Raw genomic sequence first — 66,490 nt, forward strand, 5'->3', positions numbered from 1 at the left:
CAAAAATAATTTTACTTCCATTATCAAACTTTCTTTAATCAAATTTCGGGACGAAATTTCTTTAACGGGCAGGTACTGTGACGACCCGGAAATTTCTGACTAAATTTAAACTTAATCTTTATATGATCTCGACATGATAAGCAAAGTCTGTTAAGTTAAAATTCAAAAATTTGAAACTGTGTTCATGTAACCTTTGACTTTTTCGGACGATTCACGAACCACTATTTGTAAATAAGATATGTATATAAATATATGTATATATTTGAGATTGATATTTACATATATATATAAATGTTTCCAACATGTTTAAAAAATCAAACTTGTTAAGACTTGATTAATTGTAACGGATTTTATGTAAACGTTTGACCACTCAATTTGTCCGACGATTCACGAACGTTAAAACTTGTAAAAACGACATGATGATATATATATATGGACATATATATATATATATATATATATATATATATATATATATATATATATATATATATATATATATATATATATATATATATTAACATGGTATTATGATAAGTAAGTATCTCATTAAGTATTTTAACAATGGGTTATATACATAAAATGAGACTACTAAATTAAGGAAGTTGAAACAAGATATATATGTAACGGTTATCGACGTAATAACGTCTTAATTAAAATAAATACATATGTATTGTATTAAGATATATTAATACATTATGTTTAACATGATATAATGATAATTAAGTATATCATTAAGTGTATTAACAATGAACTATATACATAAAACGAGACTACTAACTTAAGGGTTTCGAAACAATATATTCAAGTAACGATTAACGATGAAATAACGACTTAATTAAAATGTATATATATGTATTGTATTAATATGTATTAATACACTTTTGAAAGCCTTAAGAACATATATCAAAATACTTATACTTAATAAAAATTCTTACAATTACATTCTCGTTCATTTTCATCAACAATTTTACTCGTATGCACCCGTATTCGTACTCGTACAATACACAGCTTCTAGATGTATATACTATTGGTATATACACTCAATCATCAGCTCCTTAGCAGCCCATGTGAGTCATTAAACATGTGGGAACCATCATTTGGCAACTAGCATGAATGATTACACAAAATTACAAAAATAGTATAAATCATTCATGAATTATTCACATAAAAATAAAATTACACATCCTTTATATCTAATCCATATACCAACGACTAAAAACTCCTACAAACACTTTCATTCTTCAATTTTCTTCATCTAATTGATCTCTCTCAAGTTCCATCTTCAAGTTCTAAGTGTTCTTCATAAATTCTACAAGTTCTAGTTTCATAAAATCAAGAATACTTCCAAGTTTACTAGCTCACTTCCAATCTTGTAAAGTGATCATCCAACCTCAAGAAATCCTTGTTGTTTACAGTAAGATATCATTCTAAATCAAGGTAATACTCATATACAAACTTTGATTCAATTTCTATAACTATAACTATATTAATTCGAGTGATAATCTTACTTGAACTTGTTTTCGTGTCATGATTCTACTTCAAGAACTTTCAAGCCATCCAAGATCCTTTGAAGCTAGATCATTTCTTGTCACTTCCAGTAGATTTACCTACTAAACTTGAGGTAGTAATGATGTTCATAACATCGTTCGATTCATACTTATATAATCATCTTATTTGAAGAAAATAACTTGTAATCACTAGAACATAGTTTAGTTAATTCTAAACTTGTTCGCAAACAAAGTTAATCCTTCTAACTATACTTTTAAAAATAACTAAACACATATTTTATATCTATATGACATGCTAACTCAATAATTTAAAACTTGGAAACACGAAGAACACCGTAAAACCGGACATACGCCGTCGTAGTAAAACCGGGGCTGTTTCGGGTTGGATAATAAAAAAAAAAACTATCTTAGACTTTGATTTAAAAATTTGTATTTTGGGAAAATAATATTTCATATAAACATGATAACAAATCCAAAAATTATGGTTAAACTCAAAGTAGAAGTATCTTTTTTTTCAAAATGGTCATCAAGATGTCGTTCTTTCGATGGAAATGACTACCTCTTTCAAATATGGACTTGTAACCTGTAACTTCGACTATAAACCACTAATTTTTTAGTTTAGTTCTAAATACTAAAGTTCGTTACGAAACCATAGCAATTTGAATCACTCAAAACCGATTTATAACGAAGAAGATATGGGCAAAACAAGATTGGTTAGAAATCACCAAAATAGCTACGGGATTATTTTGCAAAAATCTATACTAACCATGTCCTAGCTAACTTTTCTTGTATTATACCTGTATTTATACATATTTCCTTGTACTATACTAGTCTTGGTTAATCGTAAGACACATGTACACAATACGTCGAGATAACTTCAAAGACAACAGTTTGTACAGTGGGTCGTGATTAAACCTTAGACAAAATATATACAATACGTCAGATAAATCGTAAGACACATGTACACAACACGTTGAGATAACTTCAAAGACAATAGTTGTATAATGGGTTGTGATTGAGCCTTAGACAATATAGTTACAATATGTCAGATAAATCGTAAGACACATGTACACAATACGTCGAGATAACTTCAAAGACAATAGTTGTACCATGTGTTGTGATTGAGTCTTAGACATTATATTTACAATATGTCTTGATTATTCCAGGGTGATGTATTGAACTATATATATGGACTACTAACGTTGGACTGCTAACATTGGACTACTAACGTTGGACTGCTAACTTGACAACTTAAATCATCAACACGTTAATAAAAATATGATTTGAATATATTTATCATACTTTGATATATATATGTATATATTTGTTATAGGTTCGTGAATCGATCCGTGGTTAAGTCTGATTTTCGACGAATTGAAAATTTGTGAAAGTGAGTTTCATTATTCCCTTTTTATATATTTTTGGGCTGAGAATACATGCGCTGTTTTATAAACTATTTTACGAAATGGACACAAGTACTTAAACTATATTCTATGGTTGGATTACGAATACTGAATATCGCCCCTTGTTAGCTTGGTAGCCTAAGAATTAGGGAAATGGCCCCTAATTGACGCGAATCCTAAAGATAGATCTATGGACCCTGACAAGTCCCATTCGGGGTACGAATGCTTTAGTACTTCGATTGATATATACTGATTGCGACGGCCGGTATATAGCATGCAGATTGCGAAATGCCTGTATGCGGGGGATATTCTATATGCATCCTGTTAGTTCGGTTACCAAGTGTTCACCATATGAATTATTTTATCTTTATGCAGATTGCGAAATGCCTGTATAATGATTATGGAAATGAAAATGAAAACGAAAATCTTGTGGTCTATTAAATTGTTAGAAATGAATATTTATGATAAACTAATGAACTCACCAACCTTTTGGTTGACACTTTTAAGCATGTTTATTCTCAGGTATGAAAGAAATCTTCCGCTGTGCATTTGCCCAATTTAAAGATATTACTTGGAGTCATTCATGACATATTTCAAAAGACGTTGCATTTGAGTCGTTGAGTTCAACAAGATTATATTAAAGTAAATGACAGATTAAGTCATTTATAGTCTGATTATATTGTGAAATGGTAAGCATATTTGTCAACTATCGTTGTAATGAAAGTTGTCTTTTAAAAACGAATGCAATGTTTGTAAAACGTATCATATAGAGGTCAAAACCTCGCAATGGGACCAAATGTTATTGTATTCGTCCATATGGATTTGGACGGGCCGTTACACTAAGAGCTGATCATTAGAGTGTATATACCAATAGTACATACATCTAAAAGCTGTGTATTGTACGAGTACGAATACGGGTGCATACGAGTAGAATTATTGATGAAACTGAACGAGGATGTAATATGTAGCGACCCCGACAAATCGTCAAGTGACGGCGTCGTCTACGTGGGTCCCATTACCTAGTCATAAGTCTTTATGACAACGTTTGACCAAAATATGTTGCCTTCATTTCAAAATAAAGATTGTTTCCAAAGTTTACAAGAATAGTTCAACCAAAAGTTAAGTTACAAGGTTATAAGTACAAATGAAATCTAGGCGACACGGTTTGAAGTAAAGTCAAAAGACGCTCCATGAAATGCATGTATACTCGACATCCAATGCAAGTATCAAATAATGAGCGGAAGCATGTTTCACATATCGTGCAAGACCTGAGAAAAACATAGAAATCTGTCAACGAAAATGTTGGTGAAATCATAGGTTTAAGTAAGTATGTGAGTAAAAGTAAAGTAAGCCGAACCACAAGGTTTGCAAAGTTGAAATACTAGTAATACATTCTAAAAGTTAATATTCACGAGCACTCAATTATCAAGGCTTAACATTCCGTCCGTTGAACCCCGTCATAATAGTGTTAGAACATACACTGATTCCCGAAAATATATTTCACCCGTAGACGGTAGCGAACCGTCCGAAGTGAGGGTTTGTCAAACCCATATGGCCATATAACATAAGTTCCCGCTTACACCATCTGATGTAACTAATGATAATCGAATTGAGGATTTGTGTTCAAACTCGTATGTAGAATGTTTGTTTTCCCGTTCTTGTGTTCGCTTAGTTCCAAAGAATCGTTTATGTTTTCTCATCCCAATATAAGTTCAAAAAGAGTAAAAGTGGGACTATGATCTCACCTTGAGTGCAAGAGTTAATAAAGTACTTCAACAAGTAAACGCGTGCAAAGACAAGCTAGTCTTGACCTAAACATATAGGTTGTATCAATAACGGTAACACAAACGGTCAAAGATGTTCAATTAGTCCTATGGCTCGTTACGACTCGATTATATTAGCATGTGAATCAACTAGTCAAGTTTCATGCAAGATACAAGTAAATAATCATGTTAGAAAGGTTGTATAAGTATTTGGTTAAGTTTGACAAAAAGTCAAACTTGGTCGGGTCAAAGTCAACGGAAAAGTCAACATGGTCGGGTCGGGTCTCGGACAAATTTTCTATGCTAGTTATTCATATATAAGCATGTTAAAACAAGTTGCACGTGAATTTGAGGTCTAGAACATGCCAAACATTTTTCGTCAAAAGACTAAGCGAACAGCCAGTTTTAGGCCATTAGGACGGCGTCCCAGGTGACTGGACGGCGTCCTATATTGAAGAGTGGGACGGCGTCCTGAGTACCTAGACGGCGTCCAGGTATTAGAAGTGGGACGGCGTCCTGAGTTTCTGGACGGCGTCCTGGTTGGTTTCCAGGCCCTGTTTGCTGCAACTCTAAGTGCACGAACCAACAATCAAACCAACCCAAATTACAAACCGCAAACAATTAGAACATGTATTTTATATCACCGGAAAGGTAATTTGACGAGGAAAACACCTAGACACATTTCATCAAGCAATTCAACACTTACACACCCTAAAACCGCATTTAAACGTCCATAATCAAAGTTCAAGTTCCAAATATGCATTTCATGATTCGGGCAACCGTTTTACATGTATTATATGCCGTTTCGAAGGTGATCAAACACACATTGCAACAAAACACTTAACAACAATATCTCATAGCATTTGACGCATCAAAAGTTCATGTAAAGCTTATCAAACCCTAATCCAAGTTCACAAAATCACTAATCATGTTCTTGGAGTTTCCTTAATCAACCTATACATCAAAACGAAGCTAATGATACTAGTAACACTTTTAAAACATGCACTTTAACAATCTAACAACATTTGATCATCCAAAATCAAGGATTTAGCAAGTAATTTTCATATTGAACTAGTTACACCAAAAACAACGAATCGAGCATACAAATTACATACACGACATCACAATGAGCCATAGACGCTAATTAACAACTTTATAAGTCAAGAACACGAATTTAAAGAAATCTAGTGTTTTAGAAATGTTACCCAAATGAGATGAAGTTGGTACCAAAACGAAGAGGAAGTTGTAAGGAGCTCAAATATGTAATTTGTTTTGCAAAATACCCGCTAGATCATAAATGGATGATGAATCTTTGTGTTTGGAGTTAGAGAGAAAATGGAGGAAGTAATAAAATGGAGGAGGTGATAATGAAAGGGTGGAAAGGGTTTGACCCTTTGACCTAGTCAAAGGTTTGAACCCTTGGCAAATTTGGTCCCTCAACTATGAATCGGGTGCGGGAATTAACCGAACGAATTATTTTAAATTTCACGGGAGTACGGGAGATATTAAAATCCGATAACGAGAATATTTAAAATGTTACTTAACAAAGGATACGAATCTAGATACGAAGGGTATTATTTAAAAAGAAAAAGACGGGCGTTAAAATAATTTAACGGAAAAATGCGGCATGTTACATAATATAAGCATTTTTGTTAAGTAGAAGTACTTTGATACGTGTCTTGAAGTCTTTCAAAAGTGTAATAATTCATATCAAAACACAACATGTATATACATTCTAATGGAGTCGTTAAGTCTTCGTTAGTCGTTACATGTAAGTGTTGTTTTGAAATCTTTAAGTTAACGATCTCAATTAATGTTGTTAACCCAATGTTTATTATATCAAATGAGATGTTAAATTATTATATTATCATGATATTATGATGTATGAATATCTCTTAATATGATATATACATTAAAATATCGTTACAACGATAATCGTTACATATAAGTCTCGTTTCGTAATTCTTGAGTTAGTAGTCTTGTTTTTACATATGTAGTTCATTGTTAACACACTTAATGATATATTTAAATATCATTTTATCATGTTAAATATAGTGTATCAATATCTTAATATGATACATATGTATTTAGTAGACGTTATCATAACGATAATCGTTATATATATCATTTCGAGTTTCTTAACTTAGTAAACTCATTTCTTATGTATATCACACATTGTTAATATCTTTAGTGAGATACTTACTCATCATAATCTCATGTCAACCATATATATATGTCTATATATACCACAACATGTAGTTTTTACAATTTTGTAACGTTCGTGAATCGCCGGTCAACTTGGGTGATCAATTGTCTATATGAAACTTATTTCATTTAATCAAGTCTTAACAAGTTTGATTGCTTAACACGTTGGAAACATTTAGTCATGTAAATATCAATCTCAATTAATATATATAAACATGGAAAAGTTCGGGTCACTACAAACTATACGCAAAACGGACGCTTTTTAAAAGTCGATAATTACATAGCTAAACGCGGAGATGGACATATATTGTTAATCTAAAACAACATTTAAATCTTTTACGGGTTATACCTTTTAGTTCGACTCGAGTTGCGCTTCAACGACATTATTCTTTAGGCACAAAATAATTTTACAAACTAAACGCAATAAAATACATTGAAAACCGAACCCCCGGCGCGAAGCGAGGGTTCAACAACTAGTTTAAATTAATCATCTACTTCTATAAATGGAAAGAAATAATATGATAAAGTTCTTTATGCCTCTGTATTATATATGTATGACAAAAAGAAAGAGAAAAAGTAAGGAGTAAAGCATAAAGTAACAAATAAAATTACATGCGTTATTCACTTTTTCTTAAACTGTGTGTATTTTTTGTCCGGACATCATAGATAAAAAAAAGGAGTAAATATTAATATTAAATTAACCTAATTATTTTTTCTCTGCATGTTCCATCCTTATGTATGACCTCCAATCACATAAACAAACCTCACAGACTCACACCTACCATTGTATCACCACTCTCCCTAAAATCCCTCAGAGTTGACTTTCTAAACTGCCAATTTCGAAACAAAATTTCGTCCCACTTTTTCTCTTCAAAGTTCATCAATCAATTCACCTTTTCAAATTCACTTAATCTTTTACGCCTTTTTCAAATTACATAAAAATGTATAATAACTATAACTATATACTCGTACTATATTACAGATGAAACTTGTTACTTCAATTCAAGAAGAAATTACACTTGACATCATTTATTCACTGTATTTATAACTATATACGAGTATATTACACTCTTTTGTTCTTTTAGGTAAACAATTTTGATGAATTACCAACAATAGTGTTTTCCAAATCGATTTGATTTTTTTATTTTTTTTTGGACTAATGAAATTTTCTTCGTTGAAGATGATTTACTTAATCTTGTTAGTTGATACAATTTTGATTTAATCTAAGTAGATAGATAAAAAACCTCTGTTAAAATAATCGATTGATTATTAGAAGACTTTTGAGTATTGAACATATAGTTGACTTTTGTGTTCTTAATATATATTCCATCTTGACAGATCATTGCATCTAATTTCAACTGGCTTCATCTAGTAACATGGCTCTTCCTAGGGCCAATGGTAACAGTTACGATGTCTTTTTGAGCTTTAGAGGCGAAGATACTCGTCAAACTTTTACTGATCATCTCTATGAGGCGTTGGAGCAGGCAGGAATTCACACTTTTAGAGACAGTGACGATGCCGAAAGAGGCGAAGACCTGAAGCTAGAAATTGAGAGTGCAATTAAAGCATCTGATGCTTCAATAATTGTTTTGTCTGAAAACTATGCAACTTCAACGTGGTGCCTTGATGAGATCTCGTTGATCCTTGATCAAAGGAGGGATGGCAATCATTTCGTTTTGCCCCTTTTTTATCTTGTGGATCCTTCAGATGTTGGTAAACACAAAAAAAGATTCGATATTGCAGCCAATTCCTCCAGACGACGATGGACAGTTGAGAACGTCAATAGGTGGAAGGCAGCACTTATGGAGGTTGTTGGTGTAATCGGCATGTGTCTTGTTGGGTATACATCCATTTTCTTTCTTCTAGAATAAACTTTTCAATAAATCAAGTGAGTCAAAAACATGTTCAAGGCACATAAGCTTGTGAGTCTAGTTCGTATTAGAGAATTTCATGTTAATGATAAGGTCACTTGTGTCTTTTACCAAATTTGAAACAAGGTGTTGGCTGGATTTCACATAAATAAAATCGGATATAAACTTGGATGGGCAGTAAAACACAATGCAATAATACGTCGTTGACCGTAATATATGTACGATTGGGTGACTTCAATATGTCAAGAATACCAAATTTCATGTATGTATGTATATACATACACATACACACACACACATTAGTAGTTTATTACTTCTTACTAAATTTTATCATTCAAACTCTTCACCTACTGAATTAATTAGTTTCGTCTGTATGTTACAGGCCTGAAAGTCAATTTATAAAGGAGGTTGTCGGCACCATTTACAAAAGACTTGATCGCAAAAAAATCTATATTCCACCATATGTAACAGGGATGGATACTCGATATAAAGAGGTGTTCAGTTCTTGGTTAGAACAATCTGAAGATCAATTTTTAGTAATTAATGGAATGCCAGGAAGTGGCAAGTCAACGTTGGCGCAATATATAGTCTATTCATATGGTCAACATTATGAAAGTAATAGTATTGTTGAAAAAATTGGTTCTAGATGTAAAAAAATGGCTATACTACAACAACAACTATACAATGATATTTCAAAGGGAAGTGACAGAAGAATACACAACGTTTGTCAGGGAACAGCTCATATTGAAGTGCTCTTGGAGAAGACAAAAGCACTTATTGTTCTTGATGACGTTGTTAAAGTGCGTCAATTGGAAGATTTACTTGGATCCGGGAATTTGAACAAAGAAAGCAAGATTATAATAACAACAGATAATGATTTAAGTAATTGGTTTAGATCCAAATCCAAGAGGTATCACAAGCACAAAATGTCGTTACTTGATAATAACGAAGCATTAGAGCTTTTAAGTCTTCATGCTTTCCAATCAAAAAATCCTAAAGATGGTTATGAAGAGCTTGCACAACAAGTAGTAGAGTATTGTGAAGGAAATCCACTGGCTCTTGAAGTGTTGGGTTCCTCTTTGTCACAAAAAAGAAGTATGGCAGCTTGGGAAAGTGAGCTGAGATCATTTGGAAAAGATTTTAATGGGGATATTGATGTTGTACTCAAAAGTAGCTACGATTCGTTAACTGACTCTGAGAAAGAATTGTTTTTGCATATTGCATGTTTCTTTGTTGGCCAAGATATGGATTACGTTGTTAATGTATTGGAGCCTGATTATTACGCCGAATCAAAGATCAAAACCCTGAAAAAGAGATGCTTTCTGTATGTGACTCCAGGAAAAAAACTGATGATGCATAGATTGCTTCAAGAAATGGGAAGAAGCTTAGTGTATCGAGAATCACCACGTATACTTTCCAAACGCAGCAGAGTTTGGCGTAATAAGGACTCGTACGAGATACTAAGAAAAAAAAAGGTAAGATGCTTTGTACGTGTATGTTTAAGCTTACTTTCCATTTCAGCCGCTCCATCTTGATCTAATAGTTGGTTTTTTTTCCATTGTTATTCTGTGTAGGGTTCGGAGACAATAGAAGGTCTAGCTCTCGACATTAAAATGCTCATGATCGAGGAGGGACTTGAACGTAGAAATTTGCGCGAGGTACATTGTACTTTAGATTATAACCTTGATTTCTAAACATGAAATATGTCATATAATTGTATTTTCAGTTTTTCATTTTGTTTAAACAAAAATAAATACATCTTTCAAGACAGTGTCTGTCTATCCTTTTCGTGGATTGTTACTTCTTTTCAGGTCCTAATTCATTTATTCTTTTCTCATACTGAACAGCTTTTCAGCGACTCACTTCAGCAGATGGATAAACTGAAATTGCTCAAGCTCAATTATGTGGAACTCACAGGATCTTACGGGGATGTATCTGAACATTTAAGATGGCTCTGTTGGGTTGGATTCAATAAAAGCACCATACATACTGACTTACTCATGGGTAAATTGGTTGCTTTAGATATGAGTTATAGCTGCTTGAAAGTATTTGAACCACCCATGGTAGGGATCTCACTGTTTCCTTTTTTTTTTTTTTTTTTATATATATATGGTGTACATAGTCTTTAATGTTCTAAATATATGGTGTACATAATCTAAATATAACTTGTTGCTTTTAAAAACAGGTTTTAGGATCACTGAAGATTTTAAATCTTAAGGATTCGCACTATCTTTTAGAAATCCGCAGCATTGACCAGATACCTAATCTCGAGACTTTGATTCTCTGGAACTGTCAAAGTCTGTTTCATGTGGATAGTTACATTGAAAACCTTGAAAGACTTTCTGTATTAAACATGACAGGGTGTAAAAACCTTTGTAAGAAGGAACCCGTACATACATCTGTACAGTTCAATGCTTCAACATCGGGTGCAGGCAGTACTCAAAGGCCATCCTTTCCCTTACCACATTTTCTACATCGATTATTCCTCGACGAGTGCAATCTTGAATGCACTGACCGTTTTCCTCTGAGTTTCAATGATCAAGAATCTCTGCAGTATATAAATTTGGGGAACGGTCTTTTTGAAGTACTGCCTAGTTACAACTGTCTTGGAAATCTTAGGGTTCTTGAATTAAGAAATTGTTCAAGACTTAAGAGACTTTTATGTCTTCCAAATGCACTTGCAGAATTGTATATAAGTTATTGTATGTCAATAGAGAAAATAACTTTTGAATCAGGTCGATTCACGTTACAAGAGTTTGGTTATGAAGGCTGCTTTAATTTGTGCGAAATTGAAGGCTTGTTGAAATTGTTGCTAGTAGCTAAACTTGATGAAACTGATTTGGGCCACATGAATTGGTTAAAAGAATATGAGAATCATGAAGTGTGCTTGGTTGGCGATTATGGACTCACCGAAGGCAGAAGTTGCTTTCTCCAGGTTTTTTTCTCTCTCTCTCAAACACATGCAAAACGGAAATATATAGATATGAATCCAATCTCGATATGGGACGTACCCATGAATCGATAATGATCCATGATACAACGGATTTGATCATGATCCTATCCATTTCCATATCTAATCTAAATAATATAAATGGATCATGATCTAACATTGCAGATCGCGAGCCAATCCATATCCAACTAATTCGAAAGGATCATGATCCGATCGATCTATCTTTTTTTCAGTTTTATTTTATTATTAATTATTAATTATCTTATAATTATAATTATATTATAATTATATTGGGCCAGATCAATGGGGGAAGTAACCAATCGGGGGAAGCAAAATTTTTTTTTTTTTCCGTTTTTTTTTGAATTTTTTTTTCCGGCATCAAGATCACACGAAAATATGAACATTTAGAAGAGACACTTCGTGAAGAATGTTATTATTTAGGTGGAAAAACGATCGACAAAAATAACATTCAAGATAATATTGTTCGTGAAGAATATGAACGTTTTTTTTTCATGTTTTGTGAAGTAAAATTTAGCCCGATTTAGAGTTTAGGGTTTAGGGTTTAGGGTTTGGTGTTTTGGGTTTATTCCATAAACCCAAAACACCATACCCTAAACCCTAAACCCTAAACTCTAAACCGTTCGTGTTAAAAACTCAATCTAAATCCTAAATCTAAACCCTAAACCCTAAATTTCTAAACCCTAATATCTAAACCCTATAAACCCTAATATCTAAACCCCAATAGCTAAAACCTCAAAATACGCTCGAAAAACACGATAATTGTTATATATTACTTCTTCGAGCGTTTTCCCGCCAAAATAAAAACATTTATCACAAAGTGCCTCTACTAAATGTTCATATTTTCATCTCATCTATAATGTTCGTGAATAAAGTTTTTTCAAAAAACGAAAAAAAAAAGTTTTTGCTTCCCCCCGCTTCCCCCCGATTGGTTACTTCCCTCTTGATCCTACCCCATATTATATTTATATTTATATTTATATGATTATAATTTTTATATTATAATTCTACAATATGGCTAGGAAACTAAACAACTTCAAGTGTAGTGTTCCAGTCATAGTTTTCAAATATATTTTAAGTTATATAAAAATATATGAACATTACAATAGCTAGATTTGTATTTCACTTGTATTCTATTAACAAATGAATTAACTTCTTTGGTTGGTGCAGATGTTATATGAATACGACATAATGAGCACATCATTGCCAGACATAAAGCATCCAAATCTTGTGCCCGAGTATGCTACACAATCCACGTCTGTGTCCTTTAATGTGCCTCCTTGTCCAATTAGTAGTCATCTCCAAGGATTAAATGTAATTTTAAGATATAAAGTATCAGATGAAGAAGATTGGACTTGGTTTGCTAAAATCAGTATGACCAATGGAGATGATTTGATTTACAACCCCACAGTATTTGGAAGACCTGCTTCGGGTGAAGTTTGCATATGGTTAAGCTATTGGCCAATTGGAAACTTATTGAACGTTGGAGATGAAGTTACTGTGTCTATCTTTGTCATGAATGGGTTGGAAGTAGTTGAATGTGGTGCAAGCCTGGTGTACACCGATGATGATGTGGCAAGTGAAATTTCTGATAATAAACTCGGATGGGTAGAGACTGTGGAAAGAGACTTGTCTGAATTTAAGCTAAGAAAAGGATTGTACTATCTTTGTCGGCTTGATCTCTACAAGTTAACGGAGCTTGGGAGACTGACACCTGGCTGGTTAGGCACCATAGTTGGTGATGCCATTGATGATACAGGTATCCTCCTATTTCCAAATTCTAAGTTAGATATCAAGACTAAGCTGCCAAAAATATTTAATTTCCTGATACCACACTGTTACAGAGGTACGGGGATGGAGAATGGCTGGTCGACCTCGACAATTATATCAATCATTTACAGAACTGAAAACCATCAGATGCATCAGCCAATATCCTGAAACGGTAAATATTTGTGTAATAATTCTTTATGTTCTCTGATCTGATGGGCAACTATCTTTATGTTCGGTGAACTGAAAACCTACTAAATTTTATGCGTTTTAATACTGGGTCCCCTTGTCCACATAAAAGGGCGGAGGAGGCTAATCTAATAAAAGGGCATCTTGTCCTCCTTTTAATATTCAGTCACCGTTATTTTTTCTAAAGAATGATAACATAACATTCTTAATTATTTTGTTTTCCAAAAAACGAAAATATAAAAGAAATTTTAAAATAATGAAAATACTTCTCCCCCAAATTTGAGAGTGATGTAATCTTGTGTCTCACATTGCTTCCCCTTCCCTCAAAAATAACCCATCTTAAGTTTGTATACATAAGACATAAGTTCTACAGTGGGCTTTTATTTCTCGATTCTCTATTCAAAATATTACATGAGTGAGTTTGATATAACAAGTATTACTAAATTATTATAGTTTACATGGGTGTGATCGTAACTAATGTCATAATCTGGTTTTTTCCAATCTTTCTATGTTGTTTATAAAAAAAGATTGCAGAGATTTCTAGTTCATCGTTTGCTGATAAAACTGTGGAGTTCAGATCAAGCGTATCTGGGAAGACAACCAGCTCACGGGCCAGATCTGATTTTAGTTACACCGAATTACAGGTACATGAAAATAAAGTTTGGACACATCTGATTCTCATTTATACACTCGAATATGGGTACAAAATGGACGCACATTCTTAGAAATGGACATGCACTCTTTTTTTTTTTTTTTTTGAGTAAAGGGTTTCCCCGGTGAATATTATTAAAAATAATACAAGAATGGAACAATTGCGTTCATACACCTCAAGTGAGTCTTGAGGCCCCTAGACAAACCAGCTAGACTTCTAGCAAAGGCCTAAGCCTACAACCCGACAATAAAAACAAATTAAGGGATTTTCCAATTATTCTTCAACAGCTTCACTTGATCCGACTCTCTGAATTTAATAGACATAAGCTTCATCTGGACAGTAGCGAAAATAACCTCAAAAACTTGCTCCACAGATCTGCGAGTCTGTGTAAAAAACCTAGCATTTCTTTCCTGCCAAATGAAATACACCGTAGCAGCGACCAAAAGCTTTGTGGACACCACTCTTACAAATGCATAAAAATAAACATAAAAATAGAATCATATGCTTAGATAAAAAAAAAAAAATACAAGTCACCATCTATCATTTATTATTCCTTTAATATATATATATATATATATATATATATATATATATATATATATATATATATATATATATATATATATATATATATATATATATAGGTAGGATCAAGGGAGAAGTAACCAATCGGGAGAAGCGGGGGGAAGCAAATTTTTTTTTTTTTTTTTCGTTTTTTGAAAAAACTTTGTTCACAAACATTATATATTGGATGAAAATATGAACATTTAATAAAGTAACATTGTGATAAATATTTTTATTTTGACGGGAAAACGCTCGAAGAAGTAATATATAACAATTATCGTGTTTTTCGAGCGTATATTGAGGTTTTAGATATTAGGGTTTAGATATTAGGGATTATAGGGTTTAAATATTAGAGTTTAGAAATTTAGGGTTTAGGGTTTAGATTTAGGATTTAGATTGAGTTTTTAACACAAACGGTTTAGAGTTTAGGGTTTAGGGTTTAGGGTTTAGGAATAAACCCAAAACACCAAACCCTAAACCCTAAACTCTAAATCGGGCTAAATTTTACTTCACAAGACATGAAAAAAAAATGTTCACATTCTTCACGAACAATATTATCTTGAATGTTATTTTGTCGATCGTTTTTCCGCCTAAATAATAACATTCATCACGAAGTGTCTTTTCTAAGTATTCATATTTTCGTGTGATCATGATGCCGGAAAAAACAAATTCCAAAAAAATGAATTTTTTTTGTTTCCCCCCGCTTCCCTCCGATTGGTTACTTCCCCATTGATCCTGCCCATATATATATATATATATATATATATATATATATATATATATATATATATATATATATATATATATATATATATATATATATATATATATATATATATATATATATATATAGGGGAAGGATCAATGGGGAAGTAACCAATCGGAGGGAAGCGGGGGGAAGCAAAATTTTTTTTTTTCTTTTTTTTTGGGATTTGTTTTTTCCGGCATCAAGATCACACGAAAATATGAATATTTAGAAAAGACACTTCGTGATGAATGTTATTATTTAGGCGGGAAGACGATCGACAAAAATAACATTCAAGATAATATTGTTCGTGAAGAATGTGAACATTTTTTTTCTTCATGTTTTGTGAAGTAAAATTTAGCCCGATTTAGAGTTTAGGGTTTGGTGTTTTGGGTTTAGTCCCTAAACCCAAAACCCCAAACTCTAAACCCTAAACTCTAAACCGTTTGTGTTAAAAACTCAATCTAAATCCTAAATCTAAACTCTAAATCTAAACCCTAAACCCTAAATTTCTAAACCCTAATATCTAAACCCTAATATCTAAAACCTTAACATACGCTCGAAAAACAAGATAATTGTTATATGTTATATCTTCGAGTGTTTTCCCGCCAAAATAAAAACATTTATCACAAAGTGTCTTTATTAAATGTTCATATTTTCATCCAATCTATAATGTTCGTGAACAAAGTTTTTTCAAAAATCGAAATTTTTTTTTGCTTTCCCCCGATTAGTTACTTCCTCCTCGATCCTACCACTATGTATGTATGTATGTATGTATGTATGTATGTATGTATGTATGTATGTATGTATGTATGTATGTATGTATGTATGTATGTATGTATGTATGTATGTATGTATGTATGTATGTATGTATGTATGTATGTATGTATGTATGTATGTATGTATGTATGTATGTATGTATGTATGTATGTATGTATGTATGTATGTATGTATGTATGTATGTATGTATGTATGTATGTATGTATGTATGTATGTATGTATGTATGTATGTATGTATGTATATGGAATAGATCCAGAGCTAAGGAGGATCTTAGGGATAAGTGATTTTTATATGTTTAGTTTTACATATTTGATTTAAAAAAAAAAAAAAAAAACTAACCAATTTAACACCCATTTACATATCATTAAAGTGTTCTAGTACTTTAACTAACCAATTTAATATGTAAATGGGTGTTAATTGGGCATTTCCTAGTCCTTCATAGCACTATTAAAAGATTTAATATAATATAATTATTAAATATGTAAATGGGTGTTAATTGGGCATTTCCTAGTCCTTCATAGCACTATTAAAAGATTTAATATAATATAATTATTAAATATTAAATTAATTAATAATAATTACTAATATTAATACTCTCTCTGTCCCGCCACAAGTGTCCACATTTCTATTTTGGGATGTCCCATTTCAAGTGTCCATTTTGTTTTTCAACCAATGAAAAGAGATTATTCTGGAGAGAGAATATTTCTGATTGTTGGAGAATGAAGTTAGTGAATTTTCCTAAAACTGTGTGCAAAAAGTAAGTGGACACTTATAATGAGACGGAGGGAGTATTAATTAAACTCAAACATAAAGAATCTTAAATCTCAATCGGGCTTTTTCATGTTTATCTTAATGTGGACCTTCTGAGCTTCGGTGTAATAAATAATATGTAACGACCCAAACCAAACCACGAACAACCGGCGTAAAAATAAATTTTTTTTTTTTTGCTGGAACAGCATATGACGCGGCGCGCCAGAAGGCCGCGCGGCGCGCCATTCTGGTCTGTCCAAAAAGTCTTGAAATGCTAAAAAGATTAGCCACTTCCCGACATAATTAGACATAACGCTTTTAACAACATATTCAAATATGTAAAACTAACACATTCCATTAATAAAAATGAGTTTTACGAAGCGGGGCCCACATCGGCCGTTTTACGAGTTTAATTCAAAATATGAGTTTCGACCATCAAAAGTTTAAGTACCAAACTACACTACGGGCATGGTGTTTGGGATTAAACTACCCAAGTCTCGGTCAATACTCCAAAAGCTAAATAGCCCAAAAGCATTCTCTAGCAACGACGGGATCTCTAATCCAAGATGATGCCCTTACCCTTGTCCACAACCGAACCTATAAAAAGGTAAACAACGAGAGGGTAAGCAAAGCTTAGTGAATGCAATAATTATACACATACATATATAATACACCTACTTGCAAATCACTTACTCAAACTCCGCATACATGCTAGCAACACAATTAGCTTACAATCTCGAATACAAGCTAGAAAACCCCAATACCACAAGCTAGCATATGCAACGCATGTAATATAATTCGAATAATATATTATGCTTACACTTACAACACAAATAACCATGGTTAACCAATCGTACAAGGGAATGATGCTCGCGAAAACGCCATCGGTGTTCATAACATCCGTTAGGGTACTTAACACCTCGTATCACTAACCCCTAGGGTGGCACCTTAACACCTCGGCACTTCACCCCGAGTGGCATCTTAACACCTCGATGCTTCACTCATTATTTTACGAAGTGGTGTCTTAACACCTCGACACTACACCCCTAGGTGGCACCTCGATGCTTCACCCCGAGTGGCATCTTAACACCTCGATGCTTCACTCATCACGTGAAACGTGGTGTCTTAGCACCTCGACACTACACATTTCACGCTACAACAAATAGATACATTATATACCTACACATATAATTATTCCACTCACCTTACGCCTTCGGTGAAAGATAATCAAGTCCGAGAACCTTCAATGTAACGTACCTATTACATTATACATATTATCAAACGCAAACTCAAGTTGGTCAACCGATCCTTTCACCATTCCAAAGCCATTTTGACCCAAGGTGCAATTTCGACCCATTTGAACCCTTAACCCTAATTTTGGGTCAACACACACCAAAACCCTAATCATTAACCAAGATGGGTTTAGAACACTTTTAAATCACAAAGTTAACTCATTTTCACACATGCAAGGCCACTTAGGTCATTAAAGACCCATTTGACCCATTTCAAGGTCAACACACCCATTTGGGTCATCCATACCCAATTAACACCCATTTACATATCATTAAAGTGTTCTAGTACTTTAACTAACCAATTTAAGCTTATAAACATAATTTAATACTTGAAAACCCTAGTTAGTCATCTTTGAGTCTACAAGACCCAAATTCACCAAAAACCCCCAAATTTACTAGCAATTGGGTTTTGTGTGCATCACTAACCCAAACCCTAACTCTTAATGCAATTAAAGTGAGAATTTAGGTTTTAGAACTTACCAACACAATCACTATGTAGCTAGCGACTAGATAAACGACTTTAAAACACGCACTTAGACCCGATTCAACCTCCTTCTTCCTTTAATGGAGCTTTCTCACTCTTGAAGTGCACTCTCTCTCTAAAATTGAAGTGGAGAAGATTTGGTGGTTGTGAATGGAGTAATGAAGCTCCCAAAACTGATCTAAGGCATTTAATTCGGCCCTTGAGTGTTTTTACCAAAATGCCCTCAAAATATCTAATTTAAAAAGAAAGGGGAATCTGTCGCAGGCAAGTGGCGCGGCGCGCCAGAAGGCTGCGCGGCGCGCAATACCACCAGGTCAGATTCTGACTTCTTTTTAAATGTACAACAAGAACCCCACTTCAAGTAGCTTATTTACACATGTGTACACAACAAATATTCGGGTCTTACAACTCTCCCCCACTTATTCGGATTGCGTCCTCACAATCCAAGCCGCATGACAAGAGGGAAGATAAACCAACACGAATTCTTCAGGCTCCCAAGTGAACTCGGAACCTTTACTCCGTCGCCATTGAACTTTAAAGGTCCTAACCTCTTTATGCCTCAACCTTTTGACCTTCTCATCGAGTATAGCAATCGGCTCCTCAACATACTCTAACTTATGTTTAGCTCGATCTCGTCTAATGGCACCCAAGATGAATCACCCGCAAGACACTTACGGAGATGAGAAACATGAAATGTATTATGGATCCCCGCAAGCTCTTCGGGTAATTCCAAACGATAAGCAACTTCGCCAACACGATCTAAAACCTTAAATGGCCCAATAAACCGAGGAGCTAACTTTCCCCGTTTTCGAAATCGAATAATACCTTTCCATGGCGAAACCTTAAGCATCACCATGTCACCTTCTTGAAATTCGATCGTTCGTCTACGTTTATCGGCATACGACTTTTGTCTATCTTGAGCCTTCTTCAAGTGATCCCGAATAATATCAATCTTGTTATTCGTCTCTAAAACCAAATCGGTACTCCCGATTTCCTTTTGTCCCACTTCACCCCAACAAATCGGGGTTCGACACCTCCGCCCATAAAGCATCTCGTAAGGTGGCATCCCGATACTAGTATGATAACTATTATTGTACGAGAATTCCACCAAAGGTAAGTGCTCGTCCCAACTACCACCAAAATCAATAATACACGCCCGTAACATATCCTCCAAAGTTTGATTCGTACGTTCGGTTTGACCGTCCGTTTGAGGATGATACGCCGTGCTCAATTTCAATTGTGTACCCATATCTTAATGAAACTTTTCCCAAAACCGAGATGTAAAACGAGTATCTCGATCCGAAATAATCGATATAGGAACTCCGTGTCGAGAGATGACTTCCTTGATAAACAACTTAGCCAAGGTCTCCGACGATATCGCTTCCCGAATGGGAAGAAACAAGGCACTTTTCGTCAATCGATCAACTATAACCCAAATCGAATCAAATTGGGTTCTCGCCGTTTTAGGTAATTTTGTGATGAAATCCATGGTAATGTGCTCCCATTTCCATTTCGGGATTTCTAACGGTTGTAACTTACCATACGGCTTTTGGTGCTCGGCCTTAACTTGCAAACACGTGACGCATTACTCAACATACTTCACAACATCACGTTTCATGCCCGACCACCAATAATCTTTTCTTAAATCTAGATACATTTTCGTCGCGCCCGGATGAATGAAATACTTTGACTTATGTGCTTCATCAAGTAGCACTTGTCGATAATCACCCATCTTAGGCACCCACACTCTTCCTTGAAAAGACAACAAACCACGCGAGCCCATAGTAATGAATTCCGATTGCCCCATGATTCGTTCCGCATGCTTGTTGTGAACGTAAGCCTCTATTTGAATCACACCAAGTTTTTCAAGAAAATCGTTAGTAATAATCATACGTAACAATCCCAATCGTATCGCCGGGTGATGACTCTTTCGACTTAACGCATCCGCGACCACATTCGCCTTGCCCGGATGATAAAGTATTTCACAATCATAATCTTTCACCACATCCATCTACCTACGTTGACGATAATTTAAATCTCGTTGATTAAAGAGGTGTTTCAAACTCTTATGATCCGAATAAATCGTACTCTTGACACCATACAAGTAATGGCGCCAAATTTTCAACGCATGCATAACCGCCGCCAACTCAAGATCATGAGTTGATCTCTCATTTCGTGTTCCTTTAGTTGTCGAGAGGCATAAGCGATGACTTTACCTCTTTGCATTAGAACACACCCGAGCCCATTTAACGAAGCATCGCAATAACCCGTCATGTCTTCCACTTCTTCCGGCAACACTAACACCGGAGCTTGACACAACTTCTCTTTTAACAATTGAAAAGCAATTTCTTGCTCGTTCTCCCAAGTAAATCTCACGTTCTTCCTCGTCAATTTCGTCAATGAAGAAGCGATCTTAGAAAAGTCTTGGATAAACCGACGATAATAACCGGCCAATCCGAGAAAACTTCGGACCTCCGTAGGCGTAGTCGGTTGTCTCCAACTCTTCACCGTCTCTATCTTCCCCGGATCTACTTGAATGCCGTCTTTGTTCACAATGTGGCCAAGGAATTGAACCTCCCTTAGCCAAAATTCACATTTGGAGAACTTAGCATACAACTTCTCCTTTCGTAACGTCTTCAATACTTCACGCAAATGACGTTCATGTTCGTTCATACTTTTCGAGTAGACTAGTATGTCGTCAATGAACACAATTACCGACTTGTCCAACATAGGTTGGCACACTCGGTTCATAAGATCCATGAATGCCGCCGGTGCATTCGTAAGACCAAAAGGCATTACCACAAACTCAAAATGCCCATAACGCGTTCGAAAAGCCGTTTTCTCGATATCTTCCTCACGGACCCGCATTTGGTGATAGCCGGATCGTAGGTCGATTTTAGAGAAATATGTTGCACCTTAGAGTTGGTCAAACAAATCGTCAATCCGAGGTAATGGATAACGATTCTTGATCGTCACTTTATTTAACTCCCGATAATCGATGCACATCCGCATACTACCATCCTTCTTCTTCACAAATAAAACCGGAGCACCCCATGGAGAAGCACTCGGTCGAACAAAACCCTTCTCGAGCAACTCTTGGGTTTGATTTAATAATTCTTGCATTTCCGTCGGCGCTAAACGATAAGGAGTTTTAGCAATGGGGGTAGCCCCCGGAACCAACTCAATGCGAAATTCAACTTGTCTTTCCGCCGGAACACCCGGTAACTCGTCCGGAAAAACGTCTTCGAATTCACTAACCACCGGAATTTCACGAATGGGTGGTGGCTCATCACGAGTATCAACAACATGGGCAAGAAAGGCCATGCCACCACTAACAAGGAAACGACGTGCCCGTGCAAAAGTGCATATCGGCACAAGTCTTCTACGCTTATCACCGTGAATAATTAACTCTCCCCCACCTGGGGTCTTCACACGAATAAATTTTTCATGGCATGCAATATCGGCTCTATTACGATCGAGCCAATCCATACCCACAACAATATCAAAGTCGCCCAAAGTCATCGGAATGAGATCTATCTTAAAGTTTTCGGCACCAAACACAACATCACAATTTTTGCACACATCGACCACTAGCACCGTCTTGCCGTCCGCTATTTCGACTTCTACCGGACGACTTAACTTAGCTAACGGTCTATTTAGTTTAGGCACAAATTTAGGAGACACAAACGACAAATTTGCACCACAATCGAAGAGAATCCTTGCCGGATTAGAATTAACCATGAAAGTACCTGAGACCACTTCGTTAGATTGTTTGGCTTCGTCATTGGTCATCAAATAGTTGCGACCCCTAGCCGTACCCGCCGACTTCTCTAATCGCTTCACATTATCGTTTCGCAAATCGGGACACTCCGGCTTCTTATGCCCTTCTTTTCCGCAATTAAAACAAGTGATCTTGTTTCCGAAAGATGGTTTAGGACATTCACGAGCCATATGACCCGGTTGCCCACAATTATAGCACGTATAAGAAAAACCCGCGGAAGCGCCCTTCTTTACGCTATTAACACTCTTGGAACCCTTCTTGTTCTTGTTCTTCTTGTTTGAAAAGTTAGAATGACTAGAACCTTCAAACTTTCTTTTGAAAAACGTGAAATCGCTTTTTCTTGGAACATCCGGCTCAAAACCCTGGGCCAATTCAAATAACTCATCAAAAGACTTAGCCATGCCTCGACTAATCTTGCCTTGAACTCATCATTCAAAGTACGGTAGAAATCTTTCATTAGCTTGTGATCGTCACCCACATATTCCAGACAAAAACGAGTTTTTGCCAAAAAGGTAGACCTGAGTGTGACCAAGTCCATTGAACCTTGTTGCAAATGGTGCAACTCGTCCCGGATTTTATCAAGATCGGAAGAAGTTCGGTATTCTTTAAAGAATTCCTTCTTAAACTCCTCCCATGTTAAGTTCATGCATTGCTCTTCACCATATAAGTTGATTTTGTCATCTCACCACAACTTGGCTTCTTCCCTCAACATACTAGAACCATACCTCGCCTTCCTTTCGGGAGGACACTCCGCGGTACGGAAAGCCCCCTCGATATTAGAAATCCAACACGTGCTTTTCAACGGATCTCGCACCCCATTAAACATCGGAGGTTGAGTATCCTTGAAATTTTTGTAGTGGAAGTCCCGCCTTCCACCCCCACCATTACCTTCACCCCCTTCGCCTCGAGGATAAATGTTTCTAGCCTCTAAAGCCTCCTCTATTGCGGCTTTCATTCGATCATTGATCATTTCGCTCACTTGTCCATCGACCGACTCTTGGAAGACCTTTCGAACGTCGTCAAGAAAATCCCTCTTCAGCCTTTTAAAGATGGCCTCAACCTTGGCCGTGAGTTCAACGTCCTCACTCGTACCTCCGTCATTGGTGTCGTGTCCATTTCTCATCTTCATTCTATAAAACGAAGTAAATTAAGCAACAAAACGAAAGGACTTAACCCATATGTATATACATATACACCACACTACTCCATCTTGCTCAACAATCGTCGTACATCGCTTGTTTGATACGATTTGAACCCGTAACAATGGTAGCTAATCATTGTTACGCGAGCACATCGCATTAACTCACTAGTACCACGTCTATCTCGCTTGACGATTTCAAATACCACACAAAACAATAGCGCATGATTAGTTCACATAAACCTATGCACTAACCAAAACCCGATCCGACCCAAAGTCCTACAAGTCCCGCATAACGCGCATACAAAAAGTCTAAGTCTAGGCGCCTATCTCAAGTCACCTAAATCTCTTAGACCAGGCTCTGATACCACTTGTAACGACCCAAACCAAACCACGAATAACCCGCGTAAAAATAACAAATTTTTTTTTTTTGCTGCAACAGCATATGGCGCGCCAGGCCGCGCGGCGCGCCATTCTGGTCTGTCTAAAAAGTCTTGAAATGCTAAAAAGATTAGCCACTTCCCGACATAATTAGACATAACGCTTTTAACAACATATTCAAATATGTAAAACTAACACATTCCATTAATAAAAATGAGTTTTACGAAGCGGGGCCCACATCGGCCGTTTTACGAGTTTAATTCAAAATACGAGTTTCGACCATCAAAAGTTTAAGTACCAAACTACACTACGAGCATGGTGTTTGGGATTAAACTACCAAAGTCTCGGTCAATACTCCAAAAGCTAAATAGCCCAAAAGCATTCTCTAGCAACGACGGGATCTCTAATCCAAGATGATGCCCTTACCCTTGTCCACAACCGAACCTATAAAAAGGTAAACAACGAGAGGGTAAGCAAAGCTTAGTGAATGCAATAATTATACACATACATATATAATACACCTACTTGCAAATCACTTACTCAAACTCCGTATACATGCTAGCAACACAATTAGCTTACAATCTCGAATACAAGCTAGAAAACCCCAATACCACAAGCTAGCATATGCAACGCATGTAATATAATTCGAATAATATATTATGCTTACACTTACAATACAAATAACCATGGTTAACCAATCGTACAAGGGAATGATGCTCGCGAAAACGCCATCGGTGTTCATAACATCCGTTAGGGTACTAAACACCTCGTATCACTAACCCCTAGGGTGGCACCTTAACACCTCGGCACTTCACCCCGAGGGGCATCTTAACACCTCGATGCTTCACTCATTATTTTACGGAGTGGTGTCTTAACACCTCGACACTACACCCCTAGGTGGCACCTCGATGCTTCACCCCGAGTGGCATCTTAACACCTCGATGCTTCACTCATCACGTGAAACGTGGTGTCTTAGCACCTCGACACTACACATTTCACGCTACAACAAATAGATACATTATATACCTACACATATAATTATTCCACTCACCTTACGCCTTAGGTGAAAGATAATCAAGTCCGAGAACCTTCAATGTAACGTACCTATTACATTATACATATTATCAAACGCAAACTCAAGTTGGTCAACCGATCCTTTCACCATTCCAAAGCCATTTTGACCCAAGGTGCAATTTCGACCCATTTGAACCCTTAACCCTAATTTTGGGTCAACACACACCAAAACCCTAATCATTAACCAAGATGGGTTTAGAACACTTTTAAATCACAAAGTTAACTCATTTTCACACATGCAAGGCCACTTAGGTCATTAAAGACCCATTTGACCCATTTCAAGGTCAACACACCCATTTGGGTCATCCATACCCAATTAACACCCATTTACATATCATTAGAGTGTTCTAGTACTTTAACTAACCAATTTAAGCTTATAAACATAATTTAATACTTGAAAACCCTAATTAGTCATCTTTGAGTCTACAAGACCCAAATTCACCAAAAACCCCCAAATTTACTAGCAATTGGGTTTTGTGTGCATCACTAACCCAAACCCTAACTCTTAATGCAATTAAAGTGAGAATTTAGGTTTTAGAACTTACCAACACAATCACTATGTAGCTAGCGACTAGATAAACGACTTTAAAACATGCACTTAGACCCGATTCAACCTCCTTCTTCCTTTAATGGAGCTTTCTCACTCTTGAAGTGCACCCTCTCTCTAAAATTGAAGTGGAGAAGATTTGGTGGTTGTGAATGGAGTAATGAAGCTCCCAAAACTGATCTAAGGCATTTAATTCGGCTCTTAAGTGTTTTTACCAAAATGCCCTCAAAATATCTAATTTAAAAAGAAAGGGGAATCTGTCTCAGACAAGTGGCGCGGCGCGCCAGAAGGCTGCGCGACGCGCAATACCACCAGGTCAGATTCTGACTTCTTTTTAAATGTACAACAAGAACCCCATTTCAAGTAGCTTATTTACACATGTGTACACAACAAATATTCGGGTCTTACATAATAATCAGTTGAAATTGTTACAAACTAATTAAGGTGTGTAGTAGTCATATATATATTTTGTCATTAATTTTTTTTTTTTTTTTTTTTTGCAAAAAATTAGAACTTATGTATAAACTAAAGGCACTTCATAAAAAAGATGAAGACCTAAACAAGATACAAAAGAAACACGAAAACAAACGGCCAACACATAAAACCAACATACCAACCTACCACAACAAAACTATCAAACTAAAAGAAAAAAGACGACAAACAGGGAACCACAATAAGAACGAACCAACCTAACATAAGAGAAATTCTACAACGACAACCAAAATACGACAAAAACACCCTGAGAAAACCGAAGAATCAAGATCAAAACGCTTCACATACCATCATTCTTGAAATTCCTTAACTCCTCGCCATGGATCTTCCTAGGCCTACCCTTCTTTTTAGGTTTTGGCAATTATGGAGTAATTATTACGGATAATTAATTTTTCTTTTTGTTAAAAGCTATTGTGGAGTAATTAAATGGAGGTAATAATAGAAACATTATTACACATGATTTTGAGCAACTTATTGAAAGTTTATAAAATTTTATTTAAAACTTTTAGGTTTTATGTATGCATGTTAAGTTGGGAGTATATTGCAAATGAGAGGTAAATTCAGGAAAGATAGTTAAATGTAAGCATATTAGGAGGTGAATTCAAGAAAGATAGTTAAATGTAAGCATATTAGGAGGTGAATGTAATACTGTAATCTCACTTAGTATAGTTTGAGGTGAATTCAAGAAAGATAGCTAAATGTAAGCATATTAGGAGGTGAACGTAATATCGTAATCCAACTTCGTATAGTTTGTTACTTTTTCTCGTGTGATTTTTTCCTTTTACTATATAGAGTACTCATGATGAAAGCTATAACGAAGACACCCATATATACTCCATATATGACAGATACTCCAACAATTTCTTTAATTGTTTTTTTATAAAGCTGGAATTTATAAAAACAAAGAGTCCACAAGCATCATTGGGCCGTGCATTAGAATTACTAGTATAAATATATATTTAATAAAACTATTTTAAAAGTCAACGTTAGTCAACGCCTGTTGCGTCACCGTTGCGTCCCCGTTGCGTCCGACGTGTCATTTTTTAGGCATGGCCGACACGTCTCCGACTCGTGTCTTTTACAACCTTGGTGTAGACTGACTGCCACGTCATCCAGACTGACTGCCAGTTTGCTGACGTGGAATTTAAAGAAATATTAAATCAAATTTTTTTTAAAAAAAAATTTTTTTGTAAAAAAAAATCAAATTTTATTTTTTAAATTTTGATTTTTTTTTCAAAGTATAGGCGGATATGGTAGGTGCATGTGAATTCATATGTGAGTTTTTTGCGTTCTCTCATACCCTTAATTCCCTGTGAATCCTCACCATATATATATGTGTGTGTGTGTCTGTGTGTATATATATGTATAAGGTAGTTATTAACAAAGTACATCTAATTTAAATTAAAAGTTTATCTAATAATAGCTCTAAGGGCTATATTTTAAAAATTATTTTAAGCATTAAGAATGGTATAATGAAGTTAGTGAAGTGGTTATATGAGGTAGTTATTAAGAAAGAGCATTGATATATTCAACATCATTTTTACTTCATCTACTATAACTGTGCATTAACAGATTGTACAATACAACATGTTAATGCATGATTTATGGTGGATGAAGTAAAAATGATGTTGGATATATCACCACCCATTAAGAAAGTACATCTATTGAAAAGATTATGTTAATGTTTTCATTATTTTAGTAAAAGAAGAAGACAAAAAAGAAAAAAAAAATACAAATATATTTCATATCCTATAACCTTAAACATAGCCTTTAATACTCAGGCTACATTTAGGCATTTATTATAAAATGTTAATTTTTCATATTATAACGCACTATTCATACTTAAATTCAAGGGGTCGGTTTATTTATAGAAATATGTAGTTTTATACATGAAATATTAACTTTGCAATTAATGCTTAAATGTAACCTTTAGGCTACGTTTAGCATTTTCCTAATTTAAATTTAAAGACTACTTATTCTCAGTTACATATATACCTGGAAAACAGGTCGAGATGGGTCGGGTTGGGTCAAAGATCAAATGGGATGAGATCGAAATGGGTCAGAATTAAAATTGGTCGAACTCGTTGGGACGAGACCCGGGTCGGGTTGGTTCAAGATCTGGGTCGTTTGGTCGGGCTAGTAAAATGTTCTTGTTTGAATTTTTTGATGTATATATCCCGAAAACGCCCGCAAAACGCTTGTCGAAACGCGCAACGAAAAAACGCGCCGATAACGCCCGACGAAAAGGTGCGCCAAAAACGCGCCTCCTAAAAGCAGGTCGTAAAAGCGCGTTGAAAACGCGCGTCGGAAAACGCCCGTCGAAAAACTCTCGTCGAAAACGCCCGTCGAAAAACTCTCGTCGAAAACGCCCTTTGAAAAACGCACATCAGAAAACGCGCTTCGGAAACGCGCAACGCACGCTGAAAGCGTGCCCCAGAAAAGCGCGTCGAAAAGCTTCTTGTCGAAAACACTAGTGGAATACGGGCCCCGAAATGGCCCGTCGAAAGCACGCGTCGAAATCGCGCCCCAAAATCGCGCCTTTAAAACGCGTGTCGAAAACGCACGCCGAATAACGCGATACAAAAAACTCGCGTCGAATATGCGCCTCGTAATCGCGCCTCGAAAATGCGGGACGAAAAACGCGCGGCGAGGAATGCTTGTCGAGAAACACGTCTCGAAAACGCGTCTCGTAAAAACGCACGGCGAGAAACGCTTGTCGAGAAAAGCGTCTCGAAAAACGCGCCTCGTAAAACGCCTGCATTTAATTTTTGTATGACTCAATTGGGTCAAGCCTAGGACCCATTAATCTTTTAAAAGAAGTTGGGCCGGCCCGTTCCTTTATTTTTTCTATTATGTGTTAGGACCCAATTAAGTCTTCAAGTAAACTCAATGGACCCATTTAGTCTTCAAGTAAACTCAATGGACTCATTTTTAAAGTTTTGGGTCTTTTGCCACGTGTAGTTAAATGCTTACGTGTCGAACACTAAGCATTCTCTTGTGTAGCAATGAAGTACGATTGCAAATTAATTAAATGGTCAAATCACTCTAAAGATCATGGAGGAATATGAAGGATTCAAAAACTGTATTAATCTCGAAATGGATCAAATCAAGCCTAACAGATAGATTTTATGATTGTAAATAAACCTTCTACGACAATTAATTTGATCTCAACACTTACAGATCGCTTCCCCTCCCTAATTCAGTTTACTTTTGGATAAAAGTCAACATTCGATGAACACAGCTATGAATCTGAGATTTAAACAAACGAATTAGCTTCTGGATCAATCAAAAGAGATCTAATGATGCTCTAATACCACATGCTAGGCCCAAACTAACTAGTGTGTGTGGAAATGAACGCGTGTGTGCGCGCAAATGATGAATGTCGTTGAAATAAATAATACACTGATGTAAAATTTGCCGTTCAAAAAAAAAAAAAAAAAAAACTAACTAGAATTTGTGTAATTGAGTTATGGATGATGCTATAGTACTCAAATATGAAATCAGTAACCAAGTAAGCATGTCTTGATCTGGAAAATGATATACAAAGGTGGTATGTAATTGATTCCACGTGTTCTTAAACTCGGTGTAGCACTTGTTTCCTAATCCGTCTGATTGTGAACAATGGTATTTATTGTTCATACCGTGTAAACTTAAATTTAATTAACCATCACCTAAACATACATCTCTTTATTGGGTTTTCTAGACCCAACAGATATAATATTATAGATGTCATTTTTTTTTAGTAATACTTATGTTGCCTAATTATATACAGAAGGAACCTGTGTTGAAGAATAAGGCTTTTGAGCTGCCTGAGCATCTAAAAATTTCCCTCGAAGACATAATATTAGCCACACAAAACTTCAGTGACGCCAGTATCATTGGAAGAGGAGGTTTTGGGATTGTATACAAGGGATTGCTTTTTCTTGCTAATGGATCTAAGGTCATGATTGCTGCAAAGCGGTTGGATAGGAAATATGGTCAAGGAGAAAATGAGTTTTTTACAGAACTTAAAATTCTTTTATTAGGGTATAAACATGAGAATGTCATTGAGCTTGTAGGAGTCTGTGATGAATCAGATGAAAAAATTATTGTTTACGAGTATGCGCCTCGGGGAAGTCTAGATAGACACTTGAACAATGTTGATCTAACATGGATGAAACGGCTTCAAATATGCATTGAGGTGGCAAGCGGGCTGGAGTTCTTTCATGGATCACAGGAGTTAGTCATACTTGGTGACATTAAGAGCACTAACATTCTTCTGATGGAGGATTGGAAAGCAAAACTTACTGATTTTGGGATTTCCGTAATAAGTTCAATAAATAAGGAAACGGACTATGCCATTCACGGTGTTCGTGGTACAAATGGTTATATTGACCCACAGAGTATGGAATCTGGTTTCATAACAAAGGAATCTGATATATATTCTTTTGGTGTGGTTTTACTTGAGATCTTTAGTGGAAGACTTGCAGTACAAAAAATCGGTGAACAATTTCACACCGTTGTTTTAAAACACCACTATGAAAATGGAAGATCTGATGAGATGGTGTTTGAGGGTATAAAGAAACAAATTGTACCGAGTTCACTTGCTACATTTCTAGCAATTGCCTTCCAATGCTTAAATGAGAAGAGAGAACAACGGCCAACCGCACGTGATGTGGTAATACAACTTAAGAAAGCCTTGGATTTACAAGTAAGTTTTCCATTTTCGTACATTAGTCTCTTATTGTTGACTAAAATCATAATTTGAACATACTGATATGCATAGAAATCAAACTTATCAAGTAACTAATGAACATAAGTTTGTAGATTCCTTAACAACTAAACTGAAGTTTACATTATAATATTATAACAATGGTAAATGGTAAATATTTAATTCTGATAAATAAGGATGGTATATATTCTGAAGTATACTTGCATTAAAGAGATAATTAGATGTTGGACTCGAAACTAAAAATAAAATAAGTTCACGAAATGTCGATAGACTGTAGTATATGCATTAAAATATGATTTTGTATGTTAATACACATGGGTTATGAAATATGGGAACCCAAATTGCCTAAAGACTACAAGGATATAATTCAAATATCAAACTCACAATTTCTAGGTAAAGAAAGAGGATTTTTACAACATATTCTCCAATGGAATCCCCCTTCCAGCAGGGAGAAGTGGTATTCTTTTTATCTAAATGACCATTTGTCTTCTGCATTATATATATATATATATATATATATATATATATATATATATATATATATATATATATATATATATATATATATATATATATGGGTCATACTCGTAATTAAGAGGGAAACACTTTTTTTGAGGAAGTAGGGGAAGTAATTTTTTTTTCATTTTATTCGAATTTTTTTTTTCAGACATCAAGTTTAGGTGAAAATATGAACATTTAAAAAAGACACTTTGTGATGAATGTTATTATTTTGGCGGTAAAACGCTCGAAGAAAAAAAATGAAAACATTCAATGTATTGAATGTTTTGATTTTGAGTTTATTTGCATCATTTTGTTTTCATGTTGTGTGAAGTGTTTTTTTTTAAATTTAGCCCGATTTAGTCCCTAAACCCGAAACCCTAAACCCTAAACTCTAAACCGTTCGTGTTAAAATATTCAATCTAAACCCTAATTTCTAAACCCTAAACCCTAATTTCTAAACCAAAAACCCTAATATCTAAACCCTAATTTTTAACCCCCTAATTTCTAAACCTTAATTTCTAAACCCTAATTTCTATCCCCTTAAAAAAACTCAGAATCAAAACACTCAATGTATTGAATGTTTTCATTTTTTTTCTTCGAGCGTCTTAGCGCCAAAATAATAACATTCATCACAAAGTGTCTTTTTTAAATGTTCATATTTTCATGTGATCTTGATGTTTGAAATTTTTTTCCGAAGAAAACGAAAAAAAATTACTTCCCCCACTTCCTTTCAAAAAAGTACTTCCCTCTTGATTAAATCTTTCTCACACACACACACACACACACACACACACATATATAAACCCTAAACTCTAAATCAGGCTAAATTTACTTCACAAAACATGAAAAAAAATGTTAACATTCTTCACGATCAATATTATCTTGAATGTTATTTTTGTCGATCATTTTCCCGCTTAAATAATAACATTCATCATAAAGTGTCTTTTTTAAATGTTCATATTTTCGTGTGATCTTGATGCCTGTAAAAAAAATTCCAAAAGAAACGAGCAAAAAATTTGCTTCTCCCGGCTTCTCCCTATTGGTTACTTCCCATTGATCATGCCCATATATATATATATATATATATATATATATATATATATATATATATATATATATATATATATATATATATATATATATATATATATATGTGTGTGTGTGTGTGTGTGTGTGTGTGTGTGTGTGTGTGTGTGCAGAAGATCCAGCGCTAAGTGGATATTTTGGGATAAGGGGATAAGTGATTTTCTGATTTTTATATCTTGAGTTCTACAGCTCTGATTTAAAAAAAAAAATTTCCGTGATCTACTGACATTGTGTAGATTCAGAATTTTTTTTTCCAACTGGAGCGTTAAGATGCATCTGATGCATGTTATCTGCTGTTTGATGCATGTTAACTGCCTTTCATGCATCAGATGCATCTTAACAAAAAACAAAGAAAAAATGACTTTTGATTAAAAAAAACATTGTTTAGGGTTTAGTAATTATGGTTTAGTAATTATGATTTAGAAATTAGGGTTTTAGAACAAGTTTTTAAACGAACGGTTTAGAGTTTAGGGTTTAGGGTTTAGGGTTTAGGGTATACGGAGTAAACCCGAAAACCCTAAACCCTAACCCCTAAACTCTAAATCGGGCTAAATCTTAAAAAAAACTCAAAAAAACCTCAAAAAACGTTAACATGCATCAGATGCATTTTAAGCTCCTGTTGAAAAAAAAAAAAAAAATTATGAATCTACACAATGTCAGTAGATTACGATTTTTTTTTTTTAAATTGGAGCTCTAATGTAAAAGATATAAAAATCTCATTTTACTTATCTCCTTATCTCAAAAATACCACTTATCCTTTGATCTCTTATATATATATATATATATATATATATATATAGGGGCAGGATCAATGGGGAAGTAACCAATCGGGGGAAGCGGGGGGAAGCAAAATTTTTTTTTTTTTCGTTTTTTTTGAAATTTTTTTTTTCCGGCATCAAGATCACACGAAAATATGAACATTTAGAAGAGACACTTCGTGATGAATGTTATTATTTAGGCGGGAAAACGATCGACAAAAATAACATTCAAGAAAAATATTGTTCGTGAAGAATATGAACGTTTTTTTTTCCATGTTTTGTGAAGTAAAATTTAGCCCGATTTAGAGTTTAGGGTTTAGGGTTTGGTGTTTTGGGTTTATGGAATAAACCCAAAACACCAAACCCTAAACCCTAAACTCTAAACCGTTCGTGTTAAAAACTCAATCTAAATCCTAAATCTAAACCCTAACCCTAAATTTCTAAACCCTAATATCTAAACACTATAAACTCTAATATCTAAACCCCAATAGCTAAAACCTCAAAATACGCTCGAAAAACACGATAATTGTTATATATTACTTCTTCGAGCGTTTTTCCGCCAAAATAAAAACATTTATCACAAAGTGTCTCTACTAAATGTTCATATTTTCATCTCATCTATAATGTTCGTGAACAAAGTTTTTTCAAAAAACGAAAAAAAAAAAAAAGTTTTTGCTTCCCCCCGCTTCCCCCCGAATGGTTACTTCCCTCTTGATCCTACCACTATATATATATATATATATATATATATATATATATATATATATATATATATATATATATATATACCCTTTGCTTCTTCAACATTTTATTAGGAGACTTTGGTTGGTTCATGTAAATACGTCTTTAATTGCGAAAGTCTCCATGTCTACCACTTAAGTACTCGTTTTATTGTTTTATTCTACCCATTGTAGTGTGCATGTCTTAATTATGTGCAACAATTTATTTATTGTATACATGTCTTAATTATGTCTTGCAATTTATTTATTGATATAAAACGATTCTTGAGAGGAATAACTCAAAATATGTACATGCATTACACATCACAGAGAATGAGTTTTAATTAATTGTTTCTTGTTGTATAACAGGTACTCTCATTCTAGTCACGAAGAAAGAAATGAATTGATATCAGCAACAAAGTTTATATACACAAACAATTCTCCACATAAGTGGCGGTCTCTTACAGAATCAAGGTTCTTTTTCTTTCTTTGCGTGTGTATTGTTTTTTTTTTTTTTTTTTTTTTTTTTTTTTTTTTGAAAAAATTAAAACTCATATAGAAACGAGGTAGTTTTCCTTTTTCCAAAGGAAAACGTCCTCAATCGAGATTACAAAAAAAACGGGGGATACGGAACCCAATCCCACATTGAATGGACAGGACCATCATATAAGCTCATGAGCATCTCCTTGTACTATCAATTGTTTTTGGAGTATTAAGGATCTCATGAGTGTTATATGGTTGGTGTTTGTTGAGTTGTAACCGGTCACCGGTCCTTTCACTAGTATCAAAGCCCGAGTTAGCTAGGCCAAAATTATAATGTGGATATCTAGAAAATCTAATATAATGAAATTATTGAGTTAAAAAAAATACTAATATCTTATAAACACATGCACAGGTTTCATGAAGTAGTAGAGATGTTGGATATTTCTAACATGATGATCAAAATCGAAACAAAACCTCAATCTTTATCACCGGATGTCGTATATGGGGTCTATTTAATCTTTAAATTTTGTGAATTGAGTGTCTTTTCAAGTAAACCCATATATGTTAACCTCAAGTACAAAATGGGGGATGAAACCTTGCATTCATATTTTGCAACAAAAAGAGACCACGAGTGGATGAAAATAGAGTTGTACCGATTCTTGAATGAGAAGGATAATGTTGAGATCTCGTTTCTAATAGAGAGTCTTTCAGAACACTATTGTGGTGATGATGCTATATACGTTGAAGGCATTGAGTTTCGAGCTCTTAAAAAAGCAAGTTTCGATATATTCTTTAGTTCTGTTTCAAATTTCTTTAATGATTAAAGTTACGCTTCTAATTATAATATGGTATATTTAATTCAATATATTTATATATAGGTGGAACATGAATATATAGATAAAGTAAAAGAAGTTCATCAAGTCTTCAAATCGAATTTGATTACAGAAGACGTGCAACAAATACTGCAAACGGTTAATGAAAAGGTCCGTATTTCATTTCTATCGGTTAAAGAACAACATTATTCGTCGTTCAATAGCAATATCTCTTTAAATATTGTACAGTTATTCTCGCTCAGTGAAGTGAATGGAAAGAAACATCTCATGCTTTCCGCCACGACGATTTTCAGTAGCTCTTCTGACTCAAAGTTTTATGAGTCAAAGCCATTAGCCGAATCCAGGTTCGCCTTCGAAATATGTTATCTTATTCTTGTGGATTATATAACGAATTACCAAGGATGTGTCAACAAATGATTTGTAAAAGTTATGCTTCCCATTTCTGATTTTTCATTTTTTAAGAAGTACGTTTTTTGGGTAAGCGAGGAAACCCTCCTATGAACGAGCACATTGGCTCCCCCATAGAAGGTAAAACCTCGGGTAATCAAGCCCCCCTGATCGCGAGACCCGGGTGAATTGCGCATTATGCGCACCCTCTAGTCACACTCCCTTTTTGAACAATTTGGCATAGCCAGGAATTTTTTAAGAAGTACGTAATCACACGATATACTATATATGTAGATTTCATGAGGTAATTGAGCTGCTGCCACAAGTAGTCTTTTATATCAAGTGCGCGGTTGAAAATCATATGTTATCAAGCGATACAAAGTATACTTGCTTCCTTGTGTTCAAGCTCTCAAAAGAATCTCAAGGGATGAACGGTCCCGTCAAAGTACGAGATCTACTCCACCGAGAAAACAAAGATCCTGAAATTATTTATTTTACAAATCCAAACCCATGGAATTTAAATGATGTAACTCGGGTTCCAGAAGAAAGGGAAGACGGATGGATGGAGGTTCGTGTGTCGAAATTTGACTTGAATCGTGAACTTGATCAAGATGATTGTCTTCTTGTGAACTTAAAATTTAAAAGTTATGAAGGAACCATGTCTGGCCTTAGTGTCAGTGGCCTGGAGTTTCGGCCCGCATAAGATATTCATCCTTTTAGCATCGGCAAAAAACCTCCTGTATGTAGCAAAAAGACACAAATGAGTTGAGTTAGGAAATGTTTTATGTTTCATGTAGGTTTTCAGTCACTTACACATTCTCATGTATACATTTCATGTATTTTAATGCTCTCCAATTGCCAGTTAATAACTCTCAAATCACATTCTCAATTTCTCCATGTATCTAGTTCATGTATCTTAATGCTCTCCAGTTGCCACCCAATTACTCAATAACTGTTAAATAATGAAAACCTCAAAGGATCCAAGTATTGTTCATGCAATATTTATACATACCATGAAATCCTAATTAAATCTAATAAATTTCTACTGATTCAAGCCCACGATCAAACTTCGGTCACAATAGTAATTTATAGTCATATTATAAATCGGGATTTTCAAACTTGTTCGCAAACAAAGTTAATCCTTCTAACTAGACTTTTAAAAATAACTAAACACATGTTTTATATCTATATGACATGCTAACTCAATAATTTAAAACTTGGAAACACGAAGAACACCGTAAAACCGGACATACGCCGTCGTAGTAAAACCGGGGGCTGTTTCGGGTTGGATAATAAAAAAAAAACTATCTTAGACTTTGATTTAAAAATTTGTATTTTGGGAAAATAATATTTCATATAAACATGATAACATATCCAAAAATTATGGTTAAACTCATAGTAGAAGTATGTTTTTTTTCAAAATGGTCATCAAGATGTCGTTCTTTCGACGGAAATGACTACCTCTTTAAAATATGGACTTGTAACCTGTAACTTCGACTATAAACCACTACTTTTTTAGTTTAGTTCTAAATACTAAAGTTCGTTACGAAACCATAGCAATTTGAATCACTCAAAACCGATTTATAACGAAGAAGATATGGTCAAAACAAGATTGGTTAGAAATCACCAAAATAGCTACGGGATTATTTTGCAAAAATCTATACTAACCATGTCCTAGCTAACTTTTCTTGTATTATACCTATATTTATACATATTTCCTTGTACTATACTAGTCTTGGTTAATCGTAAGACACATGTACACAATACGTCGAGATAACTTCAAAGACAACAGTTTGTACAGTGGGTCGTGATTAAACCTTAGACAATATATATACAATACGTCAGATAAATCGTAAGACACATGTACACAACACATTGAGATAACTTCAAAGACAATAGTTGTACAATGGATTGTGATTGAGCCTTAGACAATATATTTACAATACGTCAGATAAATCGTAAGACACATGTACACAATACGTCGAGATAACTTCAAAGACAATAGTTGTACCATGGGTTGTGATTGAGTCTTAGACATTATATTTACAATACGTCTTGATTATTCCAGGGTGATGTATTGAACTATATATATGGACTACTAACGTTGGACTGCTAACATTGGACTACTAACGTTGGACTGCTAACTTGACAACTTAAATCATCAACACGTAAATAAAAATATGATTTGAATATATTTATCATACTTTGATATATATGTATATATTTGTTATAGGTTCGTGAATCGATACGTAGTTAAGTCTGATTTTCGACGAATTGAAAATTTGTGAAAGTGAGTTTCATTATTCCCTTTTTATATATTTTTGGGCTGAGAATACATGCGCTGTTTTATAAACTGTTTTACGAAATGGACACAAGTACTTAAACTATATTCTATGGTTAGATTACGAATACTGAATATCGCCCCTTGTTAGCTTGGTAGCCTAAGAATTAGGGAAATGGCCCCTAATTGACGCGAATCCTAAAGATAGATCTATGGACCTTGACAAGTCCCATTCGGGGTACGAATGCTTTAGTACTTCGATTGATATATACTGATTGCGATGGCCGGTATATAGCATGCAGATTGCGAAATGCCTGTATGCGGGGGATATACTATATGCATCCTGTTAGTTCGGTTACCAAGTGTTCACCATATGAATTATTTTATCTTTATGCAGATTGCGAAATGCCTGTATAATGATTATGGAAATGAAAATGAAAACGAAAATCTTGTGGTCTATTAAATTGTTAGAAATGAATATTTATGATAAACTAATGAACTCACCAACCTTTTGGTTGACACTTTTAAGCATGTTTATTCTCAGGTATGAAAGAAATCTTCCGCTGTGCATTTGCCCAATTTAAAGATATTACTTGGAGTCATTCATGACATATTTCAAAAGACGTTGCATTTGAGTCGTTGAGTTCAACAAGATTATATTAAAGTAAATGACAGATTAAGTCATTTATAGTCTGATTATATTGTGAAATGGTAAGCATATTTGTCAACTATCGTTGTAATGAAAGTTGTCTTTTAAAAACGAATGCAATGTTTGTAAAACGTATCATATAGAGGTCAAAACCTAGAAATGGGACCAAATGTTATTGTATTCGTCCATATGGATTTGGACGGGCCGTTACAGTTGGTATCAGAGCGTTGGTCTTAGCGAACCAGGTCTTGCATTAGTGTGTCTAACTGATAAGTTGTTATGATGCATTAATGAGTCTGGACTTCGACCGTGTCTGCATGTCAAAAGTTTTGCTTATCATTTCTTGTCGGAAATTACCTGCTTAACATTCTTAGTCTAGACACATCTTACTGCATTGATTGCATGATAAGTGTATAGACATAATTCGTATCTTAGCGTATCTGTTACTGTAAACTTTGTCTGACAGCTTTCGAAAATTCCTCCGTAATTTGCGGAATCCTTTGTACTCTATATAGGTATTCTATGCAAATAGAATATCATCCAATATCCGAAAATCATTTCATACCGAAAATCCTTTATCTAACCGTGTAAGATGAATCCTGCAACTAGTTCAAGTTCCTCAGATTCCGACAGCTATTCCGATATGGATTTCTACCTGAGCTCCGAAAGCAGTGTAACCGGAATGGACCAACCAATTAGCCATCACCAATTCTGGATGAATTGGGGATGGGTTCGTAATCGAATTAATCAGTGGAAACAAGAAGAAGGCGATCCCTTCCATCCACCAAATTTCCCTCTTGGCGAAGAACCTGAAGCACTTACCGGCGAACCTGTCCGGAACACTGTCTTCACCCTCATTTCCAGAATAGCTCTTAATGATTACGTCATATCTACTATTCTAAACCTTATTCATCCGCTCATTCCGACCGCCCATCATCCCGGAGTAATAGAAGAAGTCAACGAACTTCGCGATCGAGTAATCAATCTGGAGAATATGGTGCACAACTTACAAGCACCAGCAACACCACCGGCATCACCAGTACCCCCATCAACAGCACCTGTATCACCAGCAGTCTCACTATCATCATCAACACCGACAGTACCACAAGCTCCACAAGTTCCATAACCACCGCAGATATCAACACATCAATCACCAATAAGAATATTATACTATCGAGTTATGAAATATTAACTCATTCTTTCCAAAGAATTTATATATATATATATATATATATATATATATATATATATATATATATATATATATATATATATATATATATATATATATATTATATGAATTTTGAAACCATATTATATCTTTTCATACTAATCTGATACGTGTGAATTTTGAAGGGTAAATACTACTCGATTAATTCACATTACTAAAATGCCATAATATACAACCTTCGTTAACAACCTAAATCTCTGCATCACCTCAAAGAATTCTGTCCCCTAATAAACCAAGTGTATTATTCAATTAAGTTTGATTTTACACTTTCATTTCATATGTACCTGAAACTTTTTAGAAAATATCATTCGTACCTTGCGAAATTCACAAGAATTCCACGAACACCAACATCTTCCACCGAGAAATATTTAAGTTCACAATTAATATGTTACACTGTACACTCTTCAATTATTTGATATTCATTATCTATACTCACTACTTTCACAACGATATATATTCTTCCATAGAAATCAGAACAGCCATTTTCATTCAGATTCAATTACATATTCTGATTTTTACAGATCAGAATCCAAGTCAAGATACAACAGATAGCATCACTCTTAGATCCTTACATCTTTCAAAACCATACTTTGAATTCAAAACTGTGCTAGAACATCACTCTTATTCATAAAACTCATAAATATATTCATTCAAAATCCTGAATGATTTCATCTTGAACATCATATGTATATTGACGATTACAACCTGCGTTCAAACCCTTTATGATTCTTGAAAATACCCCAACTACTGATCAATCGAGAAGATGAACCAACCACACATTATCGACAGAAAGAAAGAGTTATAGTTATAGTCATACACCTGGAAAGCTCTCTAAACATAAGTAAGACTTTAACACGTATTCGTGATAAACCCTTCGGCATTATTATTACTGAAAATAACTTTGCAATTCCTTTTCAAGTATCCAGTTTTGTCACACCTTCAGCAAGACAACTTCGACGTTTCATTTGGAGAAACCTTAATTAAACCTTGATATATACGATTGCCTTTCTATCGTTGTTACCGGGGAACCTTTTATGTTCCACCATATTAGCAGTAAACATACCAGCGACTCCGTTACTTTGCAACTTAAATCACTCCAAAATATCACTATCATTATTCATTGAAATCCATCATATACTCATCAACGTCTTGTAACAATAACTGTCATACCACATACTGGGAAGCATCAATCATTATTTTGAATTTTGCAACGTTTCTACGTCAACTGTTATATACCTACATATGACGTCTATCTCCTGGACTTACATACTCCAATTCTAGAATTCTGAAAAGCACCCCAACCTGCGAATTAGATCTTTGAGTTTTGAAAATTATGAAGAAGCAGCAAAAACTGTAAACGACCTTAACAGTCAAAAGTTTGACGATAAAGAATAGAGTGTTGGAAACGCTCAACAGAAAATTGATACTAGAAAGCGGATTAAGCAAAACTATGAAGGAGACAGTGAACAAATCACAAGGACTAAACTTGTACATAAAGAATCCAGATGATTCTGTATCCGATGAAATCTTTAGTGAATATCTTGCTCCTTACTTATTCTATATACTTGCGGAAGAATTTTCCTCATCAACCTTCGATTTTAGAAATTCCAAAAATATCATCATAAATATCCTCAATATTTCTGAGGATATTTTCATAAATATTCTTGTCCAAAATTACTTATCTCTTCGTGCTATCTGTGTTACATCTTAAAGGAAACTGTTTTAGTTTCTAAATTTCTATAAACTTCGAGTTTAGATTATGAATGTTTTTGAAGTAGTGTTGGGAATCGAAGCATGAGTTAGTATAATATAATGACGCCTGATCAACGTGGTTATATTATAGTAAGTCATGCTGAGTTTCTATTGGAACATGATGATTCATAGATTATATCGTCATCATGTGCCATGTTACACGATTCTTTCATTCTATTTAACCTCTAAAAATATCAAGAACATATTTTCTTGATAGTTCTATCTTTTCCGTGATACCGGTAATTTACCAAATTAAATCGTGCTATTATAATTCCTTTCTGCTTAAAACATTAGTTATGTTCATTCGAAATTTCGTACCTATAAAATCGAGACGTCTTGATCGCTTTACTTAAAGTCGAAAAGAGAAAACAAAAGCATGGAACTCCAAAATATAAAGGAAAATATAAAGCCCGATAACAAATCAGAAATTACAAACCGTGTATATCAATGCGTATAGCAATATAAAGACACGGGAGAATGATAAATACAACAATCCCTAGAGCATAATAGAAATAAACAGATTCCTCCGGAGGGAGCTGGAAAAGAAGGATAATGGTGGCGAACGTCAATATTAGGTCAAGAACCAGAACTGGATTGAGCATTTTTCACAATCTTTTGGATGTATGAATTGATGAAGAAAGTAGGGATGGTGATAATAATGAGTCGGAAGAGGTCAATTTATAGTGGATATAACAGACAGAGCAATCGAGGCAGATTATCGCATTTAATTAAAGAGGATCCTAATTTCCTTAAATCCTGAAAAATCAAATCTTTTATAGATTTCGAAGATTTTCTTTACATTCCTTGAAATCCGGAAATCAACTGTGACTACGTCAAAAATCAAGACGAAACTTTATTTCCTCAATTCCATCTTTTACGATAGCTTCATTCATACTCTTCGCGTAATCGAATTATTCTATTCATATTTTCGCAAAGATGAAAAACTCTATATTTATTGAACTCGTGTTATTCATAAACGGAACTCGACTCATTCAAGGTATTCAAAATACTCCATTAATCTATTTCCTTGATAATGATTATATGAACAATCGAATTCATGATAAGAATTCAAGTTATAGTTCTTGATACAAAAATAATTTTACTTCCATTATCAAACTTTCCTTAATCAAATTTCGGGACGAAATTTCTTTAACGGGTAGGTACTGTGACGACCCGGAAATTTCTGACTAAATTTAAACTTAATCTTTATATGATCTCGACATGATAAGCAAAGTCTGTTAAGTTAAAATTCAAAAATTTGAAACTGTGTTCATGTAACCTTTGACTTTTTCGGACGATTCACGAACCACTATTTGTAAATAAGATATGTATATAAATATATGTATATATTTGAGATTGATATTTACATATATATATAAATGTTTCCAACATGTTTAAAAAATCAAACTTGTTAAGACTTGATTAATTGTAACGGATTTTATGTAAACGTTTGACCACTCAATTTGTCCGACGATTCACGAACGTTAAAACTTGTAAAAACGACATGATGATATATATATATGGACATATATATATATATATATATATATATATATATATATATTTAACATGGTATTATGATAAGTAAGTATCTCATTAAGTATTTTAACAATGGGTTATATACATAAAATGAGACTACTAAATTAAGGAAGTTGAAACAAGATATATATGTAACGGTTATCGACGTAATAACGTCTTAATTAAAATAAATACATATGTATTGTATTAAGATATATTAATACATTATGTTTAACATGATATAATGATAATTAAGTATATCATTAAGTGTATTAACAATGAACTATATACATAAAACGAGACTACTAACTTAAGGGTTTCGAAACAATATATTCAAGTAACGATTAACGATGAAATAACGACTTAATTAAAATGTATATATATGTATTGTATTAATATGTATTAATACACTTTTGAAAGCCTTAAGAACATATATCAAAATACTTATACTTAATAAAAATTCTTACAATTACATTCTCGTTCATTTTCATCAACAATTTTACTCGTATGCACCCGTATTCGTACTCGTACAATACACAGCTTCTAGATGTATATACTATTGGTATATACACTCAATCATCAGCTCCTTAGCAGCCCATGTGAGTCATTAAACATGTGGGAACCTGATGTCAAAGCAGAGGGGTATAAAATACTATTAAATTTTAGAGGAAAACACTATTAAATACGACACAATTTTACACAAGATATTTATTTATTTATAGAATGGATATACTTAAACCTTGCTACAACACTTATAGGCAGTGTACCTAATCGTACAGTAGTGTAGTTTTTAGTAAGTCCGGTTCGTTCCACAGGGAAATCTTTAAGCAAAGCTCAACGCTATATTAGTTTACTTTTATAAAAATACAAATATATATATAAGTAATATTATTATTATAAAGGGGGGTTTTTACCGTTTAATGACCGGTTTGTCGATTTTAAAACTTTAGTCGCAGTTAAAACCTAATGTAAAATATTAAATCAATACAAGACTTTAAATTAAAGCGTAAAGTAAATAACGATAATGAAATTGCGAATAATAAAAATGCGATTTAAATTGCGATAATTAAAAAGTACGATAAATAAAAGTGCGATAAAATAACAATAAATAAAAGTGCGATAATTAGAAGTGCAATTAAATATAAAATAAAGGAAATTAAATATGAAATAAAAGAATTATGCTTATTTAAACTTCCGTAATCATGATGTTTGACGTGTTGATTTTAGTTTTATGCCCATGGGTTAATTGTCCTTTGTCCTGGATTATTCAATATGTCCGTCTGGTTTTTGTCCATAACAGTCCATCAGTCATAAATATAAATTGCAAGTGTCCTTGTCAAATTATTATTATACCCGAAGATAAATATTCCAACTAATTGGGGATTCGAATTGTAACAAGGTTTTAATACTTTGTTTAATGAATACACCAGGTTATCGACTGCGTGTAAACCAAGGTTTTACTACTTTGTTAACAATTACACCAATTACCCTTGAATGTAATTTCACCCCTGTTTCAATTATTCTAGTGGCTATTAATCCATTCCCGTGTCCGGTTAAATGAACGATTATTCGTACATATAAATACCCCGCCCATCGTGTCCGATCGAGTGTATATGGTAGTTTATAGGGACGCCCAATTGTAAATCTTTATATTAACATTAACAAACTTTCATTTAGTTAAACAAATATAAAGCCCATTAATAGCCCATAGTCTAGTTTCCACAAGTGTCGTTCTTTTGTCCAAACCCCAATTATGGTACAAAGCCCAATTACCCAATTTTAGTAATTAGCCCAACATCATGATTACTTCGTTTTAAATAAGCATAATAATAACTTAGCTACGAGACATTAATATAAAAAGGTTGAACATAACTTACAATGATTAAAAATAGCGTAGCGTTACACGGACAGAATTTCGACTTACACCCTTACAACATTTGCTAACATAACCTTATTATTAGAATTAAAATTAAAATATAAATTATAAATATAAATATATTACGTATATATTGAGAGAGATTGAGAAAATAAGATGATAAATTCGATCAGAATTCGGTTGGCTTTATAGCCAGAAATGAAATTTGGGGCTCCGCGACTCGCGGCAAAAAGCCCTTCAAACTCCGCGAGTCGCGGAGAGGTATTTTCAATTCACACCCTTGGAGTTTCTGGCTGCCGACAGTTTTTAATATATATAATATATATATAATTAATATAATTAATTATATATTATATTATATTTATATACATAGTTAACTTGTAATTTTTAGTCCGTTGCGTCGAGCGTTAAGAGTTGACTCTGGTCCCGATTCCGGATTTTCGAACGTCCTCGCGTACAATTTAATATCTTGTACTTTGCGTTTTGAATCTTGTACTCTTGTGATTTTGAGACGTTTCTTATCAATAATTGGAACCTTTTTTTATTGTCTTTTGTTCTTTTGAGCTTTTTGGTCGTTTGCGTCTTCAATTCGTCGAATCTGTCTTTTGTCTTCACCTTTTATTATTTAAACGAATATCTCTTGTAAATAGAACAATTGCAACTAAAAGCTTGTCTTTCTTGAGGAATAATGCTATGAAATATATGTTCGTTTTTAGCATTATCAAATATTCCCACACTTGAGCGTTGCTTGTCCTCAAGCAATATCGTCTTGAAATACTAGAATCACTTCTTTATTCTTCACACTTTGTACATCAGTGATTTCTTTATGGCGGTATAAACAATGGTAGTAACGATATGGTTTACAGTCCCACATGACTATAAAAATTTAGATCCATTAAGGAAATTGGATCTTTATGAAAACATTTGATCTTTTGAAAATTAAATCTAGTTTTTACCCTAGATAAGTTTTCCGGAATAACCCTTTACCGGTGTTTGCAAAATATTTTTGTGGGTTTGGTGGGTTTCAGATTTGAAAATTTTAGCTCAAAACTTGCGGTTTTGTGTCACCCACTTGCTAACCTTGTATTAGGAAAGCAACACGTCCAGTTTACTTGTCCCGTATATTACCTTTCGGCAAACTACCGTCCGGTTGTAAAGGAAAGCGTTGAACAAGCAACTGTTTAAGGCAATGTCCCGTGACATGCTTTTGATTATGGTCTATAACGTGTCGGACGCAATTACTATCCTTGGTAGGAGCAATAGTAAAGCTCACCCTTATAATTTGTCGGTCTGGCACAAGGTCCTGTCTTTGACCATGTTATGCAACCACCGTTCTTACGGTTGACACCCGATTTAATTCAGGTGACCTAATGAATTCCAGGTGAATTCCTAGGATTTTACGTTCAATGGTAATGAACGTATTGAAAATAGGGTTTTCAGAAAACAAATCGGTTTGTATTTTTGATCAAAATATTTTCTTGTTTAAGCTCGAGTTTAGATATCATTGAATTCCATGAGTTTGTAATTCTCAATCTTTAAGGTCAATCTCAAGGATTGAGTAATATCAGGCTTAAAAGCTGATTTTTAATCTTTAAGGAGATTATCCTTTCTGGGGATCTGATTCATTAGTCTTATCCAGCTAATTTGCACGGTGCCTCCCCATTGTACGAGATAAATCCTTCTCATGGTTAGGATAAATCTGACCACTTGACGACCCTGTTTAATGCTGAGGTCCGTGGATTTCCTGCTGATTTTAGTGATGACTTTTCTAGATTTTTCGTCAACCTACAGCTGATCTGAACGACAACTTCATGACCTAAATCAAGAAGCGCGTGTCTTTTTCGGAAGACTTTACTTCCTTTTAATGATGGAATTGATTCATCGTGTAGATCCATCTCTTCTTTTCTTTCATTGGGTAAAACAGTTTAGTTTAGTTCAAAGCAAAAGTATTTTCAGTTATTTGTTACAAATATATGTGACATATGTTTAAAATAACTTGGTAAATTTTCCCACACTTGGCTTTTTATTTTTCTTTTTATCGTCCTCTATTCCATTTTAAATGAATTTTAACATTTTAGTTTGTTTCTCAATTTATGTCCTTTTTGAGGTAACAATAATTTCGGTGTTAAAACCTAGTTTTATCGTTCATTTATTTGAAAATTTTTAAAAATTTTACTAGAATTGGGTAGTCAGTATATAAGACCAGGGCTGTTCTTTATTATTAGAGAGCACTAGATTCTAATACAACTACTGCTTTACTAGTATTTTTAATGGTAACCAAGTGTATAAAGTAAAAGTTTTAAAATCCGAAAGAATTTAACCCCTTCCCACACTTAAGATCTTGCAATGCCCTCATTTGCAAGAAATCAGTAACAATTTAAATGATTGAGGGTGATTTGTGTGAAAATGATTAAATTTTTACCAAAGTTTCCAAATATATTGGCGTTTGTTTGCTGAATGATAAATGGTGCACGTCATTTGTTCATTCCGTCTTGTTGTTATTTCACATACATTTTGCATCATTGTCGTCAAAATTACTTGCTTTTGCTGAACTTAATGCCAGTCTTTGAAAATGCGTTGTTTTACCCTGTTGTGTACATAAGATAAACTGCAAACATATATACATATTTTTGAAGTTTGGTTTATTACCCCACATTCAAAAATTATTAAAATCTAAGAATAAAAGTTAGAAATTATAAAAATGATTACAATATTAACAAAAATATTAAATATATCAATAATTACAAATTACAAAATAATAAAAAAAAAAATAAGTAAACTAAGGATGATATTGGTACCAATAGGGGTTCCACGCATAACCATAAGTGCTATAGAATGCTTCGGCAGGGTCATACGTAGGATATGGTGGCTGCATCTCTATCGACCAAGGAGGGAAGACGGGTTTCGGTGTAGGAATATAGTTTCTACCTATGTGTTGGCAATGCGCTATGATCTGGTTCTGATGAACTTGCCAATCTTCAAATGCTCTCTGTCTAGCATTTTCGTATTCCTGAGAAGCTATAAACCTATGAATTTCTTGCCCCCCTCCTACATTACCTTGTTCCTGGTTTCTCTCTACCTGTGGATGTCTACCATTGTATCGTACTGCGGCGTTATTTCGCCGCTTCAACACTTTCGCACCATGGTATACATTTAAACCTATAGTGTCGCGGGGTTCTGGCTCTTCTACTAATAATCCCCCCCGACTTATATCCACACCGAGATATTCACCAATCAAAGTAATAAAAATACCACCTCCTATTATGCTATGTGGACGCATCCCTCGAACCATAGCTGATAAATAATAACCCACACAATATGGTATACTTACAGCGCTGTGTGGGTCTCGAATACACATATGGTAAAACAAATCTTGTTCATTTACCTTTTCTTTGTTTTTACCCCTTTGTGTAATCGAGTTAGCTAAAAATCTATGTATTACTCTTAATTCGGCTCTATCTATATCCAAATAAGAGTAGTTTCCCCCTTTGAAACGGTGATGGCTTGTCATTTGACTCCACACACCGTGTGTATCAAAATTTTCATCTATTTTCCTACCGTTTAGTATCAATCCTCTACAATCGGCAGACGCTAATTCCTCAGGCGTGTATATACGTAAAGCCTGAGCCATGTCCAGTAAAGACATGTGGCGCATCGAACCGCCTAACAAAAATCTAATAAAAGAACGATCGGTTAAACTCGCTACCCGATCATTCAACTCTATACTACATAACAACTCTTCACACCATACTTTATATACAGGTCTGCGTATGGTGAATAAACATATCCAGTCATTAAAAGAAGAATTACCATACCTCTGTACCAGTAATTCCCTAATTGGCCCGGCCAATTCTACAGCTTCCAAGGGTCCCCATTCTATGACCCTCGGTACCTCAACAACCTTGGAATGAAGAGTATGCAAACCCCGTTGATATTTTGGATAATCTATCCAAAGTCTGTCAAATCGCAGGTTCGGGTGCAACTGTTCCAAGTGCATATCTGAAAAGGTCATGACTGGATGAGGTACATCCTGCTTGTAGTAGTTATCTACCTCCTGTTGTTCCAAGTTCTCAGCAGGAGCATGGCGGGCTTGGGATGAAGATTCACCCCTTTCATTCTGCAAAACACATCAAACACAAATTTTGTGCATCCAAATATGCATTAGTGTCAGCAAAATCATCAATCAAAATAATTACAATGACATTATCAATTTACATCAAACTTAAGCTTATTTTCACATTTTTATCAAATCTACACTTTTTCAAATAAGCATATACGAAAATTTTCGCCAAGTTCATAAGCATTCAACTCAAATAACATGTCAAAATAATCATTATTAGCAAATAAACAAGTCTCAAATGGCATTATCTTTCAAAAATCAAGTTCATGAATTTTGGACTTGAAAAAGTCCACTTTAATTCTCAAAATCATGTTTAGGCTCAAAGTTTGGATCTTTTAACTACCTAGACATGTTACACTACTCAATTTAGCAATAATTCATGACAAAAATCGGCCATAACCTGTTTATATCAAAAAGCCCCAAATTGCTCAAGAACACAAACCCTAGATTCTAAAGATTTTGAAGTTTTTGGCTTCAAATCATGTTAACAAGCATCAATCTAGGTTATACATGCATAATATACTAACAATTTAACACTAATTACACTAAAAATTAACAAAATTCAAATTATGAAAATATGCTCAAGAACACACTAAAATTCGGATTTAAAGGTGATTTGGGGTGTAATTGTACCTGTTTTCTTGAGTAGTTCCTAGATATCATCCTTCTCAACATGATTTTAGCAAAAAATTTGGTGATTAACGGTTAAAAATTGAGATTTTTGGGGGTGAAATTCGTGGGTTTTCGGGTGCAGTTTCGCTGTTATTTGGGTGTTTATGTGTGTGTGTGAGTTATCTGATCGAGCAGCTAGTTTTATTTTTTTTCTGTAATTTTGTCCCTCCGCGAGTCGCGGAGGTTTTCACTTAAAAATCCGCGAGTCGCGGAGTTACTTTTTTTTTTTTTTTTTTTTTTTTTTTTATAATCTTTAACTTATAAAACAATTAAGAAATTAATTTTAAAATTTTGTTTCCCTTGTTATTTAGGACGAGGTCGTTTCGGATCGATGTCCTAGTCCGTCCCTCGACAAAATTTTAAAATTTGTCTTTTTGTAGCGATTGTTTTTAAAAGCTAAGATTTTTGGGTTTTTTCAATGTTTTTGGCATACTTTAAATCAATAAGATTAAAAATAATGATAATAAAAGTTCTCGTCCCTCCCTCGGGTAAAGCAATTTCGGTTCAGAGACCTAGTCTTCAACTTACGACGAATTTTAAAAATCATATTCTTAACTTAATGAGATAAAGTAAATTTTTGTTTTTAAATTCACACAACTTAAATATAAAATTCAAAATTAAAATTAAAAATTCACACCAAACTCAAAATTTAAAATGCATAAAATTAAAATTTCATATTTTAAAAATTAAAAATTCACACCAAACTTAATTTAAAAATTCATAAATTCATACCAAACTTATATTAATTTTTCAAATATTTACAATTTTAAAAATATTGTTTTTACAAAGTTTACAATATTAATTTAAGATTTAAATATTAATTTTAAAAACATGGTAAAAAATAAAATTAAAAATCTTTTTGTCTTTTTATCCCACTTTAATCAATCAAATATTATCAAAAATATGCGCCCCTCTTTTCGGTAAAGTAATTTCGGTTCCAAGACCTAATTTAACTCATGACGAATTTTTGAAATATTTTGGTTTGATTGTTTAAAGATATTTATACCTTAAGAATAAACGTTAAATTTCGCAGTGATGTAATAAATTTTTGAATGATATCAATAATTTCGGTCGCCAAACCTAATTTTATTTAATACCAATTTAATACTTTTTAGCGAACAAATTAGCGTTTATTATCAAAAGGTTAAAAATAAAAATAAAAATAAAAACTGTACAGACATACCTGTGAAATAGATTTCTTAGTTATATGATCTATTATATTCATAAGATAGTCGGTTTAATTGGTCTTCCATGGCTGCATAGGCGTAACCTCGAGCATTCATTGTCTTTTCTTCTAAACATATGAACGGTCCGTCTCTGCATAAAGTAACAAATTCGGTATTTGAATAGGTTTGATTATTTGAACATTTACCTCCATGTGACCATTTTCCGCATTTGTGACATTTTTCTAGGTGTCGTGCTCTTCTTTTCGCTGCGGATTTTGATTTTCCTTTACCAAATTGTAACTTATTATCTTCGCATCTTGATCCTTTTCTAACTCCGTCCATTCTTTCTCTGATTACTGATACTAATTCACTCGGTAGTATGTCATTATTTCTTTTAGTGATCAAAGCGTGTAGCATTAGACCATGGTTTAGTTCACAGGCAGTCTTCATTACGTAAAAACCTAAAAAAAATAAAAATTCAGAATGGGGGGAGAAGACTAGTTCTTTAGGGTCTGCTAGGGAAAGACCATACGTGTTCCATTTTCGAGAACTACACGAAAACAGACAATCTAACTCTAACAGAAATACATATTATCCTTTAAAGACTTGATTCTCCCCACACTTAGTTAGCTGTGGTGTCGAAATTGTGATTAACTTCGTTGTCGACTTCCATCGGACCATGTATGTAATGTTTAACTCTGTGACCATTAACTTTAAATTCAATCCCATTTGAATTTATCAATTCTATCGTTCCGTATGGGAAAACTCTTTTTACTATGAATGGTCCAGACCATCTTGATTTCAATTTTCCAGGAAATAGCTTGAATCGTGAATTGAAAAGAAGAACTCTGTCTCCTTCTTTGAATTCTTTTGAACTTCTGATTCTTTTATCATGCCATTTCTTCGTTCTTTCTTTATAGATTAACGAATTTTCGTATGCTTCATGTCTTAATTCTTCTAATTCGTTTAGTTGATTTAATCGTAGACGTCCGGCTTCATGTAAATCAAGATTACATGTCTTCAAAGCCCAAAATGCTTTGTGTTCAATTTCTACTGGAAGATGACATGCTTTTCCATACACAAGTCTAAAAGGTGTGGTTCCAATTGGAGTTTTGTAGGCTGTTCTAAAAGCCCAGAGTGCATCCTCCAATTTAATGGACCATTCCTTCGGATTTGATCCTACGGTTTTCTCTAGAATACGTTTTAAAGCTCGGTTTGTATTTTCAACTTGTCCACTTGTTTGTGGATGATATGCGGTGGAGATTTTATGAGTTACTCCATATCTTTTAAGAACTTTCTCAAGTTGATTATTACAGAAATGAGTACCCCGATCACTTATTAAAGCTTTCGGTGTTCCAAACCTTGCAAAAAGACGTTTTAAAAAGTTGACTACAACTCGTGCATCGTTAGTTGGGAGAGCTTGTGCTTCCGCCCATTTAGATACATAATCAATGGCTACGAGTATATATAGATTATTATGAGATTTTGGAAATGGACCCATAAAGTCAATACCCCAAATGTCAAATACTTCACATACTTGGATGACATTTTGTGGCATTTCATCGCGTTGACTTATTTTTCCGGCCCTTTGACATGCATCACAGGATTTGCAAAGAAGGTGTGCGTCTTTGTAAATTGTAGGCCAATAGAATCCAGCTTCATAAACTTTTCTTGCTGTTAGTTGAGGCCCATAATGCCCTCCTGTTGGTCCTGTGTGACAATGGTTTAAAATTTTACTAGCTTCATCTCCAAATACACATCGGCGTATTATTCCATCGGGACAACTTTTAAACAGATGTGGATCTTCCCAGAAATAGTGTTTTATATCACTGAAGAATTTCTTTCGTCTTTGGTACGATAATCCTTTTTCAAGGAATCCACAAACTAAGTAGTTTGCATAGTCTGCAAACCATGGGATTTCTTTATAATCTATCTTCAATAGATATTCATCAGGAAAGTTGTCTTGTATGGCCGATTCATTCAGAACTTCTAATTCGGGATTTTCAAGACGAGAAAGATGATCAGCGGCGAGATTTTCTGCTCCTTTTTTATCTCGGATTTCAATATCAAACTCTTGTAAGAGTAAGATCCAACGGATTAATCTTGGTTTAGCATCTTGTTTTGAAAATAGGTATCTAAGAGCAGAATGGTCGGTATAGACCACCGTTTTTGCTAGAACGAGATATGATCGAAATTTGTCAAAAGCAAAGACAATAGCAAGGAGTTCTTTTTCAGTAGTTGTATAGTTCGTTTGTGCTCCTTGTAATGTCTTACTAGCATAATATATAGGTTGAAATCGTTTTTCAATCCTTTGTCCTAAAACGGCTCCCATTGCAAAATCACTTGCATCGCACATTAGTTCAAATGGTAGATTCCAATTTGGTGTTATCATGATCGGTGCATTAGTGAGTTTTTCTTTAAGAATATTAAAAGATTTGATACATTCATCTGAAAAGATGAATGGCGCATCCTTTTCTAGGAGTTTATTCATAGGAGTGGCAATTTTAGAAAAATCTTTTATGAAACGTCGGTAAAAACCGGCATGCCCTAGAAAACTCCTAACTCCTCTAACATTGGTGGGATGTGGAAGTTTAGCAATTACATCTACTTTAGCTCTATCCACTTCAATTCCTTCTTTTGAAATTTTATGTCCAAGAACGATGCCTTCTTTAACCATGAAATGGCATTTCTCCCAATTAAGTACTAGATTTGATTGTTCGCATCTAATTAGCATTCGTTCCAGATTAATTAGACATGATTTAAATGTATCACCGAAGACTGAAAAGTCATCCATGAATACTTCCATGCATTCTTCTATCATGTCGTGAAAAATCGCCATCATACACCTTTGAAAGGTTGCAGGGGCGTTACAAAGTCCAAATGGCATGCGTTTGTAAGCAAAAGTACCATAAGGGCACGTGAATGTGGTTTTCTCTTGGTCCTCGGGTGCTATTGGAATTTGAAAATATCCGGAAAATCCATCTAGAAAACAATAGTAACTATTTCCGGCTAATCTTTCCAACATTTGATCTATGAAAGGTAAGGGAAAGTGATCTTTTCTGGTGGCGTCATTTAATTTTCTATAATCAATACATACACGCCATCCTGTTACAGTCCTAGTAGGAATAAGCTCATTTTTCTCATTTGTGATGACAGTCATGCCACCCTTCTTAGGTACGCATTGAACTGGGCTTACCCATGGACTATCAGAAATTGGATATATCAAACCTGCATCTAGCAGTTTAATAATTTCCTTTTTAACTACATCTTGCATATTAGGATTTAGTCTTCGTTGGCGTTGCACATACGTTTTATGACCTTCTTCCATAAGGATTTTATGTGTGCAATACGAAGGACTTATTCCTTTAATATCATGAATCTTCCATGCAATGGCTGGTTTATGAGCTTTCAACACAGAAATGAGTTGTGATTTCTCATTTTCAGTAAGAGAAGACGATATTATTACAGGTAATTCAGATTCACCATGTAAATAAGCGTATTCCAAATGGTTTGGAAGTGGCTTTAACTCTAATTTCGGAGGTTCTTCTATCGATGATTTATATCGATATCTGTCTTCTTCTTTTAGCATTTGAATTTCTTCTGTTGTTGGTTCATATCCATTAGCTATAAGTGTAGCTAACATTTCAGCTTCATCAATTGGTTCATTTCCTTCTCCTAAAGAACATTCTCCTGTTCCTTGTAATTCTGGAAATTCTTCTAATAATTCTGCATGTGCATCTATAGTTTTAATATAATAACATGTATCATCTGCAGATTGTGGTTGTTGCATTGCTCTATCAACTGAAAAGGTGACACTCTCATCCTCTATACTTAGGGTCAGTTTCTTACCGAACACGTCTATCATTGCTTTAGCCGTGTTTAAGAATGGTCTTCCTAATATGAGAGGAACTTGAGAATCTTCTTCCATGTCCAAAACAACAAAATCTACTGGGAATACTAAAGTACCAACTTTAACTAGCATGTTCTCCATTATCCCTCTAGGATATTTTATTGATCTATCGGCTAGTTGTATGCTTATTCTGGTTGGTTTCAATTCTCCAAGGTCTAGTTTAGCGTATAGTGAATACGGCATTAGATTTATACTAGCACCTAAGTCTGCCAATGCTTCTATTGAACTAAGACTACCCAGAAAACATGGAATTGTGAAACTTCCTGGATCAGATAGTTTTTCTGGTATCTTATTCAACAGCACTGCTGAACAATTAGCATTCATAGTAACAGCCGAGAGTTCTTCCATTTTCTTTCTATTCGTGATTAGATCTTTTAAGAATTTAGCATATCTTGGCATTCCTGAAATCACATCAATGAAAGGAAGATTTACATTTATCTGTTTAAACATATCCAAGAATTTGGATTGCTCGGCTTCAAGTTTTTCTTTCTTCATTTTACTCGGATAAGGAAGTGGTGGTTGATATGGTTTAACATAAGGTTTATCCTTAACTGTGTTATCTTTATTAACCTTTTCAACTACCGGTTCTTGTTCCTTTTCTTGATCAGGTTGTGGTTCTTGTGGAGTAGGAATAGTTTCATCAGAAGTAACAGGTATTTCAGGTGATTTAAGTGTTGTACCACTTCTTGTGGTAATAGCTTTAGCTGTTTCATTCCGGGGGTTAGCATTTGTATCACTAGGTAAACTTCCCGGTTTTCTTTCACCTATTAACCTTGCTAGGTTACTTACTTCTTGTTCCAGATTTTGAATAGAAGCTTGTTGGTTTCTAAATGCTTGAGCATTTTGTTCATTGGTTTGTTTTTGAGATGTGAAAAACTGCGTTTGAGTTTCAACTAGCTTCGTCATCATATCTTCTAAATTTGGCTTTTTATCATCGGTTTGTTGTGGTGGTTTGTTTTGAAAATTCGGTCTTTGCTGATTATAAGTATTATTGGATACTTGTTGATTGCTAGGACCTTGTTGGTTATTGTATGGAATATTTCGGTTATAATTCTGGTTTTGATTGTAAATCGGTCTTGGCGGTTGATAATTATTCTGATAATTATTTCCAGGCCTTTGGTTTATGTATGAAATATTCTCTCTTTGTTCCATTGTTAATTCAATACTTAGACAATCTTTTGTCAAATGTGGTCCTCCACACTGCTCACAACTAATTCGTATTGAGTGAATATCCTTAGTCATCTTTTCCATTCGTCTCTTCACAGCATCTATCTTTGCGGAAATGGAATCTAAGTCATGGCTAGAATCGGCTCTAGCTGCTTTAGATGATCTAATGATGTCTTTTTCTTGGTGCCACTCATGTGAGTGGGAAGCAGTGTTATCAATAATTTTGTAAGCATCAGTTTCGGTTTTCTTCATAATCGAACCACCAGCTGCTATATCTATGTCTTTTCTTGTAGTGATGTCGCATCCTTGGTAGAATATTTGTACTATTTGACAGGTGTCTAAACCATGTTGCGGACATCCTCTTAACAACTTTCCATATCTTGTCCACGCCTCATATAGAGTTTCATTTGGCTTCTGTGTGAACGTAACAATTTCTGCTTGAAGTCTTACTGCTTTAGATGCAGGAAAAAATTGTTTAAGAAATTTATCAATTAAAACGTCCCATGTATCGATCGCTCCTTCAGGTAACGATTCCAACCAATCTTTGGCTTCTCCTTTTAAAGTCCAGGGAAATAACATGAGATATATCTGTTCATCCTCCACTTCTCGTATTTTAAATAGTGTGCAGATCCTATTAAAGGTACGTAGATGTTCATTTGGATCTTCCTTCGGCGCACCACTAAATTGGCATTGATTAGTCACCATGTGTAGAATTTGTCCTTTGATTTCATAATCTGGCGCATTAATGTCTGGATGAGTAATTGCGTGACCTTGGCCAGTGCGTTTAGCTCTCATTCGGTCTTCCATACTTAAAGGTTCCAGATTCTCCATAATTGAATTTGTTGAATCGGTATCACTAGATGATTCTGATTTAATAGTTCGTTCCTCAACAATCTCTGTTTGAATGATTGGTGGTTCCGGAGGAAAGTTTAATGGTTCAGGATCTATGAACCGTTCCTGAATATTTTCTGGATTCTCAATTGTGAGGTTGGGTTCAAAAAATGGATTATCGGAAATTTGAACTGAAGTACTTGGTCGACTGGATGACGATTCTAAAGAAAAATCAACGGCGGTTATATTTGTTAAACGATGTCTTGATCGAGTTACAGGTGGTGAACGTACAAAAGGTGATGAACGTCTTGCTCGGTGCATTCACTGAATATTCTATTAGTTTTAAAAAGGAAAGAAAAATTATAATAAGTTATCCAATCAATAGACTTTTCTGATTTTGCCCACGTTTCGAATAGCCAAAAGATGCAGCAGAGGGGCAGGATTCGTTTGGTCTCAATATAATTGAGGACTGTTTGGCTCCAATAACCCGGTCCACGTACAAATCCAACTATTACTACGAACCAGAAAATTTTGATGTCTATCAATTTAACCACTTAAAATAAATTTTCGTAATTTTTAGAAATTTAGATAAGAAGTAGAAAAAATTCTAAGTCCTAAAACTAGAATAGCGAGAAATAAGAGAGAAAAAGAGTTCGCGTCGAAAAATGTCGAAAAAGAAAAATGGTTGAAAAATAAAAGGTGACGGAAAAATAAAAGAAACTTATAAAAACTTAAAAATACTTAACTAATTTAACCTTATTACTACAACTAACTTAAAATTATAATCGCAAATTGAAATTACTAATTGAAATGATAATTGATACATAGTAAAAGGTGTAAAAATATTAAAGCTTACAAGAAAAACTAAATCCCAAATGGAAATAACTTAAAAAGAAACTAAAACTTAAAAAGGCGTCGCAAAATTCTAAAGCACCTAAATCTTAGTCTAAAGAAAAGGCACTTAAGGAATTCTACGGCAAAGCCTAAAAATATAGGAGTAAAAATAACTATAGCAAAAACTAAGTTTAAAATTAATTATGAGCTAAAAATACAAAAGTTACGCTACAACGATTAAAAAGGTACAAATTATAAAAATATACAAAAAGTTGTAAAAAGTACAATTTTTATAAAAATATTATTTTTATATTATTTATTTAATAAAACTACTAATTTTACAATTTAATAAAAACTAATTAAAACTAAATACATAAATATAAAGTAAAAAGTAAAAAAAAAAAAAACTAAAATTAATAATAATAATAATAATAATTAAGTTAAATAATAATAATAATAATTAAAACCCCGTAATCAATGCGAAATTAGGGTTTTGTCCGTGTGTCAGAAGCTCTCCGCGAGTCGCGGCAAATAAAGAGGAAAACCCCGCGAGTCGCGGGGTTCAGAAAAACAGTTGACAGGTTTCACTTTTTACGCGTTTTTCTTTATTTTTTTTTTTTTTATTTTTTTTTTTTCTGTTTTTAGTTTAAATAAACGATTTTTAATAAAATTTATATTTTTATAAATTAAAATAAAGATAAAGAAACTTATAAAACTTAAATATTTAACAAAATCCTAAAAATACTTATATTTTTGTTTTTCTTTTTATATTTTTCGAATATTTAAAACGTATTTTTACAAAAACGAATTTTTAATAAAAGTAACTAAATTTTTTTTTTTTTTTTTTTTTTATTATTAGCGTTGCGCTTCCGGCTTTTAAGAGTTGCTCCCCGGCAGCGGCGCCAAAAATACTTGATGTCAAAGCAGAGGGGTATAAAATACTATTAAATTTTAGAGGAAAACACTATTAAATACGACACAATTTTACACAAGATATTTATTTATTTATAGAATGGATATACTTAAACCTTGCTACAACACTTATAGGCAGTGTACCTAATCGTACAGTAGTGTAGTTTTTAGTAAGTCCGGTTCGTTCCACAGGGAAATCTTTAAGCAAAGCTCAACGCTATATTAGTTTACTTTTATAAAAATACAAATATATATATAAGTAATATTATTATTATAAAGGGGGGTTTTTACCGTTTAATGACCGGTTTGTCGATTTTAAAACTTTAGTCGCAGTTAAAACCTAATGTAAAATATTAAATCAATACAAGACTTTAAATTAAAGCGTAAAGTAAATAACGATAATGAAATTGCGAATAATAAAAATGCGATTTAAATTGCGATAATTAAAAAGTACGATAAATAAAAGTGCGATAAAATAACAATAAATAAAAGTGCGATAATTAGAAGTGCAATTAAATATAAAATAAAGGAAATTAAATATGAAATAAAAGAATTATGCTTATTTAAACTTCCGTAATCATGATGTTTGACGTGTTGATTTTAGTTTTATGCCCATGGGTTAATTGTCCTTTGTCCTGGATTATTCAATATGTCCGTCTGGTTTTTGTCCATAACAGTCCATCAGTCATAAATATAAATTGCAAGTGTCCTTGTCAAATTATTATTATACCCGAAGATAAATATTCCAACTAATTGGGGATTCGAATTGTAACAAGGTTTTAATACTTTGTTTAATGAATACACCAGGTTATCGACTGCGTGTAAACCAAGGTTTTACTACTTTGTTAACAATTACACCAATTACCCTTGAATGTAATTTCACCCCTGTTTCAATTATTCTAGTGGCTATTAATCCATTCCCGTGTCCGGTTAAATGAACGATTATTCGTACATATAAATACCCCGCCCATCGTGTCCGATCGAGTGTATATGGTAGTTTATAGGGACGCCCAATTGTAAATCTTTATATTAACATTAACAAACTTTCATTTAGTTAAACAAATATAAAGCCCATTAATAGCCCATAGTCTAGTTTCCACAAGTGTCGTTCTTTTGTCCAAACCCCAATTATGGTACAAAGCCCAATTACCCAATTTTAGTAATTAGCCCAACATCATGATTACTTCGTTTTAAATAAGCATAATAATAACTTAGCTACGAGACATTAATATAAAAAGGTTGAACATAACTTACAATGATTAAAAATAGCGTAGCGTTACACGGACAGAATTTCGACTTACACCCTTACAACATTTGCTAACATAACCTTATTATTAGAATTAAAATTAAAATATAAATTATAAATATAAATATATTACGTATATATTGAGAGAGATTGAGAAAATAAGATGATAAATTCGATCAGAATTCGGTTGGCTTTATAGCCAGAAATGAAATTTGGGGCTCCGCGACTCGCGGCAAAAAGCCCTTCAAACTCCGCGAGTCGCGGAGAGGTATTTTCAATTCACACCCTTGGAGTTTCTGGCTGCCGACAGTTTTTAATATATATAATATATATATAATTAATATAATTAATTATATATTATATTATATTTATATACATAGTTAACTTGTAATTTTTAGTCCGTTGCGTCGAGCGTTAAGAGTTGACTCTGGTCCCGATTCCGGATTTTCGAACGTCCTCGCGTACAATTTAATATCTTGTACTTTGCGTTTTGAATCTTGTACTCTTGTGATTTTGAGACGTTTCTTATCAATAATTGGAACCTTTTTTTATTGTCTTTTGTTCTTTTGAGCTTTTTGGTCGTTTGCGTCTTCAATTCGTCGAATCTGTCTTTTGTCTTCACCTTTTATTATTTAAACGAATATCTCTTGTAAATAGAACAATTGCAACTAAAAGCTTGTCTTTCTTGAGGAATAATGCTATGAAATATATGTTCGTTTTTAGCATTATCAGAACCATCATTTGGCAACTAGCATGAATGATTACACAAAATTACAAAAATAGTATAAATCATTCATGAATTATTCACATAAAAATAAAATTACACATCCTTTATATCTAATCCATATACCAACGACTAAAAACTCCTACAAACACTTTCATTCTTCAATTTTCTTCATCTAATTGATCTCTCTCAAGTTCCATCTTCAAGTTCTAAGTGTTCTTCATAAATTCTACAAGTTCTAGTTTCATAAAATCAAGAATACTTCCAAGTTTACTAGCTCACTTCCAATCTTGTAAAGTGATCATCCAACCTCAAGAAATCCTTGTTGTTTACAGTAAGATATCATTCTAAATCAAGGTAATACTCATATACAAACTTTGATTCAATTTCTATAACTATAACTATATTAATTCGAGTGATAATCTTACTTGAACTTGTTTTCGTGTCATGATTCTACTTCAAGAACTTTCAAGCCATCCAAGATCCTTTGAAGCTAGATCATTTCTTGTCACTTCCAGTAGATTTACCTACTAAACTTGAGGTAGTAATGATGTTCATAACATCGTTCGATTCATACTTATATAATCATCTTATTTGAAGAAAATAACTTGTAATCACTAGAACATAGTTTAGTTAATTCTAAACTTGTTCGCAAACAAAGTTAATCCTTCTAACTATACTTTTAAAAATAACTAAACACATATTTTATATCTATATGACATGCTAACTCAATAATTTAAAACTTGGAAACACGAAGAACACCGTAAAACCGGACATACGCCGTCGTAGTAAAACCGGGGCTGTTTCGGGTTGGATAATAAAAAAAAAAACTATCTTAGACTTTGATTTAAAAATTTGTATTTTGGGAAAATAATATTTCATATAAACATGATAACAAATCCAAAAATTATGGTTAAACTCAAAGTAGAAGTATCTTTTTTTTCAAAATGGTCATCAAGATGTCGTTCTTTCGATGGAAATGACTACCTCTTTCAAATATGGACTTGTAACCTGTAACTTCGACTATAAACCACTAATTTTTTAGTTTAGTTCTAAATACTAAAGTTCGTTACGAAACCATAGCAATTTGAATCACTCAAAACCGATTTATAACGAAGAAGATATGGGCAAAACAAGATTGGTTAGAAATCACCAAAATAGCTACGGGATTATTTTGCAAAAATCTATACTAACCATGTCCTAGCTAACTTTTCTTGTATTATACCTGTATTTATACATATTTCCTTGTACTATACTAGTCTTGGTTAATCGTAAGACACATGTACACAATACGTCGAGATAACTTCAAAGACAACAGTTTGTACAGTGGGTCGTGATTAAACCTTAGACAAAATATATACAATACGTCAGATAAATCGCAAGACACATGTACACAACACGTTGAGATAACTTCAAAGACAATAGTTGTATAATGGGTTGTGATTGAGCCTTAGACAATATAGTTACAATATGTCAGATAAATCGTAAGACACATGTACACAATACGTCGAGATAACTTCAAAGACAATAGTTGTACCATGTGTTGTGATTGAGTCTTAGACATTATATTTACAATATGTCTTGATTATTCCAGGGTGATGTATTGAACTATATATATGGACTACTAACGTTGGACTGCTAACATTGGACTACTAACGTTGGACTGCTAACTTGACAACTTAAATCATCAACACGTTAATAAAAATATGATTTGAATATATTTATCATACTTTGATATATATATGTATATATTTGTTATAGGTTCGTGAATCGATCCGTGGTTAAGTCTGATTTTCGACGAATTGAAAATTTGTGAAAGTGAGTTTCATTATTCCCTTTTTATATATTTTTGGGCTGAGAATACATGCGCTGTTTTATAAACTATTTTACGAAATGGACACAAGTACTTAAACTATATTCTATGGTTGGATTACGAATACTGAATATCGCCCCTTGTTAGCTTGGTAGCCTAAGAATTAGGGAAATGGCCCTAATTGACGCGAATCCTAAAGATAGATCTATGGACCCTGACAAGTCCCATTCGGGGTACGAATGCTTTAGTACTTCGATTGATATATACTGATTGCGACGGCCGGTATATAGCATGCAGATTGCGAAATGCCTGTATGCGGGGGATATTCTATATGCATCCTGTTAGTTCGGTTACCAAGTGTTCACCATATGAATTATTTTATCTTTATGCAGATTGCGAAATGCCTGTATAATGATTATGGAAATGAAAATGAAAACGAAAATCTTGTGGTCTATTAAATTGTTAGAAATGAATATTTATGATAAACTAATGAACTCACCAACCTTTTGGTTGACACTTTTAAGCATGTTTATTCTCAGGTATGAAAGAAATCTTCCGCTGTGCATTTGCCCAATTTAAAGATATTACTTGGAGTCATTCATGACATATTTCAAAAGACGTTGCATTTGAGTCGTTGAGTTCAACAAGATTATATTAAAGTAAATGACAGATTAAGTCATTTATAGTCTGATTATATTGTGAAATGGTAAGCATATTTGTCAACTATCGTTGTAATGAAAGTTGTCTTTTAAAAACGAATGCAATGTTTGTAAAACGTATCATATAGAGGTCAAAACCTCGCAATGGGACCAAATGTTATTGTATTCGTCCATATGGATTTGGACGGGCCGTTACACTAAGAGCTGATCATTAGAGTGTATATACCAATAGTACATACATCTAAAAGCTGTGTATTGTACGAGTACGAATACGGGTGCATACGAGTAGAATTATTGATGAAACTGAACGAGGATGTAATATGTAGCGACCCCGACAAATCGTCAAGTGACGGCGTCGTCTACGTGGGTCCCATTACCTAGTCATAAGTCTTTATGACAACGTTTGACCAAAATATGTCGCCTTCATTTCAAAATAAAGATTGTTTCCAAAGTTTACAAGAATAGTTCAACCAAAAGTTAAGTTACAAGGTTATAAGTACAAATGAAATCTAGGCGACACGGTTTGAAGTAAAGTCAAAAGACGCTCCATGAAATGCATGTATACTCGACATCCAATGCAAGTATCAAATAATGAGCGGAAGCATGTTTCACATATCGTGCAAGACCTGAGAAAAACATAGAAATCTGTCAACGAAAACGTTGGTGAAATCATAGGTTTAAGTAAGTATGTGAGTAAAAGTAAAGTAAGCCGAACCACAAGGTTTGCAAAGTTGAAATACTAGTAATACATTCTAAAAGTTAATATTCACGAGCACTCAATTATCAAGGCTTAACATTCCGTCCGTTGAACCCCGTCATAATAGTGTTAGAACATACACTGATTCCCGAAAATATATTTCACCCGTAGACGGTAGCGAACCGTCCGAAGTGAGGGTTTGTCAAACCCATATGGCCATATAACATAAGTTCCCGCTTACACCATCTGATGTAACTAATGATAATCGAATTGAGGATTTGTGTTCAAACTCGTATGTAGAATGTTTGTTTTCCCGTTCTTGTGTTCGCTTAGTTCCAAAGAATCGTTTATGTTTTCTCATCCCAATATAAGTTCAAAAAGAGTAAAAGTGGGACTATGATCTCACCTTGAGTGCAAGAGTTAATAAAGTACTTCAACAAGTAAACGCGTGCAAAGACAAGCTAGTCTTGACCTAAACATATAGGTTGTATCAATAACGGTAACACAAACGGTCAAAGATGTTCAATTAGTCCTATGGCTCGTTACGACTCGATTATATTAGCATGTGAATCAACTAGTCAAGTTTCATGCAAGATACAAGTAAATAATCATGTTAGAAAGGTTGTATAAGTATTTGGTTAAGTTTGACAAAAAGTCAAACTTGGTCGGGTCAAAGTCAACGGAAAAGTCAACATGGTCGGGTCGGGTCTCGGACAAATTTTCTATGCTAGTTATTCATATATAAGCATGTTAAAACAAGTTGCACGTGAATTTGAGGTCTAGAACATGCCAAACATTTTTCGTCAAAAGACTAAGCGAACAGCCAGTTTTAGGCCATTAGGACGGCGTCCCAGATGACTGGACGGCGTCCTATATTGAAGAGTGGGACGGCGTCCTGAGTACCTAGACGGCGTCCAGGTATTAGAAGTGGGACGGCGTCCTGAGTTTCTGGACGGCGTCCTGGTTGGTTTCCAGGCCCTGTTTGCTGCAACTCTAAGTGCACGAACCAACAATCAAACCAACCCAAATTACAAACCGCAAACAATTAGAACATGTATTTTATATCACCGGAAAGGTAATTTGACGAGGAAAACACCTAGACACATTTCATCAAGCAATTCAACACTTACACACCCTAAAACCGCATTTAAACGTCCATAATCAAAGTTCAAGTTCCAAATATGCATTTCATGATTCGGGCAACCGTTTTACATGTATTATATGCCGTTTCGAAGGTGATCAAACACACATTGCAACAAAACACTTAACAACAATATCTCATAGCATTTGACGCATCAAAAGTTCATGTAAAGCTTATCAAACCCTAATCCAAGTTCACAAAATCACTAATCATGTTCTTGGAGTTTCCTTAATCAACCTATACATCAAAACGAAGCTAATGATACTAGTAACACTTTTAAAACATGCACTTTAACAAAACATTTGATCATCCAAAATCAAGGATTTAGCAAGTAATTTTCATATTGAACTAGTTACACCAAAAACAACGAATCGAGCATACAAATTACATACACGACATCACAATGAGCCATAGACGCTAATTAACAACTTTATAAGTCAAGAACACGAATTTAAAGAAATCTAGTGTTTTAGAAATGTTACCCAAATGAGATGAAGTTGGTACCAAAACGAAGAGGAAGTTGTAAGGAGCTCAAATATGTAATTTGTTTTGCAAAATACCCGCTAGATCATAAATGGATGATGAATCTTTGTGTTTGGAGTTAGAGAGAAAATGGAGGAAGTAATAAAATGGAGGAGGTGATAATGAAAGGGTGGAAAGGGTTTGACCCTTTGACCTAGTCAAAGGTTTGAACCCTTGGCAAATTTGGTCCCTCAACTATGAATCGGGTGCGGGAATTAACCGAACGAATTATTTTAAATTTCACGGGAGTACGGGAGATATTAAAATCCGATAACGAGAATATTTAAAATGTTACTTAACAAAGGATACGAATCTAGATACGAAGGGTATTATTTAAAAAGAAAAAGACGGGCGTTAAAATAATTTAACGGAAAAATGCGGCATGTTACATAATATAAGCATTTTTGTTAAGTAGAAGTACTTTGATACGTGTCTTGAAGTCTTTCAAAAGTGTAATAATTCATATCAAAACACAACATGTATATACATTCTAATGGAGTCGTTAAGTCTTCGTTAGTCGTTACATGTAAGTGTTGTTTTGAAATCTTTAAGTTAACGATCTCAATTAATGTTGTTAACCCAATGTTTATTATATCAAATGAGATGTTAAATTATTATATTATCATGATATTATGATGTATGAATATCTCTTAATATGATATATACATTAAAATATCGTTACAACGATAATCGTTACATATAAGTCTCGTTTCGTAATTCTTGAGTTAGTAGTCTTGTTTTTACATATGTAGTTCATTGTTAACACACTTAATGATATATTTAAATATCATTTTATCATGTTAAATATAGTGTATCAATATCTTAATATGATACATATGTATTTAGTAGACGTTATCATAACGATAATCGTTATATATATCATTTCGAGTTTCTTAACTTAGTAAACTCATTTCTTATGTATATCACACATTG

At 34.0% G+C, this 66,490-nt stretch overlaps 3 protein-coding genes across 7 annotated transcripts; all 3 read left to right on the forward strand.

Moving 5' to 3' along the window:
* Nucleotides 1–7,858: 7,858 nt before the first annotated feature.
* Nucleotides 7,859–36,700, forward strand: LOC139897838 (uncharacterized). 5 transcript variants are annotated; one of them, XM_071880553.1, is made up of 15 exons: nucleotides 7,859–7,967; nucleotides 8,221–8,722; nucleotides 9,225–10,228; nucleotides 10,328–10,411; nucleotides 10,601–10,816; nucleotides 10,939–11,688; nucleotides 12,892–13,480; nucleotides 13,566–13,663; nucleotides 14,205–14,321; nucleotides 30,131–31,048; nucleotides 34,503–34,607; nucleotides 35,029–35,389; nucleotides 35,495–35,599; nucleotides 35,678–35,793; nucleotides 36,131–36,700. In XM_071880553.1, exons 3-11 carry the CDS (start codon nucleotides 9,227–9,229, stop codon nucleotides 34,515–34,517), a joined length of 3,789 nt encoding a protein of 1,262 aa, XP_071736654.1. In that variant the 5' UTR covers nucleotides 7,859–7,967; nucleotides 8,221–8,722; nucleotides 9,225–9,226; the 3' UTR covers nucleotides 34,518–34,607; nucleotides 35,029–35,389; nucleotides 35,495–35,599; nucleotides 35,678–35,793; nucleotides 36,131–36,700. The 5 variants fall into 5 exon arrangements, with proteins under 5 accessions (XP_071736654.1, XP_071736653.1, XP_071736656.1 ...); XM_071880552.1 differs by lacking the exon at nucleotides 7,859–7,967 and having other exon boundaries at nucleotides 8,196–8,722; XM_071880555.1 differs by lacking the exon at nucleotides 7,859–7,967 and having other exon boundaries at nucleotides 8,196–8,722; nucleotides 9,485–10,228.
* LOC139901445 (toll/interleukin-1 receptor-like protein) lies at nucleotides 8,259–8,753 on the forward strand. Its single transcript, XM_071884159.1, has one exon. It carries the CDS (start codon nucleotides 8,259–8,261, stop codon nucleotides 8,751–8,753), a length of 495 nt encoding a protein of 164 aa, XP_071740260.1.
* On the forward strand, nucleotides 35,198–36,539 carry LOC139901446 (F-box protein At2g02240-like). The gene is made up of 3 exons (XM_071884160.1): nucleotides 35,198–35,389; nucleotides 35,495–35,793; nucleotides 36,131–36,539. The coding sequence occupies exons 1-3, from the start codon at nucleotides 35,198–35,200 to the stop codon at nucleotides 36,537–36,539; spliced, it is 900 nt and encodes a 299-aa protein (XP_071740261.1).
* Nucleotides 36,701–66,490: the final 29,790 nt, after the last annotated feature.

Source organism: Rutidosis leptorrhynchoides, chromosome 3 (genome assembly GCF_046630445.1).
Source record: "Rutidosis leptorrhynchoides isolate AG116_Rl617_1_P2 chromosome 3, CSIRO_AGI_Rlap_v1, whole genome shotgun sequence".
Classification (NCBI taxonomy): Eukaryota; Viridiplantae; Streptophyta; class Magnoliopsida; order Asterales; family Asteraceae; genus Rutidosis; species Rutidosis leptorrhynchoides.

Bases quoted from the DNA above. Each gene is read 5' to 3' on its own strand.
- LOC139901445 (XM_071884159.1), top strand. From the start codon at position 8,259: ATGGCTCTTCCTAGGGCCAATGGTAACAGTTACGATGTCTTTTTGAGC.
- LOC139897838 (XM_071880553.1), top strand. From the start codon at position 9,227: ATGGATACTCGATATAAAGAGGTGTTCAGTTCTTGGTTAGAACAATCT. The intron at 10,412-10,600 runs GTACATTGTACT...CATACTGAACAG, and splicing joins AACGTAGAAATTTGCGCGAG to CTTTTCAGCGACTCACTTCA. The intron at 13,664-14,204 runs GTAAATATTTGT...TTATAAAAAAAG, and splicing joins TCAGCCAATATCCTGAAACG to ATTGCAGAGATTTCTAGTTC.
- LOC139901446 (XM_071884160.1), top strand. From the start codon at position 35,198: ATGGGGGATGAAACCTTGCATTCATATTTTGCAACAAAAAGAGACCAC. The intron at 35,390-35,494 runs GCAAGTTTCGAT...ATTTATATATAG, and splicing joins AGTTTCGAGCTCTTAAAAAA to GTGGAACATGAATATATAGA. The intron at 35,794-36,130 runs GTTCGCCTTCGA...CTATATATGTAG, and splicing joins AAGCCATTAGCCGAATCCAG to ATTTCATGAGGTAATTGAGC.